This window comes from Desmodus rotundus, chromosome 6 (genome assembly GCF_022682495.2).
Source record: "Desmodus rotundus isolate HL8 chromosome 6, HLdesRot8A.1, whole genome shotgun sequence".
NCBI classification, from domain to species: domain Eukaryota; kingdom Metazoa; phylum Chordata; class Mammalia; order Chiroptera; family Phyllostomidae; genus Desmodus; species Desmodus rotundus.
The window spans coordinates 66,569,605-66,641,693 of NC_071392.1; the positions used below are offsets into that span (position 1 = coordinate 66,569,605).

Sequence of the window (72,089 nt, forward strand, 5' to 3'; positions counted from 1 at the left end):
ATGCATGAATATGTATGTATATTCAAATACTATACACACACACACACACATGTCCATATATCTGTATCTATTCTACATCTACATATATATGAATATTCAATCCATACTTGGACATATGTGTATCTACATCTATATCTATCTGTCATGTGTGTGAATATATATACCCATATGTGTGTATACACACTCACACATATACATATATACATATACATATGAGACACACACAGATCAACATAGCCAGCTGTGCAGATTTTATGGTGTTTTATAAAGTTCTAGACCTGCATGAACAAACTAACTATTGTTTGAGGTGGCTCAGCATAACTTCTTTAAATTCTTCCTTTTTAGGTAATGTTGAGCATAGAATTGTTTGCCAATATGGTATTACTGTGCTGCTTTATCTTTCTATAATCTATAATTTTTTTTATTCACTTAACATGGTATTTCCAAGTGCTGCAGGAATTTTTAATTTGGAGAGCTTTCATACCAGTGGTACTCAGAGATTTCTGACTACTTACTTTCCCCAAAATCATAGTCTTTTTGCAGACTTAGCTAAAGGGTAATGTTACAATTATTTGCTGAAATGAACAGCCATCAAAGTACACTATATCAAGTATCTTTATATTTTTAAAACATATAATGAAATTTTTAGGATCTCATGGAAGAGATGTGATAAGTTGTTTAACTGTTGGAACATGTCAGACAATACTCAAGCCATTAATTATTTATCAAAATTCTACTCTGGAACTAGTACCATTTTTGTAGTAAATATTTAAAAACAAGTTTCTGATTTCTCAGTAAATATATTATATTTGGATAATCAATATGTTTCCACATTAAATAAATACAGATCAATATAATTTAATATACATTATAACAAGTTAATAAATTGTTTAAAAAGCATGATTACATTAACAAGATATAAGAGTTTATGTGAAATGAAATCTATCTGAATCTATTTCAAGCTGGAAATGAGGATAATCTTCTAATGATTTTAGCTGTACTTTCCTTAATGTTGCCTTTTAAATAAATAATTAAACCATAAAAATTCTCTATCGCCTTATTTTTATATTGTTTGATATAATTTTGATTAGGGAAAATTGTTTCATTTCCTAAGTGAAAATAAGACTTCAGACAACACTATTCTTGGAAGATGATAGAGTCATGTTCAAAACAGAATAAAAATTACTGAAAACTGATTATTTTTTGAAGTCAGATTTTGATAGCTGTGAAGGCTCTAGGTACAAGCGGAGAAGATTGAAGATGAGGTGTGGAACCAAAAGCTGAATTACTTTTCATTCATTATAATGCATAGGGCTAGCCTGGGAAGAGTTGTAATTTGATATTAAGAGTCACACTTTTTTTTCTCTCAGTGTCTTAGCTGGAGGACACTAGTAAATATTAAATCATAAAAACATGTAAATCTTTTTACTCACAAAAGATCACTAAAATATGTATTGGGAAAAATGATAACTCTGAGCCTGGATGCCTTGCTAAGTGTGCTGGCATTTTCCAGGTTCCAAAATTAATTCCACTTGGAAAATTTACACTTGGTTGCTAAATGTTACCTAGATGGTTGTTGCATATTTAGACCAAGCTTCAGCAAAAATAATTGTTAGTACAGAAAAAGGAGACTGGCTGCAGAGTATTCTTTTGTGGGCTGAGTAACTCTACATAGAAACCATTTTTGGAAGATAGTATGCAAATATGCTGTAAAGTTATGATGAATTCTTAAAGGGGAAGGAAAAACAAAATCTGTTACAGCAAATCTTTTAAAAAATGAATTATCTATCATTTTTCTCAATCTCTTTTATGTCTTTAGAAAATGATATTTCTCTTGTGACTGAATAAGTTGGTGAAACTTAATAAAATGGTTTAAAATGAAGGTAAAACACATTTTATATGGAACCAGTTGATACATATAGAATATTAGAGCAATTATCTAACAGAATATACAGAGTGACATGGGTCTAGTCTTACATATTCATGTATTAATTTAAAAAGAAAGAAGCAAACTTGGTTTTTTTTTTACTTTAAAATCTCCATCAGCAATTTCATAGCCTGTCCGAATATCAAAAATTTTCAAAAATCTCTCAGAAATTTGATTATACTTGATTTTGTCTAAACATCACCAATAACTGATTTGCTTTGAATATAATTATTAAAAAGAAAGTGCATTATCTAATAACAAAACCATCTCAAACAAATTTAATCAATTTGTTCTATATGATGATGTTGCATGACTGGCTAAATTTTTTACTTTTCAAATGGATAGATTGGATTCAGTATAAAAAAACCTTCAATATTTGAATAAACAATATTTTTCTTTTCAGTTATGTTAAAATTTGAATTAAATAGATACATAAGTATCTCAGTTACTGGCTATGGCACCAGAATACATTTTAATTTAATTTTAATTCTATTCTTTTAATTTTTCATTTTTCTAAATTTAAAATTTTCTATTGTATCTTTCCATTACTATTTTACCCCCTTATATACTCCTCTTCCCCCTGTAATCATCACACTGTTGTCCATAAGTCCTTTTTCCTTTTTTGCTCAACCGCCCCTTAACCTAACCCCTCAGCTGTCATCCTGCTTTCCATCTATGAGTCTGTCTCTATTTTGCTTGTTAGTTCAGTTTGTTCATTAGATTCCACATATGTGTAAAATCATATGATATTTGTCTTTCTCTGACTGGCTTATTTCAATTAGCATAATGATCTCCAGGTCCACCCATCCCATCACAAAGGGTACATTTTTCTTCTTTTTTTTTTTTATGGTGGAGCAGCATTCCATTGTGCTAATATCCCATAGTTGTTTTATCCACTCATCTACGAATAGACACTTGGACTGTATCCATATCTTGGCAATTGTAAATAATGCTATATAATAGAGGTACTTATATGTTTCAAATTAGTGTTTTGGGTTTCTTCAGATATATTCTCATAAGTGGGACTGCTGGGTAAAAAGGCAAAACCATTTTTAATTTTGGAGGTATCTCCATATTGCTTTCCACAGTGGTTTCACCAGTATGCATTTCCAAAGTGTAAAAGGGTTCCCCTTTCTCCACATCCTCACTAGCACTTGTTTGATGATTTATAGATGATGGCCATTCTAACAAGTGGGAGGGTTATATCTCATTGTGGTTTTAGTTTGTATTTCTGTGATGATTAGTGAAGGTGAGCAGCATCTTTTCATATGTCTATTGACCATTTGTATTTCCTCTTTGAAGAAGTGTCTATTCAGGTCATTTGCCCATTTTTTAATTGGATTGTCTGTTTTTTGGGTTTTGAGTTTTATAAGTTTTTTACAAATTTTGGATATTAACCCTTTATCAGGTGTATTGGTGAATATGTTCTACCATTCCATGGGTTGCCTTTTTATTTTGTTAATGGTCTTCTTTGCTGTGCAAAAACTTTTTAGTTGGACTTAGTTCCATTTGTTTATTTTTTCTTTTGTTTCCCCTGCCTGGTGAGATATAGCAGATAAAATATTGCTATGAGTGATGTCCAAGATTTTATTGCCTATGTTTTCTTCTAGGATCTTTATGGCTTTGAGTCTAATATTTAAGTCTTTAATCCATTTTGAGTTTATTGTTGTGTGTGGTGTAAGAAGGTCATCTAGTTTCATTGTTCTACATGTATCTGTCCAGTTTCCCCAATACCATTTATTGAATAAACCATCTTTAGCCCATTGTATGTGCTTGCTTCCTCTGTCAAATATTAATTGCCTATAAAGGTGTGGGTTTATTTCTAGGTTCTGTATTCTGTTCCACTGATCTGTGTGTCCATTTTTATGCCAGTACCATGCTTTTTAAATTACTATGGCCCTATCATATAGTTTAATGTTAGGTAGAATGATTCCTCCAACTTTGTCCTTCTTTCTCAGATCACTGTTGCTATGTGGGGCTTTTTATGGTTCTATATAAGTTTTTGAAATATTTGTTCTAATTCTGTGAAATATGATATTGTAATCTTGATAGGAATTGCATTGAATCTGTAGATTGCTTTGGGTAGCATGACAATTTTAATGATGTTAATTCTTCCTATCCATGAACATGGTATATACTTCCATTTATTTGTATCTTCTTCAGTTTTGATCACAGTGTCTTACAATTTTATGAGTACAGGTCTTTTGCACACTTGGTTAGGTTTATATACCTAGGTATTTTATTCTTTTTGAAGCAATTGTGAATGGGATTGTTTTGTTAATTTCCATTTCTCTTAGCTCATTATCATTGTATAAAAATGCAGCTGATTTCTAGATATTGATATTGTATCCTGCTACTTTGCTTAATTCGTTTATCAGTTGTAGAAGTTTCTTGGTGGAATCTTTGAGGTTCTTCTTGAACAGTATCATGTCATCTGCATATAAAGACAGTTTTACTTCTTCCTTTCCAGTTTGTATGTCTTTTATTTCTTCTTCTTCTCTGATTGCTATGGGTAGGAATTCTAGTACTTTGTTAAATAAGAGAGGTGAAAGTAGACATCCCTTTCTTGTTCCCGATCTTAAGGGGAGCACTTGTATTTTTTGCCCACTGAGTATGATGCTAGCAGTGGTTTTGTAATATATGGCTTTTATTATGTTTATGTGTGCCCCCTCTATTCCCACTTTGCTAAGAGTTTTTTCGTAAATGGCTGCTGGATTTTATCAAGTGATTTTTCTGTATCTATTGGTATGATCATGTGGTTTTTATCCTTCATTTTGCTTATGTTGTGAATCACATTTCTTTATTTGTGAATGTTGTACCAACCTTGCATTCCCAGAATAAATCCTACTTGATCATGGTGTGTGATCTATTTAATATATTGCTGTATTTGATTTGCTAATATTTTGTTGAGGATTTTTTAATTATAATTTTATGATTTATTTATTTTCTTTTTTATTGTTGTGCAATTACAGCTGTCCCCATTTCCCCCTCTTACATTCCCCTGTCCTACCCCCCACCTCCCACATTCAGTCTTCCCCACCCCTGCATTATCTTTGTCCATGGGTCCTTTATACATGTTCTTTGATGACCCTTCCCCTTCTTTGCCCAGCTTCTATGTTCTATTACTTTAGAAGTTATTATTTGTGAAATATTAGGTTAGGATGTGGCAAGCATATATTTGTCTATAAGTTGTTCTTTTCTCTTGTATAGTTTTACTTATAATTCTACTTCATATTTCTTTTTAAAGTTTCTGCCAATTGAAGAAGCCATGAAAAAGGAGAAGAACTAACAATAAAAACAAAGTGCTGTTATAAACATATAGGAACTGTAGTATCCTAGAAAAGAAGACAAGAAATTATATGATAGGGAATTTTCAAGTACAAGGTGGGACAAAAGTAGGTTTAAAGTTGTGGTGAAACACAGTTTAATTTTGTATTATTTATTACTTATTATATTATTTTCCATACAAACAACTGTAAACCTATTTTTGTCCCACCAACTTCTGTATGTAGATGTTGCTGATATCTATCTATTTATCATCTATCTATCTATGTATCCATCTATCATCAATCATCTCTCTAACCTATCTCCCTATCGTCATCATCATCATTGTTGTCATCATCATGAACATCATTATCATCTGTCCTATCATTAACTAGGTAGTCCAGCACTGGTCCTTGAGTTATATATTTCCAATTGCTGCTGTAACAAATTACCACAAACTTAGTGACTTATAACAACATGAATTTATTCCCTTACTGTTCTGGGGATCAGCAGTCTGAAAGCAATTTCACTAGACTAAAAGCAAGGTGTCTATAAATCTATGCTTCTTCTGCAGACAAGTAATCTGTACGCTTTCTCTTTCCAGCTTGCAGGAGCACTTTTATTTCTTGGCTTATCTTCTTTTATCTTCAAAACATACAATGTAGTATCTTCTATCGGGACATGCTTCCACCCTTACAATTTCTCTTTCTGACTCAGATACTTCTGCTTTCTTACCTCTGGGCAATATACAGATGAGGTATCATAGACTTGTAAACTTGAAAGCTATATAATTTCATTAACCAATGTCTCCCCAATAGATCTGATTAAAAAGAAAAAAAGAACCTTTGCAATTTCACTGGATTTGAAGGATTGTCCAGGACAATCTCCCTATCTAAAGACATTAACATCACACCTGCAAAGTGACTTTTAACATATTAGGTAAAATATCCCTGGTTCAAGGGATTAGTGAATGAACATCTTTGGGGACTTTATTCAGCCTGCCACATATTATGTAATTGGGAGGTCATTGGTGATCTAAAAAAGATTACAATAAGTGCTAGAGAAAGGTACCTGGCTAGAGGGCAGATTAAGAGAGAAAAAGAGAATTATAGTCATTGAATATAGAAAATATTTTGAGGGTGTTGCTGAAAATAGGAGCAAAGAAATTGAGCACTCAATGCCAAAAATGGCATTAACAATTGTTTTATTTTAAAATTTAAAACCTGAAAAAAGATAACAGTTGATTGGCAAGTAGGAGCAGTAGAGAAAATACTGATGTACAATAAACGAGAAAGGATATAATTGAGTATGGATAACATCATAAATATTTTATTTATAGAAACAAAAAGGAAGATAGAATATCATAAGTAGGTGGGTAAATGTGAGGTGGCCATTTGAGAGTCTTTGATTGCTCAGTTCTCTTGGTGAGGTAATATCTGAGTATTGTGGAGTGATTAGATGTCAGAGAAAGTATTTGAGAAGATGGTATGGAATATTTTTTCTAGTAGACTGGAATAGTCAATTGAAAAGTATAATTCATCAGCCACACTAAAGTTCTTCTTGAGTGTCATGATTATAAATGTAAACTGTGACCATTTAGGAGGGTGCTAAATTTTTCTTTAGCCATTATTAACTGTACTAAAGTAGAAGGGAAAAACAAAGGAATTTCTTGGGTGTGTGTGTGTGTGTGTGTGTATTTTGTTTTTCTTCTTCACCATGGTTGTGACTTGACTAAATGAAACTGTGATGCTAGAAGGGACCAGTTCTGTTTAGCTTGGTGATTGTAAGGACTGATCATGAAATTATACCTTGGAAGAAGTGAAGTGTATTGTTGGTATTACTGGGTAGAGTAATTATTGGAGAAGTGGTAATAGAAAAGAAATTAAATAGAAAGATAGTAACAGGGAAAGTGCAATGTATAAAATTGATATTATGGAAATATTATAATTGTTACACCAATCAAGGATATAAGAATGTTTTTATTTTATATGTCCAATGGTGGGAAGGGAGAGAGTTATGCAAAATAGAGAGTGGTGATTTTGTAGGATTTTCTTTTAACCCCTGATGATAGAGCAGAAGGGTCTGGGCAATAAAAATTCTAGTGTCTTTATCCCTAAATTTAGAAGATCCAAGAAAGTTGTGATTTCAGATCCAGTATTTGTTCAATCTTGACCTATACTGTGAAACAGTTAACTGATTTGAAACATATTGATAGAATTTCAACATCTGGGAGGATATGTATTACTTATCTTTGTAGACTCCCCCTTAACACTTATGATGGAGTGTGTTAATTAATGTTGCTCTATTAAGTGACCTAAGGCTATATTCTCTTATGCCATGGATCCCCATTTCTAATGGGAGTGAGTTATAAGAGAAATGTATGGAAGAGTATAGTTAAATGACAGAAGCAAAAGCATCATGGTATGGTTGAAAAGACATGTGTCTTATTGTTTCTGTTTTTGTAAGTAATAAGAGCATCTTATTCTTGATTTGTGAAATCATAATAATACTATCTAACTTACAGAGTTTCTATGATAATCTATTGTGATAATGTGGTAAAACAATTATTACACACCTGTCCACACAAACCCTAATATAAAGAACTATAATAATTTAATACTAGGTTCTGTTTTTAAATATATTTCTTTTTGTTACTTCTCTGCTGGTGGAAAAGGGTTGGTTAGGAATACTTACTGCATCTATATGAACAAGTTCTATTTTGTAGACTAAGGAGAGAGTTATATAACTAGCTTCATGTAGATCCTTGATCAGAGATGTAATATGAGTTTTTCTACCTGTATGTATTGGGGAATTTTGCTTTTATATGTCAAACTCCTCTTTGAGGATTTAATCATCCAGTGTACTTCATTTATGGTAGTATTTCAGTTTTACATTCACCCAAATTTCAAATTGCCAATTAAAATGTTATACAAATTTTATTTATTTTGTGATTAACCTTTATTGTATTTTTTCCATTACCATTTAGTCCTCTTATACCCTCTTACCCCCAGCAATCACCACACTATCTTAGATTCAAATTGTAAAACATACAATATTATTTTTCATAAACCAAATAAATTGCTTGACAGGAAAATTATCTGTATAATAAAATACATCATATAACAAGACAAATATAAAATAATATATATCATTAATATAAGAAAATATATATTTTCAATAAGTATAAAATATCAATAGACTATTACTATTTGTGAAGAAAATAATAAAATATAATAAATTATACAATTTCTGCCTTCTTACCTATGTACAAGAGATAAAAATATAACTTGCATTTGTTAGGAGTGCATGAATAGATATTTGTATATTCATGTATCTTTGTATAAATGTGTTATAACTCCTGTATATGGATAGGTAAAAAATATTACAACAGCATTGAGCAAGAAATCGCCACAGTTACAATTATTCATCAAGCATGCTATGTACTAGACTTTCAGAGGAAAATTATGAAGCACTATCTTTGAGAGTCTTAATACATAGACAAGTTCATAAATATTTATAGTCATGTATTAAATGACACTTTTGTTGTAATTTCCATCATACAGCTTTACAAAGAAATCATTGGTAGGAGGTAAACAATGTTTGGTTTGTTTCACTTGATATCTAAATCCGTTTATGTACAAGATAGCAAATTCCTTCTGTTAAAATATACTGACTGGATATAATCTCCATAGTGCCACATGAGCCAATATATATATTTTTCAGGGGTTTTTTTTAGAAATATTTCAAATGGAAATGAAATTTTAAAGGAACATGAGCACCATGGGTATCTTCTATCAGGGACACGTGGTACTCAACATTGCAAAAGTTAAACATGACAGCTAGTGAACACTGTCATTAATAAGAGTTCTCCAATTATTTACTTTTCAAAATATAAATAAGTGCAGTAACTTTTGGAGATATTTTTAATCAAGAAATTATTTAGTTTAGAATTTTTCATTTTTGTATAGTTACATGGAGCACAAACATTTAGGTTCCACTGACACAGAATTATTCAGATTGTTTTTCCCCTAACAAATAGAGAAATATGTGAGTGAAAAAAACTATCTATTATTGTTTTTGTCTAGTATTTATTACATCTTTTAAAGTAAATGATATATTTTTTCCTAAGAAGTAAAATGGAAATGAACTAGAGTGAATTCTAATCAAACATTTATAAAAATTAATTGACTTTTATCATTTTATTTTATAAGAAAAAGAATAAGCCTATATAAAATATTATTTTACTGTCATTTTTGAATTAAAAAGTGTTATCACAAAAAATAGTTTATCTAAACGTATTTTTGTTGTCACAATTTTTGTTAAGGTGAAGACATGAGATTATTCTTGCAGATAAGTTTGAATTTATCCTAAGAACAATATGAAGGCACACATTTTAAAAATAATATTATAGCTCAGACTGAGTTTTCAAAAGTTTAATTTAAGGTTTGTGGACTAGGAGAGAAATGGGAAGCATAACTCATGACACAAGACAGTATAGTGAACTGATAGATCTTTTATAAGTTGGTAGAACATAGGGTGGAGAGAAGAATTTCTGCTTTTGTTTGATTTTATGCTCAGAATTCAGGAGGAATTTTCAATGTAAAAATCTCAAGAAAGGGGAAAAACAAATGTAACTGGTTAGGAAACCCATTGAGGGAGCTACTTGAAGTTGCATAGCATTTCTAGCACTGGAGAATGGACTCCAGAGGTCTTGATTTCATTTTTAAAGTATATTTTATTAAGTTATTACAGTTGTTCCAATTTCCCCCTATGCCCCCCTCTGCTTGGTTGCCCCCGTGCCCTCCAGCAATCCCTCCTTAGTTCATGTCCATGGATCATGCATGTAAGTTCTTTGGCTTCTCCATTTCCTATACAATTCCTGATAACTAATCACTGGGTTGTTTAGGCCATTTGATAAGCTAAAGTTTTTTAAATATTAAGAATAATAACTTGGCATATTGAAAGCCTTCCACAAATATTACCTTTTGAATACACTATGCTACATCTCTTTCTTGACAAATCTCCTATTGACACAGAGCAGTGAGACAAATAACCAATGCGGGAAAAGCCAAGTCCACAGGACAAAAAGTGCTAGTGATATAGAGCTCAAAGAAATGGGAGAGAGAGATCTAAGATGGCAGAGTAGGAAGTAGAAGCTAAACTAAACTCCTCCAAAGACCAATATGGAATTACAACCAAACTGTAGAGAAATCATCCAGAATAACCAGTTGAACAAGAGCTGAAAAGAAGTGTTATAACCATGGACAGACAGAAGTAATCACTTCACCACAACATGACTGGTATGGAGTGTGGAAGAGACATGAGAGATCTGGCTGAGTTCCCACAGGCAGCAGCTGAAGTGTCACAGAGAAATTTCAGTGGCTGGGAGGTTCCCCTGAGAAGTGTGGGGTCTAAAGCCTAAGCTGGGCTTCCCAGCCTAGAGGAGTGGAGCTGGAAAGGAACCCAGATAACATGAAGCTGTGAAAAGTAATGGGGTTTCTGTCTGCCAGGGAGAGATAGCTGAAGACACAGCCTCATAAAGGGCCAATGCACAAAATTTCATTTGAAACCACTCAACCTAGGCTGTGGGAATGGGAAGTCAGAGTGGACTACAGACACTTGAGTAGAGACTAGAAATGGTGGTTCTGGGGATAAAATTGAGGGAGCAGCCACCAGGATCCCTGTACTTAGACATTCCCCATATTACAGGAACCATCTTGCTCTGGCAGATCACTCCCCTCCAAGCAGCATTAATCTGAGGGGAAGCAATAGTCTCACCAACAGAAATTACTCTGCCCTATTCTGTAGTGCTTAAGTCTGACAGCTGATTCCAGATTGACTAGATTAACAACTGAAGGAGACAGCTGCAGACTGTAGATCACTGGTAGTCTCAAAGAGGATGCCAAGGGCCAGGCTTGGAAACCATCTGACATCACCAGAGGCAGATTGAGAAAGTGCAGACAGTGGTAAACACTAGACTGTACTAAAATGAATTCAACTGCAGTGTTCTTCATGACTTGCATTATTTTCTCTCCTGCATACCTTTTAATATTCATTTCCTGTTCTTCAAGTTTGTCCCTATTAGGTAAGTTGTTTTAACATTATACTTTACTTCTAATTTCATATTTGTTCCTTCCTTCTCTTACTCAATTTTACCTTCTTATTCCTCTTCTTATTTTCATTTTAAATTTTATTTTCTCTCTTGCTATGACTCATTTCCATTCTGCATTCTTACTACTTCTCCCACCTCAGCCATTCAAAACCATTTGTCTTCTCATTAGTCATCTCACATTCGTTTTCCTTGTCTTAAAATATCCTTATTCTCTCTCAACCTTTATCAATTTTTGCCCATTGGTTGTGGATATGGTGGTGGTTGTTGCATTTCTTTAATTTTATTTTTAGATCTTCACTATTCTTGTATTTCAAATTTCAAATTTTGCCATACCCCTCTCCTACTGCATTTAGCCTTCCTCCTACCCCTTGATTTTTTAATTTTTTATTGTTATTCAATTACAGTTGTGTGCCTTTTCTCCCCATCCCTCCACCCCACCCCAGCCAAACCCACCTCCCTCCCCCACCTCCACCCTCCCCCTTGATTTGGTCCATGTGTCCTTTATAGTAGTTCCTATAATCCCCTCTACTCACTGTTCCCTCTCCACTCCCCCCTGACCATTGTTAGATTGTTCTTAACTTCAATGTCTCTGGTTATATTTTGTTTGCTTTTTCCTTCTATTGATTATGTTCCAGTTAAAGGTGAGATCATATGGTATTTGTCCCTCACCGCCTGGCTTATTTCACTTAGCATAATGCTCTGCAGTTTCATCCATGCTGTTGCAAAGGGTATAAGCTCCTTCTTTCTCTCTGCTGCATAGAATTCCATTGTGTAAATATACCATAGTTTTTGGATCCACTCGTTTGCTGATGGGCACTTAGGTTGCTTCCAGTACTTGGCTATTGTAAATTGTGCTGCTATGAACATTGGGGTGCACAGGTTCTTTTGGATTGGTGTTTCAGGGTTCTTAGGGTATAATCCCAGCAGCGGAATTGCTGGGTCAAAGGGCAGTTCCATTTTTAGTTTTCTGAGGAAATTCCATATTGTTTTCCACAGTGGCCTCACCAGTCTGCATTCCCACCAACAGTGCACTAGGGTTCCCTTTTCTCCGCATCCTCTCCAACATTTGTTTGTTGATTTGTTTATGTTGGCCACTCTGACTGTTGTGAGATGGTACCTCATTGTGGCTTTAATTTGCATCTCTCTGATGGCTAGTGATGCTGAGCCTCTTTTCATATGTCTCTGGGCACTCTGTATGTCTTCCTTGGAGCAGTGTCTGTTCAAGTCCTTTGCCCATTTTTTAATTGGGTTGTTTGTCTTCCTGGAGTGGAGTCGTGTGAGTTCTTTATATATTTTGGAGATCAGGCTCTTGTCTGAGGTATCATTGGCAGATATGTTTTTCCATACTGTTGGTTCTCTTTGTAATTTGGTGCTGTTTTCTTTAGCCATGCAGAAGCTTTTTATTTTGATGAGGTCCCATTTGTTTATTCTTTCCTTTATGTCCCTTGCTTTAGGGGATGTGTCTGTGAGGATGTTGCTGTGTGGAATGTCTGAGATTTTCCTGCCAATGTTTTCCTTGAGGACTTTTATGGTGTTACGACTTATATTTAAGTCTTTTATCCATCTTGAGTTTATTTTTGTGTATGGTGTAAGTTGGTGATCGAGTTTCATTTTTTTGCACGTAGCTGTCCAGATCTCCCAACACCATCTGTTGAAGAGGATATTTTTGCTCCATTTTATGCTGCTGCCTCCTTTGTCAAATATTAATTGACCGTATAGACTTGAGTTTATTTCTGGGCTCTCTGTTCTGTTCCATTGATCTATGTGCCTGTTTTTATGCCAGGACCAGGCTCTTTTGATTAGAGTGGCCTTGTAATACAGTTTGATATCAGGTATTGTGATCCCTCCTGCTTTGTTCTTCTTTCTCAAAATTGCTGCAGCTATTTGGGGTTGTTTATGGTTCCATATGAATTTCTGAAATGTTTGTTCTATATCTGTGAAATATGTCATGGGTACTCTAATAAGGATTGCATTGAATCTATAAATTGTTTTGGGTAGTATGGCCATTTTGATGATGTTAATTCTTCCAATCCATGAGCATGGCACATGCTTCCATTTGTTTGTGTCTTCCTTAATTTCTTTCTTCAGTGTTGTGTAGTTTTCTGAGTACAGGTCTTTGACCTCCTTGGTTAGGTTTATTCCTAGGTACTTTATTTTTCTTGTTGTTATATCAAATGGGATTTTTTTCCTGATTTCTGTTTCTGCAGTTTCGTTGTTGGTGTACAGGAATGCCTTTGATTTCTGTGTATTGACTTTGTATCCAGCGGGTAACAGGATCTTAAAGAAACTGTGAAGTAATGAGTAGATACCCTTAGTTTTTAAAGATTCTTATTGTAGTTAAAGTTGCAGTGTCCTAATCATTTAAAAGCACAATTTATGAAATTTTTCATAGTTTAGGTCTGTACAAGATATTTACTCAGTTTGCAGAACATTAACTCTCCTCAAGCTCTGGAGCTATGTTGTAATAATTTAGATTATGTGCTGACAAACACAACTGAATTTTTACAGATACACAGATAGAAGAAAAAAGACATGTCTTTCTAGTTAGGAGTTCTTATGTGGTAGGCCTCAGTGCCTTCAGGCCTCAGTATGTTTTGGTTAAGAGAACTTTCACTGAATATATGTGTTATACAGTGTCATGTCCAAAAATATATTTTTGTTTTATTTATATTTTAAATAAACTTTTTATTTAGGAACATATTAAGATTCACAGAAAAGTCGCAAAGATGATACAGAGAGTTTCTTTATACCTCTCACCTAATTTACCCTATTATTAAAATCTTGCAATTACTATGACACAGTGACCCAAACTAAGAAACTGATATCACTACACAGATATTAACAACTCCTGGATTTATTTGTATTTTAACAACTTTCCATTAATGTTCTCTTTTATTTCTAGAATTCAACCTGTGGCAACATGTGTTTCTAGTCTTCTCTGGCCTGTGAATATTTCTCACTATTTTTCTTCTTTTATATTAATTGACTGCCTTGAGGTATCCTGGCCAGGTATTTTGTAAAATGTACACAGCCTAGGTGTGTCTATTGTTTTTAATGGTTAGACTGGTGTTATACGTTTTTGGACAGAACACCACCTAGGTAACACATTATATCATGTCACACATGACACTTCTGGTAATGTTAAGTTTTATCACCTGGCTAAAGAAGTGTTTGCTGGTTATTTTGTCTGTAAGTTACATTTTTCCTTTTCTACCCTGTTCTTTGGAAGTTAATGACTAAGTTTAGCTTACCCTCAAAATTGGGAAGAGAAGAGGTGGGAATTAAATTCCACCTCCTGGTGAGGGGCAGTTGGATCTAAGTACATATTTGAAATTCTTTTTTTTTTTTTTTAATTCTATTTTCTTATAATTATTTTTTTTTATTTTTTTTTATTGTTATTCAATTACAGTTGTGTGCCTTTTCTCCCCATCCCTCCACCCCACCCCAGCTGAACCCACCTCCCTCCCCCCTCTCCACCCTCCCCCTTGGTTTTGTCCATGTGTCCTTTATAGTAGTTCCTGTAATCCCCTCTACCCACTGTCCCCGCCCCCTCTTCCTTAAATGCTTTGTAGAAATCTCCTGTGAAGCCATCTGGTCCAGGGCTTTTGTGTGATGGGAGTTTCTTGATGACTGCTTCAATTTCCTTTGCTGATATTGGTCTGTTCAGGTTTTCTGCTTCTTCTTCAGTCAGTTTTGGAAGATTATATTTTTCTAGAAATGTGTCCATTTCATCTAGGTTTTCAAATTTCTTAGCATACAGGTCTTCATAGTAATTTCTTACGATTCTTTGTATTTCTGTGGTATCAGTTGTAATCTCTCCACTTTCATTTCTAATTCTGTTTATTTGGATCCTCTCTCTTTTTTTCTTGATGAGCCTACTTAAAGGCTTGTCGATTTTGTTTATCTTTTCAAAGAACCAGCTCCTGGATTCATTGATCCTTACAATTGTGCTTTTAGTCTCTATGTCATTTAGTTCTGCTCTGATCTTGGTTATTTCCTTCCTTCTGCTTGCTCTGGGCTGTCTTTGTTGTTGTTCCTCCAGTTCTTGTAGGCATAGGGTTAGGTTATTTGTTTGAACTGTTTCTAACTTCTTAAGGTAGGCCTGTATTGCTATGAACTTCCCTCTCAGGACTGCCTTTGCTGTGTCCCATAGGTTTTGGGTTGTTGTGAGTTCGTTTTCATTTGTTTCCAGGAAGTTTTTGATTTCTTCCTTAATCTCGTTCTTGACCCATTCATTGTTTAATAGCATGCTATTCAGTCTCCATGTTTTTGAGTGTTTTGGGTTTTTACCCTTGGGGTTGGTTTCTAGTTTCATACCCTTGTGGTCAGAGAAGATGCTTGACATGATTTCAATTTTCTTGAATTTGTTGAGGCTTGCTTTGTGTCCTATCATGTGGTCTATCTTTGAAAAAGTTCCATGAACACTTGAATAGAATGTGTATTTTGCTTCTTTGGGATGAAAAGCTCTGTATATATCAGTTAAGTCCATTTCCTCTAGGGTATTGTTAAGTGACACAATATCTTTTTTGATCTTTTGTTTGGAAGACCTGTCCATTTTTGATAGTGGGGTGTTAAAATCCCCTACTATAATTGTGTTGCTGTCAATATCTTTCTTGAAGTCCTCCAAGATTTTCTTTATGTATTTGGGTGCTCCTATGTTGGGTGCATATATATTTATAATGTTTATGTCTTCTTGGTGGATTCTTCCTTTGAGTATTATGAAGTGACCTTCTGGATCTCTCTTTATGGCCCTTCTTTGGAAGTCTATTTTGTCTGATATGAGTATTGCTACCCCTGTTTTTTTTTCCTGTCCGTTTGCTTGGAAAATTTGTTTCCAGCCCTTCACTTTCAGTCTGTGTAAGTCTTTTGTCCTGAGATGGGTTTCTTGTAGGCAGCATATGTGTGGGTCATGTTTTCTTATCCATTCAGCTGTTCTATGTCTTTTGATTGGAGCATTTAATCCATTTACGTTTAAGGTTATTGTCGATAGGTAGTTATTCATTGCCATTATTTCCTACCTGTGTTCCTCTGTCTTTCTCTTTTCCTTCCTTTCCTTAAAGCAGTCCCTTTAGCATCTCTTGCAGAACTGGTTTGGTGGAGCTGTATTCTTTTAGACTTCTTTTGTCTGGGAAACTCTTTATTTGGTCTTCTATCTTGATTGAGAGCCTTGCTGGGTAAAGTAGTCTTGGTTGCAGGCCTCTGGTTCTCATTACTTGGAATATTTTTTGCCATTCTCTTCTGGCTTGGAGCGTTTCCATTGAGAAGTCAGTTGCTAACCTTATTGGGGCTCCCTTGTATGTTACTTCCTTTTTCTCCCTTGCTGCCTTTAAGATCCTCTCTTTGTCTTGGAAATTTGCCATTTTAATTATGATGTGTCTTGCAGTGGGTCTCTTTGGGTTCCTCTTGTTTGGGACTCTCTGTGATTCCTGGATTTGGGTGATTTTTTCTCTCCTCAGATTAGGGAAATTTTCCATCATTACTTTTTCAAACAGGTTTTCTATCCCTTGCTCTTCTTCTTCTCCTTGTGGTATGCCTATTATACGGATATTGTTACGTTTCATGTTGTCCTGCATTTCCCTTATTGCCTCTTCATTCTTTCTGAGCCTCTTTTCCTTTTCTTGCTCCTTCTGGGTGTTTTTTTCTACTTTATCCTCCAGCTCGCTGATCTGATCCTCTGCTTCATCAAGTCTGCTTTTAATTCCTTCTACTGTGTTCTTCAATTCAGAAATTGTATTCTTCATTTCCTCTTGGCTCTTGTTGATAGTTTCTATTTCCTTTTTCATGTTGATATAGTTTGCAGTGAGTTCATTGTAGTTTCCTTGTAGTTTCTGGTAGTTCTCTTTGAGCTCAGAGAGCTCAGTGAGCTTCCTGATGACCATTGCTTTGAACTCAGTATCTGATAGTTGAGTTGCCTCTTTTTCGGTTAGTATTCTTTCTGAGACTTCCTCCTTTCCTTTCATTTGGGAATTGTTTCTTTGTCTTCCCATTGTTAGTGAGGCTCTTCTTGTTGGCCTCTGCTTCTTAAATTGCTTTGTTCTGACTCCCTGGTTTTATGATATGAACTTCTATGGTAGAATGCCAATGGGATTCGATGGTGCTGTCTCCTTACTCTCCTGTGCTCACTGGTCTTGAGCTGACGTTTATGTGTTTAACACGGTCTAACTCTAGTCTTTTCAGCCCTCCAGGTTTTGTTGTCTCATCTGTGGGATAAAGAGAAAGGGGGGGAGAAAGGAAAACACACACACACACACACACACACACAAAAGAAACCACAAAAAAAAAAAAAAAAAACCACCCAAAAAAAACCAAAACAAAGATGGGAAGGAGGGAAAAAGGAACTAGGAAAGGAGGAAAGGAAGGAAGGAGGGAAGAAGGAATAAAGAAAGATCGTAGGCAAGATAAGAAGGAATTTTAACAAAAATTAAAACATAGAAATAGATAAAAGAAGGCAGGAAGAAGACATAAAAATGGTAAAGGATGGGAGGAAGTAGGAATGAAAAAAAAGAAAAAAAGGAGAGAGGAAGAAGGAATTCAGGGGGAAAGGAAAGAAAAGAAAAAAGATAAGAAAAAATAAAAGAAAAGAAATCTTCTTTTGGCTTTGAACCGGTCAGGTTATATCTGCTGGTGTCCTGTCTGTGCAACTGGAGGGGGTGGTTGGAAGGACTGGTTTCACTTTTCTCCCTTCCTGGGTCACACTCTTCGCTGTTTTGTAGGTGTGACCCAGGCAGTCAATCAGGCCGTTGATCAGCCACTCCAGCAGCTTTGTTCTTGGGACACGCAAGCAGCGGCTCCTGCGGCTTTGGCTTGGTAGGCGTGCTCGCGCAGCCGGGGAATCCAGCCGCTTTGGGTTTGTGATGTATTTTGTGCCCTGAGCGCGCTGCCGGCTGACCAATCGAGCCGCCTGGGCTTGGGACTCTGGAGTTAGTACACTCGCCAGCAGCTTTGTGCCCGGAAAACACGCACCCAGCCGGCCCTGCGCTGGGCGAGCGCGCAATCCCCCGCGCCTGAGGTTCTATGCTTGGGGGCCGATCCAGCCGCCCTGGGCTTGAGTCTCTCGAGCGGGTGGGGCCGCCCCGGGACTGAACCACACGGCACTCGGCTCCAAGGTCCTGGGCTCGTGGGTGGAGCTGCTAGCCTCAGCTGCAAATGATCTCGGAGGTTTCAGGTGTGGGCGCCCCTCCAGGGTTTCATGTATGGGCCCCGTTCGCTAATCTGCGCGCCCTCACTTTTTGTGCTGTTTATCCCCCCCCCGCCCCCCCCAGCTCGCAGTCCAGGGGCGGAGGGGGGAGGGGCGCCAGTGGCCTCGGTTACTACTGAGAGTTCTCTAACTAGCCCCTGAGTGTCTCTATTTTCTTTTTCTTTTTGAGAAATTCCTCCTTTTCAAGCTCCCCTGGTCCAATCAAGCACCTGGCTGCTTACAGCGCAGCCTGGCCCTCTCCCAAGACTCCTGCAGCCGCCCCTGCGCCAGGGCTGGCGCTTCTGCCGCCCTTGTACCGCGCGTTCCCGGGACCCGGGGACCTTATTGTCCTTGAACACTCTTCTTACCGTCAGATCTTTCAATGTCCTCTATCTTTGGTCTCTAATCTTCATATATGCTGGAGTACTGTTGGCTGTTCGCTCTGCTCCTCAGATCAGCTAGGTATTTCCCTGGCGCTGAGGGGAAGTGGATTCCGCTCCCACCTATGTTGCCGCCATCTTCAGGTCCCTCTGAAATTCTTCTATAAGGAAGATATGTCTCTTACTTATGATTAATTTGCCAAAATATTATTTAAAAAATCAAATCAATTTTCATGGAAACCATTATATTAGTGATGATTTCTATTGCTGGTATATCAGTTTCTTGATTTAATTGCCTGAATTAAAAACAAATAAAAAATATAGACAATAAAGGTGAGATCATATGGTATTTGTCCCTCACCGCCTGGCTTATTTCACTTAGCATAATGCTCTCCAGTTCCATCCATGCTGTTGCAAAGAAAAAACAAACAAAATATAACCAGAGACATTGAAGTTAAGAACAATCTAACAATAGCCAGGGGAGAATGGGGTGGGGACAGTGGGAAGAGGGGGTTACAGGAACTACTACTATAAAGTACACATGGACAAATCAAGGGGGTGGGTGAAGGTGGGGGAGGGAAGTGGGTTCAGCTGGGGTGGGGTGGAGGGATGGGGAGAAAAGGCATACAACTGTAATTGAATAACAATGAAAATTTTAAAAAAAGAAGAAAAAAATATAGGCAATAGGAAAAAAGAGCAATATTCTATTCATAATTTTTATTTATTTGAGATAGAGCTTATTTATTTATTTATATTTATTTATTTTATTGTTGATGCTATTACAGATGTTTCCCCATTTTCACTCCTTTTGCCCCCAGCCCTGGCCCTCACCACATTGCTCTCTGTGTCTATGGGCTATGCATATATGTTCTTTAGCTAATTTGAATTAAATATATTATGCAAATTAAAAAAACCAAATTGTTGTGAACATTATTGCATTTTATATATGTGTAGAATGCCACAAAATTAGTACACAATTGTCACTTAGCATTTTCTCTGTCATTTATTTCAAACATTACATAAAAAGTCAGTGAAATGGTAATTATGAAACACCCATTTTATCTAAAACATACATGATTGGACATATACATTGATTTATAATGAAAATGTGCATTTATATGTTAGTTCTTCAGAAGTGATACTTACAGAAAACCTAATATCCTCATGGTAGGAAATATCTGCTTTATATTACTTTTGAGACTACCGAGATAGAGTATATGTAAATTAAAGGCTAGTAGAAACATTTTTTAACTTTTTTTAATTGTTGTTCAAGTACAGTTTTCTGCCATTTCCCCCCTAGAAAATTTAATGCTATTAAAAAAACAGGTTTTCTTCCACACAAAACATAAATAATATTCTCTAATACTCTGAATTTCCTCAATATGCTTCATAATTATTATTTAAATGCTGCATACAAAATAATTTCCTTTAAAATATTGAAGTTCTATGATATATTAAAGAAGCATATTAAAAACTTAACTTATGAAACAAAAAGGACTGTCTCAAAATCACTAATGTAAATTTACTAGTATATTTCTATCTTAGATTACCTTGAGATATGATTTTAATAAAGGATTATAAATAGGTATAATTAAGACTGTGAGTCAAGTGGTTTAAATTTCATCCTGGTTTGATTTGGGCTTTTTAAAATCTTCAAACATATATATTTGAAGACTTTACATACACACACATACACATGTAGAATTGATATGAATTTTTACTATGTTAAGTCCTTAAGATTTTTATGGAAAGTGGAAATAAATGTTCTTATGAAGCATTAGTTTTAACATAAATTTCATTGGATGTCTAGTTAATAAATAAAAACTTGTCCTAAAGTTTCACACATTAGCTGTGAAATAAGATATTTTCCTATTGGTCCTTGTAAAGACAAAATATTTGTCAGAGTTAATCCTCTTGTCTGTCTTCATTTTTTAGATGTGTGATCTATGAGTGATGTTATCCAATTATCTTGCCTTCTATCTTGCTAATATCTACCCAAATATCTTTAATATTCACTTATTAAAATTTTGTAAATGTAAAGAGAAATAAAGAAGAGACTAGAAAATAATATTAAAAAATTAACAAATAATTTAATTTTATTTTTGAATGAGTCTGCTCCTATAATGTGGCATATAAATGAAATGATCCATTGACTCAAATTTCTGATTCAAAGAACTTAAACTAACATTTGACTGAAACCTTCTGTTGTTCAGGTGATAAGTATACCTGCTAATATTAAATTTATTTTCTTAGCTCACCTAAACTCATTTTTTAACTTAATAATTCTTTAATTTTACCAATTAATACATGCACATAATTTTTACATGAATTCAACAAGTTTCTAAGAAAGAACAATAGTTTCCTGCTTCCCTCTATCTTAGGTCAAGTTCATTTTCTAACTTAGTTACTTTGACTCTTGATATTGTCTTCCCTCTATTTTTTCTTTCTTTCTTTCTGGAGATCCTTTTGATTGAATGTTACAAATCCACAAAATATTCTCTGATTTTCGTGTTTTATTTTCTACTTCCCATCTGACTATTTCTTCTTAAACTTTGAAAGTTTTCTCAAAATTGTCTTTCTAAAAAATTGTATTAAATTTATTCATTGATATTGGCTCGAGTATACAATTCTATAATACTGTATTTTGTGTTTGCCACCCATAGTCTAGTCCCTTTTTGTCACCATACACTTGAGCCCCTTCACCCTGTCCTCCAGCCCCCAGCCCCCTTATCCTCTCTCTAGTAACCATTGTACAGTTGTCTTTGTCAATGAGTATTTTGTTTTTAAATCTTGCTTGTTTGTTGCTTTCTGTTTTATATCTCACATATGAGTAAAATCATATGAAATACATTTTTGTTTTGAAGAGTTTTAACTTTGGTTTAGAATCACAAATTTATCTTTGTGGCGGTGTTCATTTTTCAATCTTATATGTGAAATTTCTAGATAGGGCATGGATTGACAGAACAATAATTTTACTGAGTAATTTATGTGATGAGTTATGGATTTATAGAATCAGTCAGGAATCAAAAGACCAATAATAGGTTGACAGAATCAATAAGAAAAAAAGAGAAACAAGAAATAAATCAATGTGAGGTAAATAATTTATAGGTATGCATTCTTAAAAGCACCTGTTTCACAGTATCTGCTGGCAAAATATGTGTGGATATGAACTCTTGTTCTACATGTTAGGCAGGTTTATGCTACTTGTATTCAAAAAATTTGCATTTTTTAAAAAGTCAAGAGTAGTTTAACAAAAGGCTCCTCTCCACCACCAATATTGACATTTTGAATACTAGCAAGAAAATCTTAATCTGTTTGGAGGTTTTTACTTTGATGGAATGGAAACTTTTCTTTTTTCAATTGAAGAGTGTTCAATTGAACACTCTTTTGTTTTTGTTTTTCTGATTGTTTTGTTTTTGTTTTTTTCAGTTTTGAGGGAATGCTAAATTTAAAATGACTTTTATTATCATTTTTACTTTAACTTTGTCCAACTGTTATAAAGAAAGAATAATAGAAATAAAATAGGAGTTTTTTAATTTGTCTACAAAGAAAAAAATGTCAAAGAAAAGAGTGAATGACCAATAACGTACATTGGAAATGCTAAAAGCATTTGTAGAGGAGCTTTGCCTGCAGACAGCCCCGCCCCCCCAGCCGTCTGTCCACCACGGATGAGAATGAGTCTACCAAGACAGGATCTGCTTGGGGAGGAAGGGTGGCTGATCTTTCAAAGGAGAAGGACCAAGAGCCTTTTCCTCAGTGGGCTTTTATTGGGTTCAATTTGCACAGAAATACAGGTAAAGCTCATCAATCATTGTCAGGCAGTAAGGATCAAACAATAGATTGTCGGGGGGCTTTAACGCAGCCCCCCAGGTTCCGCCACGGATGAAGAAAAAGACTACCAAGACATGATCTGCTTGGCGAGGAAAGGTGGCCGTTTCTCTCAAGGGGAGAAGGGCCCCGAGCCTCTCTCTCCACGGGCTTTTATTAGGTTAATTCGCATAGGAATACAGATAGAGCTCATCAATCATTGTCAGTCAGTAAGGGTTAAACAATACAAGATTTACAGAGAACTCTGAGGGCTTATTCTGAGTTACAGCCAATTAGTTAGAGGGCCATAAAACTTTAGGCGCCAGACTCATCTCAGGTCTGGACCCTTATCTCTTAAACTGAGGGTACAAATTAAGTAGGTTTCACAGGAATGTATGTAGTTTTCTTAGGCCTGATTCCCCAGGGAATCCGCCCCTCCCAGCACAGGACTGCACTGCCCTCTGTTATTGCTTCAGGCTTAAGTCAGGCAAGGGAAGTAAGGCAGCCAAGAGATTAGGAGACTTCTTGCAGACAGAATGAGGACTCAGGCTATTTCACAGCCCAGGGGCGAGGGTCTATCACCCCCTTTTTCCACAGCCCCCCGAGTCCTTCCCTGCAGGCCTCTTTCGTGACCAGAACCTGTCTTAGGTTGATCCTCCCTTGAGGATTCTTACCCGTCACTGGCTAACTGGCCAAGCTCAGGGCCAAGCAGGGTGAAGTGGGCAGAAGTGGCACACCTGCCAGGGAGATAAGCTTTGTCTCCTTAGTGGCTTATGGTCCCAACTCTGACTCAGCCTTAACCATGGGGGGTTACAGCCTCTGAAACCAGGCAGGGCGGTTCCCAACAATAGATAACATACAAAGAACTCTGAGGGCTTATTCTGAGTCAGGGTCAGTTAGCTAAAGGGCTATAAAACTTTGGGAAGCAAACTCATTTCATGCTTGGACCCTTATCAGGAAACTGAGGACCTTCTTAGCAAAGCAGGTTTCACAGGATTTTATGCATTCTTTTTTAGGCCTAATCACCCCAGGGAATCTGTCCTTTCCTGCCCAGGGCTGCACTGCCCTCTGTCATTGCTTCAGGCTTAAGTCAGGCAGGGGAAGTAAGGCAGCCAAGAGATTAGGAGACTTCTTGCAGACAGAATGAGGACTCAGGCTCTGTCAAAGCCGAGGGGCAAGGGTCCATCACCCCCTTTTTCTATAGCCCCCCAAGTCCCTTCCCTGTGGGCCTCTTTATGACCATGCCTGTCTTAAGTTGTCCCTCTCTTGAGGAATCTTACCCATCATTGGCTAACTGGTCAGGCTCAGGGCCAAGCAGGGTGAAGTAAAGTGGGCAGAGGTGGTGCCCTTGCCAGGGAGATAAGCTTTGTCTCCTTAGTGGCTTATGGTCCCCAGGTCTCTCACTCAGCCTTAGCCATGGGGGGTTTGCAGCTTCTGAAACCAGGCAGGGCAGTTCCCAACAAGCATTAATTTAAGTAGTTAAGGATACAGGAACTTCTGCTCAAGATGGAGGCATAGGTAGATATGCTTTACCTCTTCATGCACCATAGAAATAATTACAACCAGATCTCAAAACAAATAATAATGAGAACCATCAGAAAATCAAGCTGTATGAAAGTCAAACAACCAAGGATTTAAAGAAACCACATTCATCCAAATGGGTAGGAGGGGCAGAGTCATGGAGAGCAGAGAGGTGGTGGCAGTGGTGAATTGGAAGGTCCCACATTCACATACAGTGGATAAAAAATCAGGAGGGATACCTTGGGAGTGAGCAATCCAAGCCCCAGGCCAGACCCCAAAGCACAGGGTTCCAGCACTGGGAAGTAATATCTTCATTACCTTTGATATAAAACCCAGTGGGGGTTGAGGCTGTTAAAGAAACTGCCCGAATTTCACTGCTTAAATGCCCCACATGGACTTAAAATGTAGCAAACCCACCGACTCTGGGTTTACCACCAGGACAGCAGCTGCAAGAGTGCCAGTACATATGGGCAGTGGGTGAAGTGACTGAAAATGGAGTAAGACCTGGGCAAACCACAAGAAGCCAGGCAGCATCATGGTTCCCTCTCAAAGCCCTCCCTACACACAGAGCCACAAAGTGGTAATGCAGATTGTCTCACCTTGGCAATTACCTAAGGCTAGGTCCACAGAATTCACAGGTATTTTCTACATAGGTCATGCTACTAAGAGATAAAAGCAGCTCTACCTAATACACAGAAACAAATATAAGAAGGCTGTCAAATTGAGGAGACAAAGATATGCCCCAAATGAAGACCAAAACCCCAGAAAAAGAACTAAATGAAATAGAGGTAGCCAACTTATCAGATGCAGAGTTCAAAACACTGGTGATCAGGATGCTCAGAGATCTCCTTTAGCATGGCAACAACATAAAGGAAGAAATGAAGGTTGCCCTAAGTGAAATAAAGAAAACTCCACGAGGAACCAACAGTGAAGGGAAGGAAGCTGGGATTCAGGTCAGCAATTTGGAACATAAGGAAGAAATATATACTCAACTAGAACAGAACGAAGAAAGAAAGAAACAAACAAAAAAGGATAATATAAGACACTGGGCCATTTCCAAAAATGCCAAATCATAGGGATGCCAGAAGGAAAAGAGGAAGAACAAGAAATTGAAAACCTATTTGAAAAAAATAATGAAAGAAAACTTTCCTAATTTGATGAAGGAAATAGACATACAAGTCCAGGAAGCACAAAGAGTCCCAAACAAGTTGGACCCAAAGAGGATCACACTGAGACACATCTTAATTAAAATGACAAAGGTTAAAGATAAAGAGAGAATCTTAAAAACAGCAATAAAAAATCAGAGAGTTACCTGAAAAGGAGTTCTCATAAGGCTATCAGCTGATTTCTCAAAAGAAACTTTGCAGGCAGGAAGGGACTGGTAAGAAGTATTCAAAGTGATGAAAAACAAGGACCTACATCCTAGGTTACTCTATCTAGCAAACCTATCATTTAGAATGGAAAGACAGATGAAGTGCCTCCCAGTCAAGGTAAAGAAAGCTAAAGGAATTCAATACCATCAAGCCATTATTACCTGAAATGTTAAAATGATTTATTCAAGAAAAAGAAGATCAAAACCATGAACATTAGAAAAACAAGTTCACAACTTTTAACTGAATCTAAAAAAAGCAAAAACAAAGAAAACCAAAAAAAAAATTAAGCAAACAACCAAAGCAGGAACAGAATCATAAGTATGGCAATCATTTGGAGAGTTATCAGTCGGGACGAGGAAAGGGATGAATGGGGGAAATAGTGCAGGGATTAAGATTTATATCATAATATCAATACTATTTAATTAAATTAAAAATACTTCAAATTTGGTGAAATATTTTAGATTTCTAAAAATCACTTTGTACCAGTATATATGGCTACATTTTTAATACATTAGGAGAAAATTTCATTGATTTGTCATTTTACAGTTTTTGAACCTCCATAAAGAAAGTAAACAAATAAAAAACAGCATAACTTTGTTAGAAGTGCAGTAGTTAGAGCAAAAAATATGATAATAAAATATAGTAGCCCTGTATCCATAGTTTTGCTTTCCTCAGTTCAGTTACACACAGGTCAGCTGCTGTGCTGTGTGTAAAATTCCACTAATAAGCAATTCATAAGTTTTAAATTTTGAGTCATTCTAAATAATGTTATGAAATTCCCATTGTCCTGCCAGAACATGCATCATTCTTTTGTACAGTGTCTCCACACATTTTATGCTCCAGACCTGTAAGTCTCATTAGTTATGTAGTAGCCATGTTGGTTATCAGATCAACATTTGTAGTACTTCAGTTCTTGTGTTCAAATAACCCTTATTTTACTTAATAATGCCCCAAACTGGAAGAGTAGTGAGCTGGCAATTCACACATGCCACAGAGAAGCTATAAAGTATTTTCCATAAGTGAATTGGTGAGTGTAACACAATAAAATATTTTGAGACCATATTTACCTAACTTTGATTGTAGTACATGTTATAATTTTTCTAATTTTCATTAGCTATTGTCATTAATCTCATACAGTGCTTAATTTATCAATTAAACTTTATAATAAGTATGTATGTAGAGGAAGAAACATAGTATGTATAGGGTTCATTATTATGTTCAGTGTCAAGCATATAATGGAGGCCTTAAACATATCCCCAGAGGAAAAGAGGGACGATTGTAATTAGATCATATTAGATTATGTCTTTCAAGAACTGCTATGAACCAGCCTGGTTGACCTGTTTCCTTGTGTGTGTGTATTTAACTCTAATTTATTTTCAAAGTTATATAAAATAATTATATCTAACATCTAATCATCGATTATAATTTTCTTTAATATTTTGGAAGCTTCTCATTTAGACTATAGCAGAGGGGTGAAATGTGAGTGATCAGAGCAAATGCATGTGTGTCACTAGTGCAGCTGCTGCTGTGCAACACTAATATCGATGCAGAAAGTTTTCCATCTGACTGTCAGTTTTTCTCTGAGAGCAATTCAGCTGTGGTGCTTTTTTCATTAGAGCCTTTTACTTAGCATTTGCTAATTTAATCTTGCTTTTCCTCTCTTCTTATACATTTAACATAATTTTAGAACCTTATTTTAATTTTGAAAAGAGACTGGAGGGTGTATATGTGTGTGTACACATGTGCTTCCCCATGTGTGAACTTAGAGACTATCCCAGTAAGTATGAGTCACTTATCCCTGATGTAGATGTTAATATTAATAAGTGGTAGATTATTTCATATTGCAGACTTATTTCTGAAAGGCAGAATATCTATACTATATGAAATAAAAATATAATGATTATATTTATAAAACTATAAAGTTATGAAACATTGGGCTTACTTCTTACTAAGAAATGATAATATTTTTTTAAAGTTGGTAAAATACTCAGTGACAGATTTTCTCATTTCCTTCCTTGGCATTATGTAGAAATTGGACTGTTCAGTGAAACCTTGGCTTTGGCTGGACTCTGAGACCATATGTCAAGTTAATTAGTATAAATTATATTACCTTTTCAGAAACATATTTCCAATTTCCATTCTTTAAATATCTGCATACACACATTCAGAACACAGATATAATCTAAAACTGTGCACTAGTAATCACCAGCTACTGAAAGTAATCCCTTAATAGATACACTTATCCTTAAACACATTTTACTCACAACCTCAGAAATGCTTGAGTAAACAGATGGACCTGGCAGAGTGCCTTAAAGGTCCAGCAATTCAGACTGAGTAGAGTTAATGACATGGAAGGGAAAGAATATTCCAGAACTGAAGATTACCTTGAGAAAACACTTTGGTCATACCCTCACCTTTAAAAATGATCTCAGATCATCAACAGCAAGTTTCCAACTAAATCCACCTTTTATGATGATATATGATGAAAAGAAGAGCCAAAGCACAGATTACAAAGGAGATTGTGCTGTTGATTCAGCCCCTGCAGCACTTAATCTTCCTCAACTTTGCTGCCTTCTCCTTCTAAAGTCAGAAAAGTGGATTAAATACAAATTTATGAAATAGTTGATTCAGTTATATAGAAATTTTAATTATATATGTCATAAATAAAGTGTTAGGCACTTTCATTTTATCTTTTACTTGAATAAACTACATATATGTGAATAAGGCACATGTACATTATGTTATTAATGTAAATTAGAAAGAAATCCATCTGTGGTTTACTTTTCTTCTAGGATTTCATATTCTTGGGTATAGAATTCAAGAGCAACCAAGAGGGGTTGTTTCTTAGACTTTGGATGGTAAACAGACAATACAATATACAAATGATGCATTATATAATTGTACACTTAAAATATATATAATTTTATTAACCAATGCTACCCTGATAAATTCAATAACAATTTTTAAAAGTAAAAATAAATGAAATAAAATAAGCTATTGTCAAACCTCATGTTTTACTCAAGTATCTGAATAAGACTTGTATTAACACTAAGATAATCATGATTATTTTTTTCAGTTTTCATGTTCACAACTAATGATTGCCATTTTAGTGGGAGAAAGTTGAAAAAGTGAGAAAGCATACAGGATAAATTGTGAGTGTGTGAAACATAAAGTTTCTTTTTATATTAATATTTATTAACTACTATATTGTTTTCCATATGAACAACTGTACACCTATTTTTGCCTCAGTCTGTATTTCCGAGCTTAAAAGTTCAATATGGTTAATATTCCCTAAACTTATGATTTACATCTGTTTCTATTGTCATAAACTCAGAAAAAAGTGAAAGCATATAAGCTTGTGCTTAAGAGGGTAAGAACAATCCCTTATTAAGTATTAGTCATTATTTAAACTTCCTGTCTATTTCAGAGGGCACTTTAACACACATTTAGAGTTTCAAGTGTGATGCCAATACATATTTCCTATACTTCAGAGGAACTTACCAACAGTGCCTCAGTTTGTCTTGTCTTGTGAGTTCTCAATAAATATTTTATTTTATTTTTCTGTAAGTCTTAGAAGTGTGTCATGCAAAATACTGAGATACGCACAGTTATCTAACCATGAGGACTATGATATAGGAGAACTAAACAAATTTTTCTGAAAAATACTTTACAATAAATGTTGCTTAACAATCTGTGACCCAGTCTCATTTCCCATAACTCTGTCTATTAACACACCTGTTCCTTATCTCCACATTTTGTATTTAAAAGAGCATTGTCTATTTTCTTTGTCTACTTACCACATTCCGTGATTGAGCAGGAAAATATAAAGTGCTCAAGAAATAGCATTTCAGCCAAGAAAGTGGCATAATTTGCAAAGCCTCTGTCACCACTTTGCTTTCTTTCATTTCTACATGCATTCACAGAATTGAACCAGTTGGGTGCTAAATGCAACATAATACATTTTGATTGTTTTACTTTATTTGAGAATTTGTTTGTTAGTTCTGCCTACATTGGATACCTGGCAATCTATGCCTTCATTGGTGACATGGTCAAAAGTCTTCTAGTCACACTGGCCCCTAAAATGGTCTCAGTTTATAATTAATATGACTGCTGTAGTATAATCGTGCACTTCTACAAACTCATGATTATTTTTCTGGATTTCTTTAGTATATTTCCTGCAATGAAAGATGAGATAAACTTTCTATTTTATTTTTTTAAATTTCCAATCTAGCAGTTCTACCTTATTCTTTAAGTTTGCTAATTCCTGGATGCCACAGGAGGAAGTGGGGAAAAGAAAATGGGAATGTGATCTCAAAAGGCCCTTCCAGGGTTGTACCACCCTGAGGAGGTGTTAGCATTCTTTGGGCTCAGAAGTTGTTCAAAACTGACATTCTGTCATAAAGTGCTTTGATTGGGTAAAGATTGATTTCTTGGAAACAGCCTCTGACATGACGGCCTGCATGTTGGGGGTTTATTGAGTGTTCTCGGGAAAAGTGCCTGTAAGGGAGTGAAGGAGGCAGAGTGTTGCAGGAATCAGAAAACTGTGTTAAAATAGAGGCCTCAGCTGATGCCATAGTGGGAACCATACATTGCTACGAGCACTTAAGTACTGTCCAGAATTGAGGTAATGGGTCATGTGCCCAGTCCTTAACAAGTCCAGACACAGACATGGAGTGTAAACTTAGGTGAAACAGCACCATTTGCCAGAGGATAGTTTCTAAGAGGGACTTTACTATGATGCATGACACAATCACACTTATGGCAGCTGGGAAATGGATATCTGGGTCCTGACAAGTGATATTTTTGGCATAATGCAGTATCTGCTACAACCCATCCATCGCTATAGGCATTTGATCCATAGAGCAATGAGGAAGGAAACCTTATAAATTTTCTTGGAAAACCATGATGGAGGAGGTGACATTTGCGTTAACTAGAGGAACAAAAAAATAATTATAAGAAAAGGACAGAGAATAAATAAACACAGGAAAGAGAATGGATTCCTTGGGCAGGGAAATACTATCTTATTAATATAATTAATATTAATATTAATATCAGATGACAAACATAAGAAAGTTTTAAGAGGTAAAACACAAAGGTTGATAAAAATAAAAAGAGTTAAAAACAACTGAGAGCTTTTGTCTTGATTATAAAGTTCTGTTCAAATTTAAACTTTGTAAAATTTCTATCCAGTAAAAATTACATGGAGAGATAGAAAATTTATTTTAGAAAACAAAGTAAAGCAAGAGTTCAAAGACTGAAAATTCAAACCAAATAAGTTTATAAGACATTAATAATCAGTATTGTGATATATATTTATATATAAATATCTATATAGTTATTTTTTAGAATGCAAGTAGGAGGCCTGTAGCTTCTCTTGTCCAATCTCCTTACCTCTCCTCCATTTCTCTTCCTATAATAAAAAGTTTCAGTGAATGTGTCTCAGAAACCTCTGTTCCATTAGCAATATTAAGTACAAATACAATGTGAACTATCAAATCCTTTCCTAAGGTTTAAATAAAAATTCCTGTAATTTATAATATTTAACTTGAACATGGTATTCAAACTCTTTTCAATAATGTTCAATATGCCTGCTTTTTATTAAAATAGATGAAATATGGAGAATTTACCATAAGGATAATATCTTATAATGTTGGTTGAATATAGCCTCATTATTTATTATGTTTCAGTTTCTGCAACTATAAAATGAGGGAGCTTGACTAAATGATCTATATAGACTTTTCCAGATGTATATAATAGAATCAATACATTTTTATATTATAAAAATAAAAATAAATTATATTTATAGAAATACCTAAATGAATTTTAGTGCTTACATTAAATATCATTTATTCACATTTTAATTTACTCTTTTTTTTAGTTAGCCAACTATTACATGCCTCTAATTTGTAAGTGGTAGGCCAATAAAATAACACTGTGAACCAAATTCTGTAACCAAATATATAACCTTAATATTAAATGGACAAGTATATATTTTCTAACATGCTAATAAAAATAGAAAAAAACTGAGCCCTGAGGTTGGTCTTAAAAAGCTCTACCTTGTGTACACAAAATGCTAGTGCATAATTTCATTGTCCAGTTAAAGCCAAAATAAAACTTTTTGAGAGTATAAACATAAATATATAAAGTAAACTGACCATCATCCATCATGGCCAACCAATGAGGTATACTGGTTAAAAATATTTCAATAGTAACAAGACTCATCTCTATGTCTCAAGAAAATGTTGGCTTTTCTGCCATCTAACTTATCCAAAAACACTTTGATGTGTCAATGTTGTCTCTTCTACAATAAACATAGAAATAAACACCATCATTTAAATCAATGCTGTTTGATGAAAAGTTGTACCTCAGCTTCTAATCTCCTCGATTGTGCCCTTCTCTACTGTGAACCATGGCCCAAGTGGCTCTTGGGCACCACTTAGAAGCATCTGTTTCACTTTCTGTAGAGATCAAAGGAAAATGTAAGGTAAAGAAATCAGCCTTTTTTCTCCTGACTTCTACCATTTTTTTCTCCACAACATTACTACACAATGCCATCTGGGTGAATCAATCACAAGTCATAGGAATTAAAATTTAATCATAGAATATGTATATATGGAATAAATACACCATGGTGAAAAAATATATAACTTTATTTCTTGTAACCCTGTTTACACTGCCCCATACACCCATTCTCCAAACTGGGATGAAATTCATTTTTAGTTAATAAGGTTGGATGAAGAGGGGAAGACTTTCTCTTCCTTAGAATCCTACCCCAAAGAGAAATTCCTGTTGTCTGCCACAGAAATCGCAGTGATGTGCTCATTGATCCAGTTCACCTTGAAGATGTCTTCCCTGCTGCCATTTTCCTGGCTTAGAACCAGTGATCTTTGCAGGGCTAACGTTGGAGTCTGCCAAGTGCAGCCACCCAGGGGGCAGCATCACATAGTCATCCTGAGAGGCATGGGGGAATGTGGCTCACAAAGTCATAATTCCATTTTCAGTTCCTATTGGACACTGTCTAGGTATCCTTCTTCCTGTTTTTGCAAATGCAAGCCTAAATTTACCTTTTAAGACATTGATATTTTAAGTTAGACTGTTTCCTCTGGAGATCAAGAAGTTTAACAGGGCCCTGAGGAAAGGAGATTGTCTATTACATCTTATTCCATCTATCCACCTAAAGCAATATGAACAAATCATATTAATTTCTCAGTACTATTCTACCACATGTGACTTAATCCCATAATCTGGAATGAAGGAAGGGGAAGGCAGTGTAGACAGACTGGGGAATATTACATGTTAAACTATTTTCATGTAATAAATACATTAAGTGTAAATTTCTAATACTGATATTTATTATGAAAGAAGATTAAGAAGAGTAGCAGTGCAGTATAGTAAAATAAATGCTGTATTTGAAATCTCAGATGTGGATTGGGAAGCAAAATTAGACATCTTCTGAACATATGCACTTGACAAGATGTTTTATAATTTAATGAAAATGTAGTAGTTTGCTAGGGGTATGGCCATAACAAAATGCCACAGAGTAAGTTGCTTAAGAAGTAGACATGCATTTTCCACAGTTCTGGATGCAGGAATTACAAGATCAAGGTGTCAGGAGGCTTTGTTTCTTCTGAGGCCTCCCTTCTCTTCTTATAAAGATGCAAGTCATATTAGATTGGAGCCCACCTTAATGATCCTATTTTAAATTAATTACTTTTTAAAAAACAACTTCCAAATGTAGTCACATTCTGAAGTATTATACTTTAGAGCTTCAACATTTGAATTGTAGAGGAATGCATTACAGCCCAAAATGGAAAGACATTTATCTCATATGATTTTTTGATGATTAGATATAATTAAAGGTGTGTCACAGCATGGTGTGTAATTTATACCTAAAAACGTCGGTCTTATTATTCTTTTGAATTATTTTAAATGTAAATGAAATATTATTCTACTTCCCTGGTGACATTTTGTTTCTCAATATCTGAGAAATGAATGGAAACATTATTGGCAAATGACTTCTTTGAAGAAAAATCTCATATTCTATATTAATCATTTAAGGAAATGGCTTCCACATAAAACCATAAAAGTATACACACAAGTGTCAGATGTAAAACCTGGTTTTCCCCTTGCTGTAAGATATAAATGAGCCCAACTAGGTGGGAGAGGAGAAAGAGAAGATGGAAGAATGTTTTAAACTTAAATCCATTTTATTAATTTTCTGTATAGGTTGGGTTTTTGTTTCATGGCTTTATTTTTTAATTGCCTCATCAAATAACACAAATACTTGTTCCAATTTCTTCTACAAGTCTAGTAGTTTTAGCTTTCACATTTAGGTCAGTGACAAATTTTGAGTTCAGTTTTTGTGCAAGATGTGAGAAGAGTCAAGGTTCATTATTTTCATATATTGTTGTCCCACAGTTTGTGGAAAAACTCTCTTTTCTCATTGAATTATTTGATACCATACACATTTTTACATGAGTTACTTGTGTATGTATTGTAAGCATCACAAGATAATAATTTTTATCATTATACGGTTATAAAGAATTAACTAAGATATAATTAATAGGAAAAAATCCAAAAGAAAAAAATGTTTTTTGGCATTTGCTGAAATATTTACCATTACAGAAACTTCTTTATTTTCTAGCGTTTGTACCTGGCATCACTTATTTTTTTCTCTGCCCATACAAGGCTTCCTGCATTGTGTCCTGTAGTTTAGGTCTGCTGAAAATTAATTGTCTAGGTTTTTTTTCTGAGAATAATATAATAAACCTTTATTTTTGAAGGATATTTTAATGGGATATAGAATTCTGCACTGACATTTCTTTTTTAATAAATTAATATTGCTCTACTCTGTCCTATTCTTCACGGATTTTGATTAAATGTTAACAATTAATCAAATTGGTGTCCTCTGTATGTAAGATGACATTTTTTTTTCATTTGCCTCTTTCAATAGTTGTTCTTCTTCTCTGGCCTTTAACAGTTTCACTATGATACTGCCAAACTTGAGTTTCTGTTTGTTTATTATGCTTGGTTTGGGTGTAGTATTTTGGATATAAAAATTTCTTGTTAAATTAGCAAAAGTTTGGAGAATAATATCTTCAGATTGTTTTGCCTGTTTTATGTCACTCTCTCTTTTCTCTGTGGTGTTCCAGTTACATAATGTGAAAATACTATCTGTTATAAAATGATCAGTGATTATTTGCTATTTATTGTCTAGTAGGTCCTAGAGGGTCTGTTCTTTACTCTTTATTTTCCATTTTGTCTGAGTGGAATTTACTTTGATACTTTCTATTAGTTTATGTTCAAATTTGTTTTCTCCTTACTTTGTCATTTCAATTTGGCTATAAAATCACCTACATTTAAAAAATGTGTCAATTATAATATTTCCATTTTTGTTATTTCTAATTATCAACTGAATCCATTCTCTTTATGTTGGGATTATTAATTATTAAACATGTTTTATTTTTCTACATTGAGGATAGTTATAATAGATCCTTTTCAAACCTTGTCAGTGAGTTGACACATCAGAGTCATTGCAGAGTTACACTTTATAGATTTTCTTTTTTCTTGAAAATATAGTTTTTGGATTGTATCCCAGATACTATGAATAGATTGGAGAAACTCTGGATTGTTATATTTCTTCAGTAGTGCTGTTTTGTTTCAGAAGATAATTTTCTTGGCTGAGTTTGATTCCTCTCTTCTGTTCAGTGTTCCTGGTATGTTCAAACTTTTCCATGTAAGAAGACTGTGCATGTCTTATGACATGTCAGCTACAGACTAGTAGCGTGGAGTAGATGACTGACTTGTATGAGTCTCTCTATACTCTCCTTCATATACTCATTCCTCCAAAGGCAGTTCACTTTTGCTCACTTTTCAGTACTTTCAGGTAGTTGCTTCTGGGTCATGTTCCAATTCTATAGTTGCTTTTCTGCAGGCATATTTTAATATTTTCAAGGTCCATCACAGTGGAATATAGAAGTTGCATAAGTTTCTTGTTGCCCATCTGATTTTGTGGGCCAATACAATTTAGAATGTTACATCAGCTACATAAATAACCAGGTGTGAACAATGGCATAATGAGTATGCTACAGTAAGACTGAGCAAGGCAGACAATTGACTTCCAGGTGTGCTAAGTTACAGAAACATTTAGGTGAGCTGACTTAGACTGATAGGACAAATGCTAAGGCAAATGAAGAGAAATTGTCAGACTACTGGTAATTTCGAAAGTTTCTCATACAGTGGAAATAAAAGCCATAATACCACCTACAATTTCTATGTTTTTTATATTACAAAAGTTGAGAACAGTCTGTGGTCAGGGTGTTGGTGTGGTTTGGGGTGATAGGGGTGGTGAGGGTGGTAACAGTGGTGATAATGGGAGTGACCATAGTGCAGGCAGTGGTGGCAGTGGTGTTGGTGATGGTGAGGGTATTAGTATTGGTGCTGCTGCTTGAGATAGGAGTTGTAGCAGAAAATACTCCCTCACTTTGCTCACATAACATTTTGCTAATATTTCTTAAAATAATTTTTACCATGCCATAATGAACTTATTCAGTGTGTGTGTGTATTAATTATTTGAGAATGAGGAGTATACTTTACCATTCTCTGCATTACCTTACATAGTACTTTGAATGTTGCTCAAAGGTATGGACTTGTAACCAATATTTGAGGTGTGCAAAATTTTAACTTTTTTCCCATTAAGTAAAATTAATTTTACTGAGCTCCTGAAATGTAGACTAGCAACATATTTATAAAATACTTAGCAGAGCTTTCCTTTCTACTTATACACACACAATATCCTTCAATGATATGCACAACAAAACAAAAATTGATGTCTCTAAATGTGGTCCATATTCTAAACTTTTGGAATGTTTGGACATGAGATTTCTATGCTATGCATGGAGGCTGAGGCAGGAAACATGATGCCCAAAGTTCAGTCTATTAAGACCACCATTGAGCCATCCATTTCCCTTTGCCATTTTACCTACTTCTATTTACCTAAGGCATGCTATAGAAAGAGGCATGTAGGGTTGGTAATTATAAGACCCAGGGAGCTTTTTTCCCTTCCCAATTTGAAGATATCCTCTCTCTCTTCTTGATTTTTCCCCCATCATCACCACTATCTACTCTATTTTGGTGATTCTCTGTATATTTTGTACCCAACATTAGGATGACATGGTTCCCATAAATAAGGAGCATGAGCCTTTCCTCATGACTATGGTCCATGACAAGGGACAGGGCAGAGTGGGCCTAGGTAGGAGTCCTTGTGAGGAACCAGGCAGGGGACTTGGATCAGCAAGCACCAGAGGATGAGGAGGAGGCTAGGAGGCTACCCAGGCCCTAAAAATTTGGGCCTGGCAGTCTGGGGAGGAGGTTTGGAGCTGCCCCAGATCCTCTCCATGTAGCTGCAAAGCTCCTCATGGTTCTTCAGTCCCATGTACTCACACACCCAGAAAATATCCTCTTCACTTGCCACCAGGATGGACTGCACAACAGGGGCCCACATGGGCTCCTTGGGCAGCTAGGCTGCATGGACTGGTGCAAACAGTGACAAACTCTATGTGTATCTTCTGCCCTTTAGCTTCCTTCCTGGCCAAGGTGCTAACAGAGCTGGTAGTTCCCCAGCAGGTTCAGGAACCAGCATCAAGACCTCCCCATAGCAACTCTCACAGGGGTAGGCCAAGGCACTGCTGTCCCAGCTACTGGCTCAGTTACCCCTGGTCAGTGGCCAACCACACCCAGCTGTGGGGATGGGGGGAGGAAGGATCAGTGGCAATGCTGAGGAGGCAACTTGCCCCTCACATGCCCTTTGTCTCACCACTGCCTGCCTCCCACCCTTTCCTACCATGCTGGCCTCTGTGGCTGATGAACTCCCAGCAGGGTTAGATGGGAGAATGGCACTGGAGTGGGAGGAGGAGGCAGCCCTAGCAAGGCCGTGCATGAGGCCAGGGGCACATGGTAGTACCCTCAGCAGGGTGCAGGTGGGTACAGAGACACATACAAGGGCAACCCTTGGTGCCCACCCTACTCACCACCATCCTGAGCTGGGCACCTCACTTCTTGGCTGGCAGGACAGTGCCCAGCCCCTTGGCTGAGGTCATGGTGGCTGCCGAGCTCAGCGGGGACCAGGAAGTGGTGAGAGGGCAGCCATGGGAAACAGGTCACCTCCTGCTTTAGGGCAGGAAGGGCTGATTGTGGCTATGGCCCCAGCATGAGGCTGTGACCTCCCCAGGGTGGGAGGTACACTGGCTTGGGGGAAAATGATATGCCCTTTACTGCTATACCCGAAGCTCCAGCATTGTGGACAGAAGACTTTGTCATCCATCACAGCCAGCACCTGCACCCCCATGGAGGTCACAGACACGTGCTGGTTACCTGATGGAATCAGACAACGGAAAGTTGTCCAATTTCACCTGGCTTCCGGCCCACAAGGACTGCAGCCGTCCTCCAGCCAAGTTACTAGCGGGTCTTGCACACAGGGGTGCAGCACCACCAGGAGGGACATGCCCATCAGTTAGTTGGGGCCCAACAGGTGGGTAAGGTGGGGACAAGGAAGTGCCTGACCATGCAGTAGTACTACAGGCAGCAGCCAGGAGTGCACTACTCAGCCTCCCCCCATGCCTCTGCCTCAGGCTCTGGAACCCCTCCAGTCAGGCCGGGTACCCTCCAGCCTCAGACCTGCTCGACAATGATGTAATCAGCTCTATATGCAGGGGTAGTAGTGGGCCCCCCAGTTTTCGTTCAGCCCCAGTAAGGCCTGCAGCCAGCGTACCCAAAAGCTCCCTGGCTCTTATTGACGTCCACAAACAGAATGTCACAGGCCTTGCACACATGCAGGACCTATGTGCTTGCCAAATCACAGCCACTGTGCTCTGTCACCTCCACTGGAGCCCCTACCCACCACTCACCCACTGTCCATGGGAACACACCAGGGCACTCCAGTCAGTGGTGCTGTATTCACCAGCTTCTTGGTCTTGGTTAGTAGGGTGAGTGGTCTTGTGTCCTAATCCATTACCAGGATCCCCCACTCTATTCTGTCCTTCTCTTCTTCAGGTGCTTGGCCCAGGTACTCCAAGTGCCATGTAACAGGGCAAGTGACTGCCACACCCCACAAGCATCATTATCCCCCCAAAAGTTCACCCATAGGGAATGGGAGAGTTCAAGAGGGCTGCTGGAATCTGGCCTTGTGGACCTGGCATGGTAGCAGGCGATGAGGGTGATGTGGTCCTTGGAGCCCTTGAAGCAGTCACACTTGGCAGTCCAGAGGGTGGGAAGGGATGGGCAGTTAGTCCTCACATGCAGCACCTTCTCCTTGATTCTCGGGGTCAGTACGCTGGATGTGAAATTGTGCCGAAGCAGTAAAGTGGCACTGAAGAGCTGTCAAGGTTGCAGGAGCACACTGGGCACTGGCACAGTCACTGCCTCATCTAAGGGTACCTCCCAGTACTGTGGGGGTCCACCAGGCACAGTTCCACACTAAAAACTGGGAGGTCCTGCTTCCTAACAGGGCCACAGCATCCAGGGCCCTCAGTGGTAAGCTCCAGCCTGCAGGCCAGCTCCACCATGTGATAGAGCTCTGGAAGAATCGGGGTAAGGGGGACTCCAGCTTCATCACCCAGGTGCTCAGAGATAGCTGAAAGCCACAGGGTCATTGAGTGGTGCCTGAAGTATGTGTGGCTGGTGTGGACCTAGGAACAAGGCAGGCTACAAGTCCTGGTGGCCAAACCTGCCCTTTGAGGTGGAAGAGGTCTTGGATGTGGGACTCTACTGAAGTCACAACTGCTACCACCAACATGGCCCACATGTCCCACTGGACTTACCATTGGTTAGGCTCATTGACCTGATGAGCCACAACCTGCTGAATAGCAAAGGGCAGAAAGGAGGCCAGGAGATGTGTCTAGACCCTGGGCCAAAGCTGCAGGAGCATAAAGATCTGAGATCCATAGGCCAGAGAGGAGTTGTCAGGTCCACCTGCTCAAGGAAGTGCTATGGGGCATCCTGGAGCTCCAGGGCTGTGGGCAAGTAGGAAGAGTTCAGGGGTTCCTAGTCATAGTCCACTCTCATGACATCCAGGGCAAGAGCCACCAGGAAGCAGAGGCAGGGGTCACTGTGCCCCCAGAAAGCCAATGCCCCATGTGCAATTATCTGGGCATACAGTTTTCCCAAGGAAGGTGGGGACTAGGTGGGCAGTTCAGGTGGCCACTGGCTTCCCTGCATCTCCCTTGCAGGTCTGGTACAGCCCAATCTTGCTGGCTGGGTCCAGGCCACTGCCAACCAGGCTGCCAGCTTGTGGCTACAATTCCTAGTCACTCCTATCTACTTTAGAATAACACTAGTCCAGAGTCTCAGAATTAAGCATAACAAGTATCCTAGAACCTTTATTTGTTTTCTATTCTCCTAATCTCCCTTTCATTGGGACAATAAAAAGATAGCTATCAGATTGAAGTGGAATATGTCAGAGAGTTTAAGGGAACTATGTACAGAAACAAATTACTATAACACCTTGCTATAACATCCTGATGCCTACTCAGTGAATATTTGTGAAATCAATGAGAATGAAATTAGTACAGATCTAAAGGGAAATCCTAATTCCATTTTAATTTGGGTGATATATAAGGAAAACAAATCTAGTAGTCTTATTATTTCTAATAATTCTCTAAATTATCAATCACTTGTTATGTTTGTTAAACTTTTCCAGGCATCTGGAATAGTTACTAATAGTTACTAATATTTAAAAGTAGGACACTCTGAATCTGTTCAGACTTAGAAAGAAAGTGTTGGGTTGTGAGTACAATGGTATTTTCCACTTCATACTATGCTAAAAAGGAATCTGGTTTGAAAATGGGCAGAATTGCCCATTTAGGAAATTAAATCATCCTTGGTGTTCTGCAACCATTCAAGGCCAGGCAGATTCACATGGGATTCGGGCAGATGGAAGAAAATTTGAGGAGCCATCGTGATATCTGACATGCCTTTATAATGGGGTGGGCGAGCCATGAATGCTGCAAGCCACAAGACTCACACACACAGAAAGTCCCGATTCCCTTGTATACTAAGTGCACACAAAGCTGGCAAAGTGCCAATACTGACCTTCAGTTATATTACAGAGCTTCTCTATGCATGCCAGTCCCTACTTAAGGTTATATGAACACTGCTAAGTTATATTTGCCCGGACATCTGGGTGAGGAAGCCTGACTGACTCCATTTTCCTTACACTTGGGTAGGTCGGAGGAAAAAATAACTAAAAAGTGTGCTTAGGCTGGACTGAGAGTTATTGGGGCTTTGAACAGAAGTTTCCAAATTTGGAAAATAATTATCTTAGCTCACATGTCATATCTTATCATACCTTTCTTTCCTGTAAAATTTCTCATTTTTATTGCTTAATCCAACCCACTGGCCAATGCACTATTTTTATGACTATTATTAGTTTATTACAGTAAACTTTTAAGCAGAAAACAAAAGCAAACAAACAAACAAAAAAACAATTTCTCTTGCCTATCTTACTCTGAAGAAAAAGATTGTTACTTTAGCTCAGCCAGTTGAAGAAAATACCAAAAATGTTCCCATTAGTTCTGTTCCTTTTTCCCCTGATAGTATCTAAAATAAATTAAACCAATTGCTGATCTGCTGCACACATCAAAGTCCTTACCTTGCAGAATTTAACTTCATATGTCCCTAGGGTTCATCCCAGTTGAATTAGTAGCCAGGTCTCCACCAGAAAACCTCTGGAGTGGGGTCCTTTTTTCCTTTGTGAAATGGTTTCTCTGACAAACTTCTGCTTTACGTACTGCTACTCAAATTTAGTGTGCATATAAAACACACATGCATTTTGGTGAAATGGAAATGTTAGGCTAAATTCTAGTTTCTGATTCAGTAGGCTTGGAAGAAGACCCAGAATTCTTCATTTTTACAATCCCTCAGCTGATTCTAAGACAAATGCTTTGCAGACACCATTATCTGCCTCATGTGATACCTTCTGAGATCTTCCCCCTATCCATTTCTAATCACAGCAAAAGACAGAAGACATTATTTTCTTGTTTTCTTTCCTTCATTAACATCTCCCCTTTTCTGATAGAAAACAGACAACTTTAAGAATCTGATTTTTATTTGCTAATTCATTTCTTTCTCACATACTTTTCTTATTCTTGAAAAAATAAAATTTCAGACAAAATATAATCAGAGGCATTGATATTAAGAACAAACTGATAGTAACCAGAGGGAAAGTGGGAGGGGATAATGGGGGGGGAAGGGGGGAAGTGTTTTCAGGAAAAACTATAAAGGACACATGGAGAGTAGTGGGGGAAAATGCAGACAACTGTACTTGAACAAAAATAAAATTTTTTAAAAATTAAAAAAAAAAAACTTCTGAATTCACCAGAGTAGAAGACTGACTGTTAAGTGGAGTGTATTATACACACCATTTTTATAACTACCACTATGCAATATGCACTAAAAATATTATTTAATAATCACATATGAAGGGGGAAAATTTGGAGTTATTTTACATTTTTATTCATAAAAATACATATAACTAACAGAATTTGAGGAAGCCTATATTTTTTCATATTATAAATAAGAAATTGTATTTAGTCTACAGCTAATCAAAAGCCTTTGAGTGCCTTTCTCCCCACAGAATGATTAAAAGTGATTTTTTGATATTTTTGGTATAGAGCTTGAGGACCTGTCTACATAAACTTTCCTTTGGCACCATTGAGTGGTGCCTGAAGTATGTGTGGCTGGTGTGGACCTAGGAACAAGGCAGGCTACAAGTCCTGGTGGCCAAACCTATGGCCACCAGGTTGTTGGCCAAACTATGTTGCTGGGTGAAGGGGGTCTAATGGGAGAAAAAGTAGGACAACTTTAATAGCATAAATTATAAATAATAGTAAAAATTTAACTATGTATAGCACATATTAAGTTATAGAGTTAAGAGAGTATGTACAATTGGGATTTTGGGGTACTTCTCTTACTCCCAAGGGATGTCCAAACTTTTGGCATCTCTGGGCCTCAGTGGAAGAAGAAGGGTTGTCTTGAGCCATACATTAAATATGTTGTGACACATAATCACAAAAAATATCTCATAATGTTTTAAGTAAATTTATGATTTTGTGTTGGGCTGCATTTATAGCCATCCTGACGGCATGTAGCCCATGGGCCGCAAGTTGAACACCCCTGTGTCTAAAGTGTTAAATTTAAACAAAGTGAAAAGTCTATATTCACACTTTAGTAAAATAGTACATGCTCAGTTGATTAATCTTTTTTCATATATTTTCTTTTTTATAACTATAATGAAGCATTAGTAGTTGTAACACTATTAATTGAAATTATTGCTTCACTTTAATTTTATATATATAGTAACATGTTACAGCTTGTTAATAGGTAACCGTGAGTATTAAGAGGCAGTTTATTTTTCTGTGTTGTTTTATTTAATCTTTCTTCTTAACAGAAGTTTTATAAATAGTAACATTTAGTTTTCTCCCATCTGCTCTGTACCTTCAAAATTTAATAGAACTGAGTTGATTACTTCCTAAAATAATCTCCACCAATCTTTGACAGTACAAGTGTTTATTAGTGTACAAAGTAATGATCCACTAGTGGATATCAAATAAATCTTGTTACTAGTCAGATTCATGGTGGAACACTCAACAAGAAAATAAGTCAAAGAGTAAAACGTCATTCTCTATATCTCTAGCAAGTAACTTCAATTAACATAATCTGGGAAAATGTTATGCTTCAATGAGAAAAATAGGACAAAATGAAAGCTACCAAATATATTCTTTGAACATGTTCTCATTTATGAGATTATAATGGTACATAAGTGGACCTATACGGTGTGTTCATTTTGTGCCTGCTGTGTGTGTGTGGTTTTTTTTAATCCTGGTATTTTAAAAATATTTTTTGAATTTTTAAATTTTTGTACTGTTGTTGTATTACAAGTATAAATGAGTTATGAGCATGGGCAACAGGATGGGGATTGCGGCTGCTGCTTTAAAGTAGTCCCCATTCTTCTTCGCTTTCTCCTTCTCTTTGATTCTACCACTTGCCATATGTCTATACACAACCAAGTAACTGATCAACTAAACCCAAAATTTGAAGGATTCTATTCACCACTAAAGTTCATATTCAGGACTAAAATTATTATTAGTCTCAACTTTTCCTCAAAAGTATTACCCTATTTTTCATATCTCTATATTAGGATGTTTTTAACCATATTTATGTAACTCTATGCATTAGGGTTTTTCCTTATTTTCCTTTTTATTATCTCTTTAGCATGCAAAATTAAATAAAGTATTTTAAATTGTGCTGCTATGAACATTGGGGTGCACAGGTTCTTTTGGATTGGTGTTTTAGGGCTCTTAGTCTATACTCCCAGTAGTGGAATTGCTGGGTCAAACGGCAGTTCCATTTTTAGTTTTCTGAGGAAATTCCATACTGTTTTCCACAGTGGCTGCACTAGTCTGCATTCCCACCAACAGTGCACTAGAGTTCCCTTTTCTCCACATCCTCTCCAACATTTGTTTGTTGATTTGTTTATGATGGCCATTCTGACTGGTGTGAAGTGGTGTCTCATTGTGGTTTTATTTTGCATCTCTCTGATGGCTAGTGATGCTGATCATCTTTTCATATGCCTCTGGGCCCTCTGTATGTCCTCCTTGGAGAAGTGTCTGTTCAAGTCTTTTGCCCATTTTTTAATTGGGTTGTTTGTCTTCCTAGAGTGGAGTCATGTGAGGTTTTTTTTTTTTTTTAAGTTTCTTTTTTTTTTTTAATTTTTTATTGTTATTCAATTACAGTTGTGTGCCTTTTCTCCCCATCCCTCCACCCCACCCCAGCTGAACCCCGCTCCCTCCCCCTTGATTTGGTCCATGTGTCCTTTAAAGTAGTTCCTGTAATCCCCTTTCCTCACTGTCCCCTCTCCACTCCCCCCTGCCCATTGTTAGATTGTTCTTAACTTCAATGTCTCTGGTTATATTTTGTTTCCTTTTTTGTTGTATTTATTGTGTTCCAGTTAAAGGTGAGATCATATGAGTTATTTATTTGACAATAGCCAAGTGCTGGAAGCAACCAAAGTGCCCATCAGCAAAGAAGTGGATCATAAACTGTGGTACATTTACACAATGGAATTCTACACAAAAGATAGAAAGAAGGAGTTTATACCCTTTGCAACAGCATGGATGTAACTGGAGATCATTATGCTAAGTGAAATAAGCCAGATGTTGAATGAGAAATACCATATGATCTCACTTTTAACTGGAACATAACCAACAAAAGAAAAAAGCAAACAAAATATAACCAGAGACATTGAAATTAAGAACAATATAACAATAGTCAGAGGAGAGTGGGAAGGGGATGGTGGGGAGAAGGGTTTTCAGGAATAAAGGACACATGGACAAAACCAAGGGGGTGGATGAAAGCAAAGGAGGGAGGTGGGTTTGGCTGGGGTACAGGGGAGTGGTGGAGGGAAAATGCAGACAACTGTAATTGAACAATAAAGTAATTAAAAATAAATAAGTAAAAAAGAAAGTATTTTAAATAGAAGAGATCATCATTCAGAAAATATTACGGCACCATTAAAACTATTTTTCACTTTAGAGATTCCCTTAAAATACATCTTTTTCTCATCATATCTTGTTTTTTGCATTTTGCCTTTTTACATAAGAGATAAAAATATTTATATAAAATTAAGACAATACTTAACACAATATATACACACATTATGTTATAAAATAGTTGATATTTAAAATAATTATTTCTTAGTTATAAGTTTGTGTGATTTACTTTAAAATTTTATAACATGATTAATACAATGTGTGTGTAAAAGTCAATCTAAATTTGTAAATTTAAGGCTGGCTAATTAATATTGTAAGTATCATTTTCTGTTATAATGATATGTCACTGACAAATTAACTTACTGAATTTTAAAACAAGTTTTGATTGGTAATTTTATAGTGTTTACATATATACTTGATTAGGATTTTTATGATAAAACCAATTGTCCTAACATAATGATGTATAAGAACCCAGGAAGCCAACAAGTTTTGCTTCTTCCATTGTACTGAGAATCTACTATATAAACCCCATGATGAGTCTTGTGTATCCTTCCATCTGATTTAGGAGAATACTTTTCTGCAATACTCTCATCACTGTATTGGAAGGCAGAAATAACAATTTCTCTATCACTGTATCTGAGGGCAGAAGGGAAATTTCCCTGTGAGTACAGGAAGGTTGAATGAGTTGAATGACTTTGTGTGATTTCTGATAAGTATCTCTTTTCTTTTCCTTTTCCTTTCATTGAAGGGATTGCTTCTTTCTCAAATTTGTTTTCACCATGATTACTCACCTAAAGTAAGTACATGGGAGTGTGAATTTTTAAAACCTTATTCTCTGCACCTCTAATATTGAAAATACAATTGATATGCACCAAAATGAGTATCAGTTCATTCTACTAAATATGTATACTGAATATCTTAATTTTATTAGGATAGTCTAATCATAAGTAGATTAGAATATACATATTCTAGTGTTTTAAATTTGTGTAGAATTATTTATTTCAAAATAAACTCACTGAAGTTGGGTTACTAGGACAAAGCTTTGAGCATTTATGGTTCTTGAATTTTTTTTTAATTTCAACAAATTTAATCAGTATATAGTGTGAGAGGGTAGTCTATTTTCTCCTGGGCTAGGGCCCCGATGTTTCCAGGTTCCAGTTATTATTCACTCAGCAGAGTGTAGAAGATAGGATTTGAAACAAACCTGAGCTGTTTGGGACTGTAGTTCTCAGTGAGCTTGACACTCATTCTTTTTTTTTTTTTTTTAATTATTTTTCAAGTACAGTTGTCTCCATTTCCTGCCCCCCTCCCCACCAATCACCTTCTGCCCTACACATCCACACCTCCCACCCTGGATCCTACCCACTTTGGCTTTGTCCATGTGTCATTTAAACATATTCTTTGAAGACCTTTGCCCTATTATCCCTCATTATCACTCTCCCCACTCCCATCTGGTTACTGTCAGCTTGTTCTTTATTTCCATGACTCTGGTTATATTTTGCTTGCTTGTTTGCTTTGTTGATTAGGATCCACTTACAGGTGAGATCGTATGGTATTTGTCCCTCACCGTCTGGCTTATTTTACTTAGCATAATGCTCTACAGTTCCATTCATGCTGTTGCAAAGGGTATAAGCTCCTTCTTTCTCTCTGCAGTGTAGAATTCCATTGTGTAGATATACCATAGTTTTTGGATCCACTCATTTGCTGATGGGCACTTAGGTTGCTTCCAGTACTGGGCTATTGTAAATTGTGCTGCTATGAACATTGGGGTGCACAGGTTCTTTTGGACTGGTGTTTCAGGGCTCTTAGGGTATAATCCCAGCAGCAGAATTGCTGGGTCAAAGGGCACTTCAATTTTTGGTTTTCTGAGGAAATTCCATACTGTTTTCCACAGTGGCCGCACCAGTCTGCATTCCCACCAACAGTGCACTAGGGTTCCCTTTTCTCCGCATCCTCTCCAACATTTGTTTGTGGATTTGATTATGTTGGCCACTCTGACTGGTGTAAGATGGTACCTCATCATGGTTTTAATTTGCATCTCTCTGATGACTAGTGATGCTGAGCCTCTTTTCACATGTCTCTGGGCCCTCTGTATGTCTTCCTTGGAGCAGTATCTGTTCAAGTCCTTTGCCAATTTTTTAATTGGGTTGTTTGATTTCTTGGAGTGCAGTCATGTGAGTTCTTTATGTATATTGGAGATCAGGCCCTTGTCTGAGATATCATTGGCAAATATGTTTTCCCAAACCGTTGATTCTCTTTGTATTTTAATGCTGTTTTCGTTAGCCATGCAGAAGCTTTTATTTTGATGAGGTCTCATTTGTTTATTCTTTCCTTTATGTCCCTTCCTTTAGGGGACATGTCTGTGAGGATGTTGCTGTGTGGAATGTCTGAGATTTTCCTGCCAATGTTTTCCTCGAAGACTTTTATGGTGTTAAAACTTATATTTAAGTCTTTTATCCATCTTGAGTTTATTTTTGTGTATGGCATAAGTTGGTGATCGAGTTTCTTTTTTTTTCACATAGCTGTCCAGATCTCCCAACACCATCTGCTGAAGAGGCTGTTTTTGCTCCATTTTATGCTGCTGCCTCCTTTGTCAAATATTAATTGACTGTAAAGACTTGAGTTTATTTTTGGGCTCTCTGTTCTGTTCCATTGGTCTATGTGCCTGTTTTTATGCCAGGACCAGGCTCTTTTGATTAGAGTGGCCTTGTAATACAGTTTGATATCAGGTATTGTGATCCCTTCTGCTTTGTTCTTCTTTCTCAAAATTGCTGCAGCTATTCAGGGTCGTTTATGGTTTCATATAAATTTCTGAAGTGTTAGTTGTATATCTGTGAAATATGTCATGGGTACTTTAATAGGGATTGCATTGAATCTATAAATCGCTTTGGGTAGTATGGCCATTTTGATGATGTTAATTCTTCCAATCCATGAGCATGGTACATGCTTCCATTTGTTTGTGTCTTCTTTAATTTCTTTCTTCAGTGTGGTGTAGTTTTCTGAGTTCAGGTTTTTTACCTTCTTGGTTAGGTATATTCCCAGACACTTTATTTTTCTTGTTGCTATATCAAATGGGATTTTTTTTCCTGATTTCTGTTTCTGCACTTTCGTTGTTGGTATAAGGAATGCCTTTGTTTTCTGAGTATTGACTTTGTATCCAGCTGTTTTGCCAAATGCATTTATTAGGTCAAGTAGTTTTTTGGTGGAGTCTATAGGATTTTCCATGTACAGTATCATGTCATCTGCAAACAGTGACAGTTTCATTTCCTCCTGTCCTATTTGTATGCCTTTCATTTCTTTTTCTTGTTTGATTGCTGTGTCTAGGACTTCCAATACTATGTTGAATAGGAGTAGTGAAAGAGGGCATCCTTGTCTTGTTCCTGATCTTAGTGGGAAAGCTCTAAGTTTTTGTCCATTGAGTATGATCTTGGCTGTAGGTCTCTCACATATGGCCTTTATTATGTTGAGGAATGGTCCCTTTATTCCCACTTTGCTGAGTGTTTTTATCAGAAATGGGTGCTGGATCTTATCAAATGCTTTTTCTGCATCTATTTATATGATCATGTGACTTTTGTCTTTACTGTTGTTTATGTGATGTATTATGTTTATTGATTTGAAAATATTGTACCATCCTTGCATCCCTGGGATGAATCCCACTTAGTCATGGTGGATGATCTTTTTAATGTATTGCTGGACGTGGTTTGCTAATATTTTGTTGAGAATTTTAGCGTCTATGTTCATCAGCGATATTGGCCTGATGTTTTCTTTCTTTGTCATGTCTTTATCTGGTTTTGGGATTGGAATGATGCTGGCTTCATAAAAAGAGTTTGGGAGACTTCCATTAGTTTGGATTTTTGGAATGGTCTGTGAAGGATAGGGGTTAGGTCTTCCCAAATGTTTTGTAGAATTCTCCTGTGAAACCATCTGGTCCAGGGTTTTTGTGTGTTGGGAGTTTTTTGATGACTGCTTCAATTTTGTCTGCTGTTATTGGTCTGTTCAGGTTTTCTGCTTCTTCTTCCTTCAGTTTTGGAAGATTATAGTTTTCTAGAAATGTGTCCATTTCACCTTGGTTTTCAAATTTCTTGGCATACAGTTCCTCATAGTAATTTCTTACAATCTTTTGCATTTCTCTGGTATCACTTGTAATCTCTCCTCTTTCTTTTCTAATTGTGTTTATGTGGATTCTCTTTTTTTTTTTTTTTTTCTTGATGAGCCTACTTAAAGGCTTGTAGATTTTGTTATCTTTTCAAAGACCTAGCTCCTGGATTCATTGATCCTTAGAATTGTGCTTTTAGTCTCTATGTCATTTAACTCTGCTCTGATCTTGGTTATTTCCTTACTTCTGCTTTTCTGGGCTGTCTTTGTTGTTGTTCCTCGAGTTCTTGTAGGCGTAGGGTTAGTTTCTTTGTTTGAAATGTTTCTAACTATTTAAGGTAGGCCTGTATTGCTATGAACTTCCCTCTAAGGACTACCTTTGCTGTGTCCCATAGGTTTTGGGTTGTTGTGAGTTCATTTTCATTTGTTTCCAGAAAGTTTTTGATTTCTTCCCTAATCTCATTCTTGACCCATTCATTGTTTAATAGCATGCTATTCAGTCTCCATGATTTTGAGTGTTTTGGGTTTTTTTCCTTTGTGGTTGGTTTCTAGTTTCAATCCCTTGTGGGCAGAGAAAATGCTTGATACGATTTCAATATTCTTGAATTTGTTGAGGCTTGCTTTGTGTCCTATCATGTGGTCTATCTTTGCAAAAGTTCCATGTACACTTTAAAAGAATGTGTATTTTGTTTCTTTGGAATGAAAAGCTCTATATATATATCAGTTAAGTCCATTTCCTCCAGGTTATTGTTAAGTGACACAATATCCTTGTTTATATTTTGTTTGGAAGACCTGTCCATTTTCGACAGTGGGGTGTTAAAGTCCCTACTATAATTGTGTTGCTGTCAAAATCTTTCTTGAAGTCTTCCAAGATTTTCTTTATGTATTTGTGTGCTCCTATGTTGGATGCATATATATTTACAATGTTTATGTCTTCTTGGTGGATTCGTTCTTTGAATATTATGAAGTGACCTTCTGGGTCTCTCTTTATGGCCCTTCTTTGGAAGTCTATTTTGTCTGATATGAGTATTGCTACCCCTGCTTTTTTTTCCTGTCCGTTTGCTTAGAACATTTGTTTCCAACCCTTCACTTTCAGTCTGTGTATGTCTTTTGTCCTGAGATGGGTCTATTGTAGGCAGCATATGTGTGGGTCATGTTTTCTTATCCATTCAGCTATTCTATGTCTTTTGATTGGAGCATTTAATTCATTTGTGTTTAAGGTTATTGTCGATAGGTAGTTATTCATTGCCATTTTGTCATACCTGTGTTCTTCTCTCTTTCTCTTTTCCTTCTTTTCCTTAAGGAAGTCCCTTTTGCATCTCTTGCAGAGCTGGTTTGGTGGAAGTGTATTCTTTTAGACTTCTTTTGTCTAAGAAACTCTTTATTTGACCTTCTATCTTGATTGAGAGCCTTGCTGGGAAAGTAGTCTTGGTTGCAGGCCTCTGGTTCTCCTTACTTGGAATATTTTTTGCCATTCTCTTCTGGCTTGGAGCGTTTCCATTGAGAAGTCAGTTGCTAACCTTTTTGGGGCTCCCTTGTATGTTACTACCTGTTTCTCCCTTGCTGCCTTTAAGATCGTCTCTTTGTCTTGGAATTTTGCCATTTTAACTAGGATGTGTCTTGCAGTGGGCCTCTTTGAGTTCTGCTTGCTTGGAACTCTCTGTGTGTCCTGGATTTGGGTTATTTTTTCTCTCATCAGATTAGGGAAATTTTCCATCATTACTTTTTCAAACAGGTTTTCTATCCCTTGCTTTTCTTCTTCTCCTTCTGGTATGCCTATTACATGGATACTATTACATTTCATGTTGTCCTGAATTTCCCTTAATCCCTCTTCCTTCTTTCTAAGCCTCTTTTCCTTTTCTTGCTCTTTCTGGGTGTTTTTTTCTACTTTGTCCTACAGCTCGCTGATCCGATCCTCTGCTTCATCAAGTCTAGTTGCATTCCTTCTACTGTGTTCTTCAGTTCTGAAATCGTATTATTCATTTTGTCTTGTCCCTTGTTGATAGTTTCTATTTCCTTTTTCATGTTGATATATTTTGCAGTGAATTCATTGTAGTTTCCCTTTAATTTCTGGTAGTTCTCTGTGAGCTCAGTGAGCTTTCTGATAACCATTCTTTGATCTCAGTATCTGATAGTTTACTTGCCTCTTTTTCAGTCCCATTCTTTCTGAGGCTTCCTCCATTCCTTTCATTTGGGAATTGTTTCTTTGTCTTCCCATTGTGAGAGTCTACTTGTTAGCCTCTGGTTCTTAAATTGATCTATTCTGACTCCCTGAGTTTATGGTATGAACTTCTATGGTAGAATGCCAATGGGATTCAGTGGTTCCGTCTTCTTAATCCCCTGTGCTCATTCCTATTGAGCTGAAGTTTTTGGGTCTAACACCGTCTAACTCTGGTGTTTTCAGCACTCCAGGTTTTGTTGTCTCACCTGTTGGAAAAAGAGAAAGGGGAAAAAAAGGGGGAAGGGAAGGAGGGAAAAAGGGAATAGAACAGGAAAGGAAGGAAGGAAGAAAGAATGAAAAAAGATTGAAGGCAAGATAATAAGGAATTTTAACAAAAATTAAAATAAAAGAATAAATAAAAGAAGGCAGGAAGAAGGAATAAGAAAGGTAAAGGATGGAAGGAAGAAGGAATAAAAAAAGAAGGAAGGATGGAAAGGAAGCAGGAATTGGGGGGGAAAGGAGGGGAAAAAAAAGTCTTCTGCTGGCTTTAAACAGGTCAGGTTAGTACTGCTTGTCTTCCTGTCTGTGAAACTGGAGTGGGTGATTGAGGGATTGGTTTCACTTTTCTGCCTTCCTTATCCACAGTCTTAGCTGTTGTTCAGCCTCTAGTGAAGTTCCTCAGGGTTCTTCTGCTCCCCACTAGTCCTTTAGTTCACCAGTTGTGCTGTCCTTGAGTTGCACTAATTAGGGGCAACTCACACTCCCCCTTCTTGCTCTTTGCTGTCTTAGATGCTAGGGGCTCTGGGTGCTCCTATGGAGTAGTTCAGCCCCCTACTAGGTCGAGTCTTTCCGGGGAATGCAGTTTCCCCTAGCCCTGTAGCTCCCCTCTGCTGGGCATTCTGCCTTCGTCCTAGAGAGGCAGTAGGCCCTGCAGGGCTTTGTGCACAGAGGCTAGGTAGGAGTTGTTCAGAGCTGGTGCTTTTAGGTGTGGTAGCTTGCAGCCAGGCAGGCAGTTTATCCACGGCTTTGGGTCTGGACTGTGTGGCAGATCAGCAGCTTTGGGCCTGTGCACAGGTAGCCAGCCACTGATCCTGGTGGGCACCTACCCGAGGTTTCAGGTGTGGGCCCCAGGCCACTGATTGGGGTATGCACCCACTTGGGCTCTTTGGGTCTGGCGCCCAGGCAGCCAGGCTGCTTATCAGGGTGCGCACCCACTGGGGGTTTTAGTTGTGGGTGCCCAGAACGCTAATCTGGGTGCCCGCCAGCCGGGTTTCAGGTGAGAGTTGGGGCTGCTTATCCCGGGTTCACAGTCCAGGGGCTGATGGGGGAGGGCCTCCAGAGGCGGCAGCTGCTGAGGAGAGTTCTCTAACTAGCCGCTGTGTGCCTCTATTTTTTCTTTTTCTTTTTGATAAATTCTTCCTATTCGAGCCCCCCTGGTCCAAACAAGCACCTGGCTACTCACACAGCTCAGCCTGGCTCTCTCCCAAGAATCCTGCAGCAGTCCCTATGCCCGAGCCGGGGCTTCAGCTGCCCTGGTCCCTGTGAGGGTCCTAGAGCCCTTATTGTCCTTAAGCACTCTTCTTACCATCAGATCTTTCAATGTCCTCTATCTTTGGTCTCCGATCTTCATATATGCTGGGATACTGTTGGCTGTTCGCTCTGTTCCTCAGATCAGCTAGGTGTTCCACTGGTGCTGAGGGGAAGTGGACTTCGCTCCCATCTATCTCACCACCATCTTCCCGAAACTCCCTGATACATTATAAATTAATTAAAAACAGTACTTTTAGAAAGATGAGTAATGCTCATATTTTAGGATAATTTTAATAACAAAAATTAACAGAAAACCCATCCTGACAAGGAATAGGGAATGTAAGGTTTCCCTACTCTATAAGGAGCTGATAAGGCAGGATTTATTTGATACATGTTCTGATATTGGATCTATCTCCAGGCAATTCTCTACACATTGTTTACTTTTATATGTTATCTTTTCCTGGGACTGGAGCTGGAAAAAATGAATTCATTGTCTGACAGAATTTTCAAGCTTCACATTCTGACATGATACCATACAGTAGACAAAGCATATGCTGCTACAATTTCTTACAAAAAGACCTTAGCTTTTATGAATTGGAATAACCCTAGGGACAATTTCTATGGTGGGGTAATTTCTATGCACCTAAGGATGTAGGCCTGGATAAATCAAGAAGTCATTGGGACAATGACAGGAGATTTCTGTAGTCGTAACAACTAGACATCACCCCTGGACACAGGGATGAAGTTAACATTAATCAATCTGCATGGTAGCCATCTAATATGGGGATAGGTGTGTTAAAAGAAGTGTTTACTACAGAATAGTTTACAAAAAAATCCAGGGGAATCAAATGTAGCAAGACGGAAGGTATGTCAGTTCTTACGTGAGAATTCACAGTTTGATCAGACAAGGAAGATAGGATGAATGAATCAGTTCAAATATTATATTTGCCTTTATGTAACTTTGTGAAGTTTGAAACTTGAGGGGTTGAGCATTTTATTAGTCTCTCCTTTTCTAAGCAAGACCAGTTGCATTTGCTGATCAGTACCTTAAGACTTGATCCAATGGGAAAGGACATAATCCAAACAAAATCCAGAGATTTTGTAAGAGAAAAAAAAAAAATGCTAACTTGCAAAACCACCAGAGGTTGATTACTATAATTGCTTTAATTATTTAAATATAATTTAGTATTCTTTGCTTTGTCCTAGAAAGTATTGCCTGCAAAAAGTATCTGAAATTATTTCAACACAGTTATACAATATTCTATGTCAATTATATCTCAATAAATTTGAGTGGAAGGGAGACGTAAATAGATCCAAGCCTTAATCTTATAGAACCTGCAGTATTAGATATGGGTATAGGAATCAGATTAATAATTTTAAAATTCTTCTTAATACAAATTTTTAGTAGCATTCTGTACTGATTTGATGGTGGTCTCAACAAAAGACACACCCACATTTCAAACCCTGGAACCGTGATCTTTCCTTAATTAGATAAAGTATCTTGGTAGATGTAATTAAAGTAAGGATTTTGAGATGAGGAGATTATCTTGGGGTATGCAAATGGACCCCAAATCCAATGACAACTGCCTGTATAAGAGACACAATAGAGAAACAAAAGGTGATGTGAGGACAGAGGCAGAAGCTGGAGTATATGGCCACAAACCAAAGAAGTCAGCAACCACCGGAAGTGTTAAGAGGCATGTGGCAGATTTTCTCCAGAGCCTATGTAAGGAGGGAAGCTCTGTCCGTACCTTGATTTTGGATGTAGACCTCCAGAACTATGAGAGAATAAATTTCCATAGCTTGAAGTCACTAGGTTTGGGGTAATTTGGTACAGCAGCCCGATAAATTATACGTATTGAAAACATGAGAAACCCTGTTGGGACATAGGAGCAATATTCTTCACCTAAAGCAGCCCATGATCTGACTAGAAAGGCCAATGTTATGTCTACAGCTGCTCTATGTTGAAATGCCACCTGTCTAGTTCAGAAACATTTTGAGCAGTGATATCTAGGAAAGTAGTGATACAAATTGCTGAACCATGGTGGATAAAGTATATTTCTCACCATTCTGACTCCCTTTAAAACATAATTGAGGACATGAAAAAAAAGGCACCCTCCCCCCATCCTCAGAGGTGAAGATTTTGTGTCTCAAATTGAGGCCAAGCTTTTTCCCTTCTTGACTGCATTGCAAAAATATTATCTGCATTGTAGTTACTAGCTTTGTTGTAACTATGCTTTCTCTCATTGATTTCCTTAAACTCCCCAACACACTTATAAACAAACTCTTCATTATACTGTCCTCAAATTACCCAGATTGAGTAAACCATCTGCATCTGTTTTCTTCCACACATTAATAAACTTACTTGCTTAACAATCATCTCTCCATAAAAAAGTTTAAAAAATATTCCCAGAAGGATTGTATGTGTATATGTGTGTGTGTATTTATCTAGCTAACAAGTAAATATAGATGATTGTTTTTATCTCAACAGCTTTATGCTTTTTAGCATAAAACCTCAGTATTAGTTTCCTAGGGCTACCATTTAAAAAATGCTGCAAACTGGCACAAACTGGGTGGCTTAAACTAGAGGAATTTATTGTCTCATAGATCTGTAGTCTGGAAGTCTGAGATGAAGGTGTTAGCAAGATTAGTTTCTTTTGAGAGTTACAAGGGATCATCTGTTCCATGCTTCTCTCCTAGCTTTGATGATTTCATAACAGTCTTTGGCATTCTCTGGCTTGTAAATGCACCACCTGATATTTTCCTTTGTCTTCACATGGCATTCCCCTGTGTACATGTCTGTCTCTGTCTCTAAATTTCTCTTTTTTATAAGGACACCAGACATAATGATTCCAGGGTTCACTCTGCTGATTTCATTTTAACTTTATTACCTCCATAATTGATTTTCCATTCTATATTTCTAAACTAATTCTGAGGTAGTAAAGGTTAAGACTTCAACATATGTTTGATAGATGCAATTCAATACACAACACCTTATAAAATATGATGCAAAATATGTAAACATATTTACACATAAGTATACCTATAAATCTTTAGTCTATGAAAAGGCATCTTTTTACTCAAGAACTGTAATACTAGAATTTAGAGTTAAGATAAACTCAAACAAGGATGTTATTTTAGCATTCATTCACTTGATATGTATATTATCTAAACTATCAATTCCAGCATTAGTAATATAATTCAAAAGTGAAAGTGCATGCATATATCAAGGGTTGTTTAAATGTTTTATGATGTACTATGGTAAGTTTATGGAATACTAGCAGGTTTTATAGAAAATAAAGTCAGAAATGGAAAATCTGGAGGCTAATAAGTAAAAATAAAATCAAGTTCTAAACTACTGATTGTAATACTCCTGCAATGTACAAATGCATAATTGTATGTGCCTGGAAAGTAGACACAATGCTTCACCTTTTAAAAAGGTTCTTCACCTTTTTAATGTGATGACTTCTGGGAAGTGGGAAACATCTGGCTGAGATCAGACATGTGATGCAGTACATGTTAGCATTTTAGCCTTCCTTTTTTTTACATTTTTAATTTTGACTTTATTCATTTTTGATGTGATAAAATTTATTTTTTATAATAAATATAATTTACCACTAAATTGTGAGGGGAAAAATAATTAATAAAGATTCTTTCTTTTTTTAAGATTTTATTTATTTATTTTTAGAGAGAGGAAAAGGGAAGGAGAAAGAGAGGGATAGAAACATCTGTGTGTGGTTGCCTCTCATGCGCCCCCTACTGGGGACCTGGCCCACAACCCAGGCCTGTGCCCTGACTGGGAATTGAACTGGCAGCCCTTTGTTTCACAGGCTCTCGCTCAATCCACTGATCTACAGCAGCCAGACCTTAATAAAACTTCTTGTTTTCACTCAGATGTCCCCTAAAATAAAAATTCAATGGATTTTTATAGAAAAGTGAAAATGTTTCTACCTACTATAAAGTTGCTAGAGATTATATATCTTCCTTCCTATAACCAAAGGAATGATTTTTTCCTGTCATTTAGTTGTGCAGTCTGAAATTACATCATTCATGCATTTATCCAATAATTGTTAGTTCCTGCCAAGTTCTAGACTTTCTGTGTTTGAAATAAGAAAGGAAAACAAACAAACAAACAACCTGGACAGAGGAACATTTCCCTGTTTTCATAGAATATACAAAATCTATCCATCTGTCATCTATCTATCATCTATCTAATCTATCATCACTTGGATATTTCTAACAACTATGAAGAAAGAAAGGAAATTTTGAGTTTCTTCCTGAGAAAGTGATACTTAAATAAAAAGAGGTGAGTGATTGAGCCAAATGACTATCTGAATAAAGAGCATTCTAGACAGAAGAAACAGCAACTGCTAAGGCCTTTTGGAGAAGTGTGGCTAGTCTATATGAGGAACAGCAGGGAAATCTGGATAGCTAAAGCAGAGTGAACAAGTTGTAGAAAATAATGTCAGAGAAAAGTTTTTAGAAGGCTGTCTAACTTGACATTTACAGTTGTACTATAATCACCTGATAAATGAAGATATATGCTAAATATTAAATAACATTCTGTTGTAATATTAATAATGATATTGCCATACATTAAAGAATGCCCAATTAGGTTCTGATTCATTATGCCATCCTGCCCATTCTTACAGAAGAGAAGATTCTCATATCTACTTTATGGGAGATTTTTCAGCATTGACAGTATTACTACTACTTCTACTACTACCACCACTACTATGATTAATATTATGAGTTCCTGTAAACATAGTGTTTTTCTACTAGTATCATTATCTTTTATTCAGAATTAGAATCTAATAATTTTACTGGGATAGTTTCGTCAGGAACCTATATTTAATCTTTTGAGTTAATCATGGGGATTCTAATTAAACTTATTAATAGAGATAAGCACAATATAAATTTAAAAAGAATAATAAAGGAACAAGTTATCCTGGAACTAGAGAGTACAATTTCAAATTTTTTCCTTTATGTTAAAATACAAAAAATAATATACAATAGTGTTGCAAATTATCCACTTTTTAAAATCCATTTTAATAAGGACTTGAAAAGCAAATCAGTTTTAAAAATGCAATAATTTCTATTCTTGTGTAATAGTCTGTTTCATGGAGATATTCTTTTGATTCAGTTATGTTGGCAAGCACCGTAACTTCTATTGATGAACGGGTATCGACATAGTAGTTTAATCTTATAATGAACTAAATGTTACAAAGAATACAATTTTCCTCTTCATTTACCTTAATTTATTCTAGTTGTAAATGCCATTGACTACCATGATTACAGAATAAATCTCACTGCAGGGACAATTACTATAGTGTAGAATAAAATTTGAGTTGTTTTGTAATTATATCCACTGGGTATTCCACTTTACTTTAAAAGAGCTTTTGTGAAAAAACAAAAACAAAACTGGAACCTTAATGAATGATGTACAAGATTATGTTTGAGTCATTTAACATGTAATTATTAAAATATTACAAATTGTTATTTTTGTTCAGTCTGGTTAATTTTCTAAATGTATATACCTAAACAGATTCTTTCTATATTGAGTATATAATTTCCTGTTGGATGTTAGGAACTGTGTTTCTCAAAATTAAAAATGCATATTTTTGTATTTCCAAATTTCAAAAAATGTTTTCCCTTCTTTAGAAAGACTAAGAATATCATTTAATAACTTTTACTATCATTAAATATAACTGAAATATTGTATTCTTCCAAATAAAGGTTAAGTAATTTAAACACCAATACAATTTTAAAGAAAGAGCATAAACTATCTCCTTCACTTATTATAAATGTTAATTTACAAATACAAGATGTGCAAAATGTAAGTTCACAGTTGTGAGTATTGTAAAACACAGTTATTCTTGTATTATTATGTATTACTTTATTATTTTCCATACAAACAACTGTGAACTTACTTTCCCCCTACCCTGTATATACTATCATTAATCAGTGGTTCTCAACATTTTGGTTTTTAAACCTTTTACCTTCTAAAAAATATATTGTAGACCACAAAGAACTTTGGCTTATGAATTTCATCTATAAATGTTTACCATTAGGAATTAAAATTGAGGGTGTTTAAAGTAAAGTAATATGCATACATACATTTCAATAGTTATCAGAGAAGTAACCTAATCACTTTGCAGTGTAACTCTTGGAAAACTCTACAGTTCACTCATGAGAATAAAAATTTATGAGACTAAAATGGTCTTGTATAGGAGACTGTTCTGCGTGGTGTGGGCCCAGCTCCCACTCAGAAAGGCCAGTGGAAAGTGAGGTCCGGCACACAGGACCCACACCCACGGATAGGTTCTCCCATGGGGAATCAGACCTGTACTATACCTAGGCCACTTTGAGGCAGCAAACGTTTACTGCATATCTTTAAAGTAACTTCCTAAAATCTATGCTAAACATTCCAAGGAGGAGTGTAACCAGTTCAATCACTTTTCCCTTTACGTTTGTAAATATCCTTCCTTTTTGATGTAATTAGCAACATCCTCTCCTTTGTTTTCTGTAAAAGGTAACCACCTGAAGTGAACCTGTGCATAGTAAATGAGGACCATCCTCAATGTAATGTGCCCAGAAAAGCAATAAAAGCCTGTCAAGGCAAGGGTTGGGGCACTCCCCCCTTGAGAGAGTAGCCATGCAGTCCGTTTTCCTCCACAGGACTTGGTAGTCCATGTGAATTTCTCTCCTCTCAGCCACAACACCGCGGACACTGCAGGCCAGTGTCCACATCAGTCTTGCAGTCACCACACAACTTAAAAACTTCAGCTTTACATTAATGTAAACAACTATTTTATTAGAGCCTAATTTAACTTTGAATATGATTAATACATTTCTATTGGTTGTGGTAGTCTGCGATATATCTTATGACAATTCAGGTAACAATTTTCTTTTTATAACAGCTCAAAGAGCATGATTCATTACATGTTTGAAAAGATTTTAGTTATTTGTTTTTAGACAGAGGGCAAAGGGAGAGAAAGAGAGGGAGAGAAATATCAGTGTGTGAGAGATAGATAGATGGGTTGCCTCCTGCATGCCCCCAACTGGGAACCTGGCCAGCAACCCAGGAATGTGCACTGAAGGGGAATTGAACTGGTGACCTTTCTGTTCACAGTCCAGTACTCATTCCACCCCACCCAGCCAGGGCTCATTACTTTTAAATTATTTGTTTTGTTTTGTTGAATAAATAAATGTAATTGAATCAAAATTATGGAAAACAGGTGCTTTAGAAAAGGAGGAGTAACTTTCATGTAAAAAAGTTATGATTTTATATTCTGAAGAAATTTTATACATCAAGCTCAACTGCTAAACATGGATTTTAAATGTCTCCATTATTATTGTTTTTTTTCTATATCGTCCTGGAACTCCAGTTCATACCTATAAGTGTTTGTTGACAGATAACAATACTTCTTTTAGCAAAAAAGTATCTTCATATTTTAAAATGTGATTATTAATATCATATATAAACATGAAATACTGTTAATCACTAGCTTACTGGTTAAACTGCTAAGTCATTTGTGAGCAACAGTGAAAGATAAAACAATTACCTATATATAGATTAGATAGATAGGTAGATAATTAGATAGGTAGATACATAGAGGGAAATGTGGATAGAAGAGAGTTAATGTTTTATAAGAACATGGATGTAGAAAAATTACATGCCTTAATGCATTTAAGAAAAAATATTTATGACAGATTGAGCCTGGGGTGTCAGAAGATGGTGGCTGAGTATATGGAAGCTAAGCCCACTTGCTTGTGGCCCCAGCACAGTTTTTGGCTGATATTCTGACAAGTGACCTAAACAATCAATGGAATCTCAGCTGATACGAATTTTTGAAGCCAAGGAGCACAGAGGATGCTTTGCAGTGACTGGTAAGAGATTTTATAAGTTGAGGGGGAAAAGGTCTGTGCAAGGCATCTGCAGCATAGGAGAGAACATATAGAAAATGCAGCTTTGTGGCTCCCTCCCCTCCCTGAGCAGGGCCCTGGTCCCATACAAGGAAACCACCAACCATAATCTGGAGAGACTTGGAAAGATATACAAAGTCTGGGAGACTTAGTTCTACACACACAGCAAGCAGCACGTCCATAGCTGCAGCACCAGCTGGGAGAGTTCCACAGAGAAATTCCATCTCCTAAAACTGTCAGAGGCACTGGCAGGCTGTGGAGAGAGATTTTGTTCTTTTGGGGAAGTAGAGTGTGCAGAGAACCGGCCCAGGGCTCAGTGGTATAGTGCGGGGGGCACACTGACACTCTTAAAAGAGGAGCTGGCAAGACTCAGCAAGGACCCTGGGCTCCTGCACACTCACAACACCTCTGCCAACAAAGAAACCTCTTTAGCGGTTTGGTCCCACTGAGCCCAGTTGCACAGGAAGAACAGAAAATGTCAAGCTAAAGAGACTCTGGGACCCGACTCAGCATGCCTGGCAAGCAGAGGGCTGTGCAGAGTGGAAACTTTAGGCCTGAGTCTCCTGTAGGAGCGTCAAGCTGGAGACTGAATGGTCAGGAGCTGAACCCCAGAGATCTGTTGCTGGGGGCAGGTCCCCTCATAGGCAAGCATGCCCAACCCCCACCTGCGGGATTGCAGGCTCTGCAGTTCAGTGAGGCCAAGCTCAGGAGCCCCCTCCGTGCCCAGTGCATATCCACAGGAAAAGAAGGAGAAGTTCTGAAAGTGCGCTTTCTGAACTTCTATCAGACACTATGAGTTATCCTGTTTCCTCAGGCCCTGATCCACTGAAACCAGCAGAGCAGAAAATTAGAGACAGGTGCAACAAGGGTTGTTCAGGGCCCCACCCAGCCTCAGGTCTTATAGAGATGCCCTCGGGGCCAAGCGTGAAAGAACTGCCCCTTGTACCATATTGTCCCCTCATAGGAAATAGACAACTAATTCACCAGAAACAATTCATCATTGGAAATCATCTGGGACAGATCAAGATGTATGGCCGGGGTATGGGGAAACATTCCCATCATTTTCACGAACACTGAACAGTGCCCCTTGGGGGTGACCCAGGAATTAGACCCTCCCAATTGCACCAGAGGCTCCCTCTAGAGGCAGTTGGAGGTGGTACTGGCAGTGCTATCAGACATTAGATGAACACTTCTGGACCTTGTGCTCATGGAAAGATGTCAGGGCAGAACAGTGGGGAACAGCCAAGCCTGAAGGAGGGAGCAGGAGACTGTGGTTCACTTGTAGTCTCATACAGGCTGCCTAGGGCTAAACTAGTACACCATCTGAAATTTCTTATTATATGCTTATTCTCTCCATAATTATTAATCCTTGCTCATTAGTTGTTGATATGGTGATGGTTGTTGCATTTCTTCAATTTTATTTCTTGATGTTCACTATTACTGTGTTTCAAATCTCAAATTTTACTGTTTCCCTCTCCTACTCATTTTGCCTTCCTCCTGACCTTTCTCTTTTTTTATTTTAAATTTCATTTTTCTCTCTCTTAGCCTGGCTCTCATTCCACATTCTTATGATTTCTTCTCCCTCTATCCTCTCAAAAGCACTTTTACTTCCTTTAGACACCTCATAATCTTTTTTTCTTTCTTATTTCTTACTTAATCCCTTCCCACCTGCACTAGCCTTTGCTCATTTGTTCTCCATATTGCTGTAGTGGATGTTTTTCTTCAATTTGGTCCCTATTTTTACACTATTTTTAAACCTCATATTATACTCTTCCTTTTTTTAACTCCACTTTGCTTTCTTTCTTCCCTTTTACAATTATGATGTAAACTTAATTTTCTTCCATTTTTGCCTTGTTTCTAGTATCTACTCTTATGATTTCCCCTCCATATACCCTCTCACAATCATTTTTCTTTCTGCTACGCATCTCATATTCAATTCTCCTTTCTTATAATAGTATTAATCTCTTCCTATGTTTATTATTATTTGCTCATTTGTTGCTGAAAGTGTGGTTGTGGGAGGCGATTATTTTTATAGGTAAAGGTTTTTTTTTTTCCTGAGTTGTTTTGTTTTTCCTGGAAGCAACTGTATAACACCACAAAAGATGTTGTGGGCAGTGCGACTTTCAGTCAGCCAGCCAGAGGGAAAGATGAAAGAACAACCCAAGAAAAAAAAGAGACAATTACAACAAGTGAGCCCACATAACTGGCATAGAAGGCATCTCATGAGCATCCAGCTCAAAATATCAAGAAGACTGTACCACAGGTCTGAAACTATAGTGGGTCACACTATGAAGACAGGAAGTCAAAGCACATAGATCTAATACATAGAAACAAGCAAAAAGAGTCACCTAAAATAGGGACACAAAAATATAACCCCCAATGGAAAGGAAAGGAGGATTCCTGCAAAAGACAGCTAAATGAAATTGAGAAAAGCAATCTATCAGACATGAAGTTCAAAATAATGGTTATAAGGATACTCAAGGAGCTCAGTGAGACTACAAGAAACCCTATAGAAGCTATAAGGAACTAACTGGGAACTATATCAGCATGAAAAAGGACATAGAAATTGCAAATAAGAGACAGGAGAAAACAAAGAATACAATATTTGAAATGAAGAATAAGCTAGAAGGAATTAAAAGAAGGCTAAATGAAGAGGAGTATCAAAACAGCAAGTTCAAGGACAAGGTAGAAAAACACACCCAAACAGAGAAACAAAATGAAAAAAAAGAAGACAAAAAAATCCAAACAATTAAAAAATGGGCAAAGAACTTGAACAGACACTTCTTCAAGGAGGACATATGAAGGATCCAGACACATATTAAAAATTGCTCAGTATCCCTAGCCATCAGAGAGATGGAAGTTCAAACCACCATGAGATACCACTTCACACTGGTCAGAATGGTCATCATAAACAAAGCAACAAACAACAAGTGTTTCAGAGGATGTGGAGAAAAGAGAACCCTAGTGCACTGTTGGTGGGATTGCAGACTTGTGTAGATTTATATGGAAAACAGTATGGACTTTCCTCTGAAAACTAAAAATGGAACTGCCTTTTGACCTGGCAATTCCACTGCTAGGATTATATCCTAAGAACCCTAAAACACCAGTCCAAAAGAACCTATGCACTTCAATGTTCATAGCAGCACAATTTACAATAGCCAAGTGCTGAAAGCAACCTAAGTGCCCATCAATAAATAAGCAGATGAAAAAACTATGGTGCATTTACATGATGGAATACTTCACAGCAGAAAGAAAGAAGAAGCTCTACCCTTTGCAACAGCATGGATGGGATTGGATAACATTATGCTGAGTGAAATAAGATAGGTGGTGAAAAACAAATACCACATATCTCACCTATAAGTGGAACCTAATCAAAAAAATAAACAAGCAAGCAAAATACAGCCAGAGACATCGAAATTAAGAACAAACTGACAATAACCAATAACCAGAGGGGAGGTGGGAGGGGACAAAGGGGGAGAAAGGGCGAAGGATTTCCAGAAACAACTATAAAGGACACATGGACAAAACCAAGGGGGGTGGAATCAGGGGAGAGAGGTACAGATGGTTGGGGTGGGGGGTAGAGGTGGGGGGAAAAGGCAGACAATTGTACTTGAACAACGATAAAATTTAAAAAATGGAAAAAAGATTAAGAAAAGAAAAAAAGACTCAAAAAGAATACAGATAGTTTAAAGGAGCTGAAGGACAACATGAGATGTAGTAATATTTGTATCATAGGGATACCAGAAGGAAAAGGAAAGAACCAAGAGTTAGAAAACCTTTTTGAAAAAGTAATAACAGAAAACTTCCCTAACTTCATGAGGGAAGTCACAAAAAGTCACAAAACTCCAGGAAGTAAAGAGAATCCCAATCAAGATGAACCCAAAGAGGCCCACTCCAAGACACATTATAATTAAAATGGCAAAATTTAAAGACAAAGAGAGAATCTTAAAGGCAGCGAGAGTAAGCAGCTGGTAACATAAAAGAGAGCTCTGATAAAGCTATCAGAGGATTTCCCAATAGACACTATAAGATAGAAGGGAATAGCACAAAATATTCCGAGCAATGAAAATCAATGGCCTGCAACCAAGACTATTCTATCCAGCATGAATCTCATTTAAAATGGTAGGTGAATAAGGAGGTTCCAAGTCAAAAAGAAAAAAAAATAAAAGACTAAAAGAGTACATCTTCACCAAACCAAGATTGCAAGAGATGTTAAAGGCACTGCTTTAAGATGAAGAAAATGGGAGAGAGAAAAGGAACACAGGTACAAAGGGAAAAAATGGCAACAAATAAGTACCTATCAATAATAACCTTAAATGTAAATGGATTTAATGCTCCAATCAAAAGACATAATGTAGCTGAGTGGATAAGAAAACATGACCTACACATATGCTGCCTACAAGAGACATACCTCAGAACAAAAGATCTACACAGGATGAAAGTGAAGGGATGGAAAATGTTTTCCAAGCAAATGGACATGAAAAAAAGCTGGGGTAGCAATACCTGTATCAAACAAAATAGGTTTCAAAACAAAGGCCATAACAAGAGACAAAGTCACTATACAATACTTAAGGGAGTAGTTCAACAAGAGGATATAACCCTGGTGAACATATATGCACCCAACATAGAGTACCTAAACACATAAGGGGTATCTTGGAGGACTTCAATAAAAATATTGACAGCAACATACTCAGAGTAGGAGATTTTAATACCCCAGTGTCTGAAATGGATAGACCTTCCAAGGAAAGAATCAAAAAGGATATTGTGGCACTGAATGACATTCTGGATGAAATGGACTTAATTGATATATACAGAATCTTTCACCACAAAGAAGAAAATACACATTCTTTTCAAACTACATGAAACATTTTCAAAGAGAGACTACATGTGCAACATAAAACAAGCCTCAACAAACTCAAGAAAATCAAAGTTATATCAGGCATCTTCTTGGATCACAATGACTTGAAATTTAACAAACCCCAAGGAAAAAATTAAAAACAATTAAATACTTAGAGATGAAATATCATGTTACTAAATAATGAATGGTTTACAATGTGATTAAAGAAGAAATCTAAAAGTATCTGCAAACAAATGAAAATGAACACACAACCACCCAAAACCTATAACACTCAGTGAAGGCAGTCCTGAGAGGGAAGTTCATAGCAATGCAGATCTACCTAAAGAAGATAGAGAAATGTCAAATAAGGGCCTCTGAAAATGTGCTCCTTCATAGAAGCAATGATAAACTGACACAATAAAGTGTCAGAATCAATTTTTTCAGAAATCTTGAAATTAGCCAAAAGTTTACATGCAGGTGTTCATAGAATGTATATTAAAGCAGGGGTTGAGGGGTGCGTCTTGGTAAGCACAGAGAGCTCCATGATGTTTGCCTATTGCTATATTATTCTGTCCAGCCCCATAGGAAGCAAAACCAGTGGGCCACAATCATGCTGAAACCAAATAGCCTGGCACACACTAGAGGAGACAAAATGGAATTTTAGCTCCTTCAAGTTTCATTCCTAAAGGTTGTTATTATTTGACTAATCAGCTGGTTCTATGTAAAATCCTGTAAGTCTGTCCATGTTTAACCAGACTTGAAGCTCCAGAGGAATAACCTTTCCTCCTTAGGTAATTGTCAAAAAACAGTTGCAGCTCATTGATTAACTTTTGTTGGCTTGAGGTGAAAAAATAAATTTCATCTTATTTTTTCACTAGCCATAAAATAGGCAATCACAAAACCTCAAAAGGAAAAGTTTAGGTATAAAGTGTCCATGGAATCATTGAAAAGCTCCAACACATTCCTCGGAAGCTACAAGGCCAGACACACAGATAGTCTTTGTTTATACCAAGAGAAACTTGAGACAACCTTACATTCTCCCTTGGCCTGAATTTGAGGCTCTGCTCAATCAGGAAATAAAGATAAAGGCAGAATTGTCACCTGGCTGGTTAAGTGTTGATGGCATGCCCCAACACACACACAGAGCCTTTCATAAGAGATTGTGAGATACAGACTCCAAGCATTTAAGGAAATCTCAGTGCAATCTTTAGTTGACAACTAAACTAACTGGGGCAGAGACTTCAGTGGCTCAACAAGGCAAAGAACATAGACTTTAAAGAATTATTCAGAAAAGGTATTAAACAGCAAAGCATAACAACAACAGGCGCTGGAGAGGGTTGGGAATCTGATTTCCAGAGTTGCAGCATTATAGTATTTAAAATTTGAAGGTATCAGCAAAAAAATCTTAAGTATGCAAAGAAGTTGAAAACACAGCAATTTATTTTCTAGAGAAATATAATATTAAAGAAACTAATATACTCTGCTTCTCACCATGATGAACAAATTAGTACTGCATTTCTTCTTTTACTGTAAACAACTGAGACACTGAAAAACGTAACACAACTGTTTATAGATATTGAATTAAAGGCAGTACATGGCTGGTATGCCTACAAGAGGGAAATAAATGAGGTACACTCTATTAACACATTGGATATCTTCCCAGAAGTATTTTATGGACAGAAGTTTAAAGAATGATGTCCTTAGCAGAACACAATGGCCTCACTGAGTTGAGAAGATAGCAATCAGAGTGGAAGAAATTAAGGTGTCTAGAATCTGAGGAACACAGAAGTGGAGAGGAGGGAATGATCTACAGAAGTGTAGAGAAGGGTCCTATTGATTCTGCAGCTAAAAAATAAGCCTCACATGGAAAGAGTGAAAGTTTCTAAGTCTAGGAAAAAAATGAATCCTTAAGTATCCACAAAACTACTAGTAGAATAAGTGAATTTTAAAAAGTATATCAGATTAATATAAAAATCCGTTGTTTTTATATATGCTAGTAGTAAGCATTTGAATATGATATTTAAAACTATACAGGGACTTCAAACTTAATAAAATATGTAAAATAGAGGAACAATAAAAACATTGTTGAGAAAAATTAAAAACATCTAAAGAAGTATAAAATATATCATGTTCATGGATTGAAATACTTACTATTGATTTAACCATGCCCAAATTGATCTGTAGACTAAACACATTCCCAGTCAAACTCATCCATTCATAAGCACTCTGTAGAAACTGAAGGTTTTATATAAAGAGCACTACAGCTAGAGATAAAGGTAGACATATATTTATATATAATGTATATATTATATAAGCATATGTATGTAACATATGTTAGATACATCTATATAACCAAAGGACCTAGAAATTGCCAAAAGGAAACTATTGGAAACTATTACTGTTTGATTATAAGGCTAACTATAAAATTACCATAATTGAGGCAGTGTGATATTGATACTTTGATAAATGTTTATATATCAATGATACAAAATGGATAATAAATAGACCCATTATTTGTCGCTTTTACCACAATAAAGCTGAAAAAAAAGAAATGGATTCACACCTATGTGGCCAATTTACTTTTTAAATTTGTGGCTAGAGAGTGAAAGAAAGTATTTTCAACACAAGGCTAGAACAGCTGCATATCCATAGGGAAAATCATTATGTCACAATTTACATAGATATTAAATTACTACGTGGGGATGTTAGTTAAATGAGACAAAAATTGTATAACACACATTAAGTGGTTAAACATGAACTTACCACATGACACAAAATTATTATATTTATTTTTAGAAACAAAAATATATGCCAACAATTTTCACAAATTATTAATAATTTATTAATAATATTCAAAACTTTAAATAATATAAATTTTAACAGATGATGTTTGCAATATACATACATTAGAATGATACACAGATATGAAAAGTAAAAAGTTAATATATACAAAACAACTTGAATTAATATCAATACATTTTTCTGAGTGAAAGAAAGCAGACACAAGATTTGCATTAGTAAATACTCATTGAACTTAACACTTAAAATGAATTAATTTCATTGTGTATGAATAATACTTCAAATTATTTAGTAAGTGATATTGAAAAATATAAAATATCCTGTTATACTATCTGGGAGCTAAAGTTAAACTTATTATAGTTTCACAGAAATGTTTTCACTGAAATATATTTAATTTGAGGTCTTCAGTATCAAAGTAGAAAGCAAAAACACTCTAAATTCTTTTTCTTGTTTTATGTTTCTTATTTTATTTTATTTTTGTTTTTATTGGGTTGAGTGGTTCACAAAACCACATAGTTTAAAGTGTAGAAACCAACAAAACATCATCTACACTCTGCATCTTCAGCCCATCACCCAAAACAAGTTTCTTTCCTCCCTCATTTACTCCCCTTTGCTTTTCCATTTCCCTCACCTCCTTTCCTTCAGGCTATCATCACACTCTTGTCTGTGTCTATGTGTTACCCATATCAATTTTTTAAATCCCTTTACCTTCTTTCTTCCATCCCCTCAACCCCACTCTCTTCTGACCACTGACAGTCTGTTCCATGTATCCATGTCTCTGTTTCTATTTTGTTCATATGTTTCCTCTCTTTCTTAACAACCCATTTAATTGATTTTACTTTCATATTTATTTTCATGAAAATGTTTTCTTCTTTTCACAAATATTATATTTCTTTTAATTTAATAATGAAATTTGTAAAACCTATTGTGCTTCTCTCAATGACTTTATATGCCAGAATGCAATAACTAAATATGTGTTCAATCATAGTAATATTGGACTAAATAGATAACATATTGGATATTCCTTATCATTTCACATTTAAATTACTATCACTTTGTATACAGTTACCATATTGTGTATTTGACTTCATCTCAAACATCATTGTACTTTAAACAGTTTAAAAAGTGCTTTGGTTACAGAATTACTTAACAAAAAAGAAAAAAGAATCAGCCTTTTGATAGTTTAAATAAAGTTATATAGAAATGTCACATGTAAATATTTTAGCCATTTAATGGGAAAAACATTTTGAAATGTAGTTAATATGAAATACCTTAAAAATATTACTGATAATGCAACACATTTTTTCAGAAAGGTTGTAATAGGGATTAATGCATTTATTTTGTCAAATATTTATTGAATGCCTATATATCAGAAACAATTTTTCATACTTGGCATATGTCAGTTAATAAAGACACAAACTCATTAAATAGTGATGAGGATAAGAGAATACTGTAGGTGGATAGATGGATGGATAGATAAGTAGATAGATAAATGTAATGTGAGAGGTTGCTTAGAACTATAAAATAAACAAAATGTGGAATAAGATAAAGGAAATCAGCTGGAACATGAGGATGAGGGCCAATTACAGTATATAATTTGATGGCTGAGGTTGGAGCAAAAGCTTGATAGAGCTTTCCAGATAAATGGTCAGCAGGTTCAATGGCCCTAAAGTGGAGTGTACAGGTATTTTCCAGCAACAGCAAGTTCTGAGAGTGGAGTAAATGGATAGTTAGGGAGTGTTCAGCAAAGAGGTCTGAAAGTTAAGATCAGGGACAGGAGAGTTTACTAAATATTAAGTTCTAATTGTATATAAAATACAGGGCTAAGCCACCTTGAAAATATATAATTATAATTGTCCTTGATTAGTCAAACTTAAAGTTTAATTTTAATTGAGGTAAAATTTACTACTTATTTTGTATTCCCTTTTACCTCACAAACACCTTAGCTATTTGTGATTCTTTGCCTGGTAGCCAAACACATTTCTGAAAGGTAGACCATTAACCATCTTACCTAATTTAGCTTTTTTTAGTTTTCCATTGACTTGAATCACAACTTGGCGTATTAAGAGACTTCTCAAGAAATCTTCTCTATCCCAGACATGCTCTTGATACCATCCATTGTGCAGTAATAGCATAATTTCCCCTTAGTAATGAGCATCAGTCACCCAGCCAGTATACTAACTCCCTTTTTTGCATGTTAATTCAGAGTCTTGGGGAGCTCAAAGTGATATGGCAATAATCTTAACATTAGTTAAATAGAATCATTTAATATAACTTTATTTCGTAAATCCCTTAGAATCTGTCTGTTTTGAACATGGTGTATGTGAATATGATATTAATATATTTTCTTATTGTTATACCTTTATCTTTCCATTTTTTGCCAGATTTCTCTAAACAGATTCCCTTGGGTTCAATGTTGAGTAGAAGGGCTGAGGGAAAACTTGTTTTTTCTTTTACTTGTTTTCTTGACTTTGTGTGATAGTGTCCAAAGTTTTACCATTAAGCCTTACATTAGCTCTAGGATTTTAGTAATTTCCCTTTTATATTCTGAGGGAGTTCTCTTTTATTTCTAGTTGGTTAAGAATTATTATTTTTAATGACTTAAATTCTGTCAATTTCTACATTTATAAAGATGATCATGTATTTGTTTCTTCTTGAGTTTCTTAATGTAATAAATTACCTTGATACATATTTGAATGTTGAAAATAACTTTATAATCTTGGGCCTTCCTTCTTTTAATAATGATAAATTTCACTTCCAAATATTTTTGAAGTTTTTTCTATATTGTTTAGGAATATTAGTTTATAGTTTTTTTCTTGTGACATTTTATCATGTTTGATAGCTGAGTTATGCTGTTCAAATGAAATGAGCTGAATATCACACTCCTTGAATTCAACAGTCATGTGTCACTTGATGGGGATGCATTCTGAAAAATCTCTCTCAGCTGATTTGATCATGCAAACATCAGAGAATGCACTACACAAACTTAGATGGAATGGCCTCTGCACACCGAGGTGATATGGTATAGCCTATTGCTGCTAGGCTACAAACCTGCACAGCATGGTGCTGTACTGAATATTGCATGGTAAGTATTTGTGTATCTCAACATATTTAAACATAGAAAAGGTGCAGTAAATGTATGGTATGAAAGATTAAAAATGGTACACCTGTATAGGGCACTTACTATGACTGTAGCTGGGGAGACAGGAAGATGTTCTTGGAGAGTTAGCAAGTAGGTGGTGAGTTAATGTGAAGGCCTAAGACATTAGTGTCTACTGCTGTAGACTTTGTAAACACTGTACACTTAGGCTACACTAAATTTATTCTAAACATATTTTTCTTTCTTTAATAATAAATTAACCTTAGCTTACTATAACTTTTTTTTAACTATAGAAACTGCTTATATGTAAAATTTTTTGAGTGTTTTATAATATTGAGCCTAAAACACAAACATGTCCAGTTGTACAGAAATATGTTATTTCTTTATATGCCTTTTTTCAGGTTATTTTCTATTTAAATATTTTTAACTTTTTAAATATTTTTTAAAAGCAACAGCACAAACACACACACTAGTTTAAGCCTATAAAGGGTCAAAATCATTATCACTATCATCCAATTCTATATCTTGTCCCAAAG

General features: G+C 36.5%; 2 pseudogenes; both read right to left on the reverse strand.

Annotated features, from left to right (window-relative positions):
• Positions 1 to 18,031: 18,031 nt before the first annotated feature.
• LOC112299809 (transmembrane protein 132A-like) lies at positions 18,032 to 38,177 on the reverse strand (annotated as a pseudogene).
• Positions 38,178 to 38,299: 122 nt separating this feature from the next.
• On the reverse strand, positions 38,300 to 39,170 carry LOC139440250 (transmembrane protein 132A pseudogene; annotated as a pseudogene).
• Between the last annotated feature and the right edge of the window lie 32,919 nt (positions 39,171 to 72,089).